This window comes from Clytia hemisphaerica, unplaced genomic scaffold (genome assembly GCF_902728285.1).
Source record: "Clytia hemisphaerica strain Z4C2 unplaced genomic scaffold, Clytia hemisphaerica genome assembly, whole genome shotgun sequence".
In the NCBI taxonomy this organism is placed as follows: Eukaryota; Metazoa; Cnidaria; class Hydrozoa; order Leptothecata; family Clytiidae; genus Clytia; species Clytia hemisphaerica.
In genome coordinates, this window is record NW_027104475.1 from 456,721 (window position 1) to 521,469 (window position 64,749).

Here is a 64,749-nt window from a genome sequence, read left to right on the forward strand (position 1 = left end):
ATCGATGGGTCAAATAGTTAAGAACAAGTTAAGAACATTTTATGACTTTGCGGACTCTAAAACATCTGATTTCTTAAGAAAATGAACAAAAATACTCAAAGATGGCGAAAATATAAGAACATGACTGTTAAGAACATCAAGGGGTTAAAAATCAAAAAGTTAAGAACATCCGAAGACTACAAAAATGTTGAATGTTTTTATAAAAAAACATAACAATTATTACAAAAAACGATGAGGTTCAGATCAGAGGTTCAGAGCAATTTTTGTTGATTTTGGATAATGTCTTGTAACTTCTTGGCATAGGATTCCTAGAGTCCTAAGCCACAATCCTGTATTTTCCCCTCTATGTTCCCACTCCAATAGATCGATTCAATAATATACCAATATCCTTGAGTCTAGTATCAGCTTCAAAGCAATAGCAATATGTACGCAGGGAAAACTTTTTTCATAGCCCTTTTTTGCTTGTTTTTTTGCACGTACTTGTTTTTTTACAAGGGGGTATAGCCATTTGCGTACACTTGCGTACAGGGGGGATGGAGTACTCGATTTTCGACATTTTAGTGCGCACGTACTATGTGGACGGCTCCTTCAACAGAACACCCTAATCGGTCAGGAATTTACCCTTATTCATGTGAATTATAATTTTAAGAAAGATGATAAATCTAAGTTTCAAATGAATGATTAGGCATCTTGAAACTGCCTGAAAACGTTTAAAAGCAGTAGAAAAGATGCATTTTATTGAAGTAGTTGGGAATGATAGATTAACAATAAAACCACCCAAAAGACCCATTTTAAAGATATTATGAGCTTGATATTCTGAAACACTTGAATAGAGTTGAAGTATTAGCAGATTTCGTGTTTTAGATTAAAACATAGCTGCCATGCCAGAAACGTATGATATGAGATAGAGAAAGGTGCGGTTTGACAGTATATTGACATATGGTATGTGGTTACTTCAAATGTCCAGTAGTGCATTTGGTTTGGAAGAATGGATGAACCAATGATGAATTGAAGAGATGAGACCCATCTTTTATCATGCCAAAAAGATCTTGCCTTCATTGCAATGTTTTTTAATATTTATGTGTGTATTCTGTCATTGTCTGTCATTGTTAACTGTCATCATCAAAATTTTTCGCTGGCCCTTTAAATCAATATTTCCATCATGGTTCAATTTCTGGACTTCTTTTTTTTAGTCAGACATTATAATGCCCTGGTACAAAAATGCTTGAAAAAATCTTTTTTATAATCAAAAGTTAATCAGAATACGCTAAATTGAATGCAGTAAATTTCATATATCTTTCCAGTGCAAGAAAATACACAGTGCGGAAAGGGGTCTGATCAATGATCCCCCTCCTTCTTGGCATCTCCCAACCTTTAAAAATGCCTATCCCCCAAGGTCTTTGGGCTAAATTTTTTATGGTAAAAAGGGAAGGGAAACAGTAAAGAAAAATTAAGTCTGGTAAATATAATACCACTTTTTAGTGAAAATAAAGAACTTCCTTTCATGCAGACCAAATTTCATAACAGTGCTGGAAAATAATCTACAATATTCGTAAGCCCCCCCCCCCTTCTTAAACGATCCCCCCTCCTTGCTATCCCCCTTTTTATTGAAAATTTCTGACCCCCCCCCCCCTTCTTCACTCTTTTGGAAGGTGTCATCTCCCCTCTTAAGAAAGGGGGCAGGTCCGAACTATGAAATATTCAACCTGTCTTGATATTGGTGGTCCATCAGTAAAACTAAAAAATGCCTTCATAAATCAGGGGGTCAAGGCCAATTTTTTGATTTGAAACATAACATCATTTTTCAGTGCAATTCTAAGAAGATTAATTGGCCATCAGCCAAATAAGATTTTCAACCTTACTTTACATATGGTATGGTTTTTTAGAGGGCTTGTTCTACAAGATGAAAGGATATAATTATTTTCGGTTTTCAATAGAAACAAGATTGACCTTTCTTCTACAAGATAAATAAATCAAATGCCATTTACGCATGCATAGGTTTGGCATATTTTCCTTTGAATTCTGACCACAGCTTATTTACCACCATGATTTTTGTAATCCAAGATGACATTTTCAATAAATTTCTCTTGTCTAAAACAGCAAGTATTGACGTAAAAGGGAATTTTCATTGATTTAATTTTCTGCTAACGCAGAATTTCACTGCTGAAACAATTGCTGTTTTTTCGACGTCAAGAATTTTTTCCATTTTTTTATATAATAAACACCCCACTGTAAACCAGCTTTCCATGAAACTTTTGTCATAATAACTGACATCCCTTATATAATTCTGACACCCTCCTTAGAATTAGAGATAGGATAAAAAGAAAGGTCGAAATTACTGGTTGAAAAAAAGATTTTCACTTCTCTGACCGTTTTTATAAGAATAGCAATCATCAATTCGGACCTTTATTATACCCAGATTAGAAGGGTGTGGGAATTAGAGGAGGGATGTCGACATTAGACCAACTTAGCGTAGACAGGCTAGCTCTAACACTCTAAAAGAGCATCTAAGTAACATGAAAACCAGAATATGATTCTTCAATGGGAATCAAAACTATAAACTTACTATTGTAACATCAATTTGTCAGATTTAACAAAATCAATAATGCCGGAGTCATCATTTGACAATCAAACAAAACATTTTCTGTCAAGAATCTGTAAACATTCCAACAACTTCCTTGAAATGATTTGCAGCAGCTGAATTCCACCATTTTAGTGCGGTTTGAGGATTGACCCTTTTTTTTTAAACCAACCCCACAGAACGCCTGACATCTCCCGCAAGGATAAAAAACTTACATCTGTCAATCACTTTCTCAAGCGAAGATTACGCAAAGCGATTCTAGCTTTAGGACAGTGGCGCACATCATCAGTGGATAGTATTAAATTATCATTATACTGTATTATATATCTTTTCATTTTCTTTTCTGGAACTTTTGCATAAAAAGGGAAAGATGGAAAAGTTGTAGTTTTTCCTGCTCTATTCACATACTAAAATTGAAAGATCTTCCATGTGGCGTTTGAGGAGATTCTTTTGTTACAAAACAATAGGCACTGTGAAAGTCCGTGTCAAAACCGGTCAGATTTTTGCCATATGAAACACCTTTCTGTCAACCTAGCATAAGAACAACAAAATTATGCATGCAAGTTACATAGGGGGTAAAAAGAAACTGGAAAGAAAGTCCAAATATGCGTTTTCTCTAAATTTTGTATGGAAAGTTAGGGCTTTACTGGTAGGGGCTACGAAACTAGATTAGATTTGATTGACCTATTGGGCAGCTTGGTGAAATCCATGTGTTTCAATTTTAAGAAAATTCGCGCAGACATCAATAACGCAAGAAATCAAAAATCAGAGAGAAAAGCTGTAAGTGGGAAAGCTGTAAGTGGGAAAATATGATTGTTCGCCAATCTTGGGGATTTCCCAAAATCAAGATTAAGTTGGCCGGTTTCACAAGCTTTCCTACAGTATGGTAATGGTATATATGAAGGCTCCCCGGATTGGCGAACATGAAGAAATAGAAGAAAAACTAAAAATTCACCCCCTGGAAAATTTTTTTGCTTTCATCCAATCAGAAATTTCCGCTTTCGTTTGAGAGCTAGAGATAAGAAAAAAATCATCACACCTTCCGAAAAAATGAAAAAGGGGGATCAGAAATTTTCATGAAAAAAGGGGGGATAGCAAGGAAGGGGAATAGTTTAAGAAGGGGGGCTTACATGTATTGCAAATTATTTTCAAGCACTGTTATGAAATTTGGTCTCCAAAGGAAGTTTTCTGTTACCGCCAACTGCTCTAACTTGGGACTACCGTAACTTGGTCTAATGTCGACACCCCTCTAATTCCGACACCCTTTTTATAAGCTGAAATTTATAGAAAGGTTGAAACTGTTTTTCTGTGCTTAGTGGTCAGAGAGGAATAATCCTATTTCAATCAGTGATTCAAGCTTTCATATTATTCCTTTCTCTAAAGAAGGGTGTCAGAATTAGACGAGGGATGTTGATAATAGTCCAACTTACGGTATCTAACAAAACATGGGACGGCAATTCAGCCACCATTTCACCGAGCCTCCAAACTAATTTGCTTTTTTTAATACACCGTTAACTCAATTAACTCATTACTGTAATCAAATGACTTAGGAGGTTTGGTAAAATGAAGGCTGAATTGCGCCCCATGATTTGTCAGATAGTCCCAAGAGCAGTTGATGGTACAACCCACAGTATGGCCCAATCTTTCTGGGGCCACTTGGGGATGTCGGAAAACGTAAGATAAAACCTCCAAAATGTGATCGGCTTTTTCGGCGGCAGGGTTGCTAGTAACGGCTTGTCACTGTGCCGGGTGCATACTCGGCGCCTTGCTAGTAACGGCTCGAATTTCAGTCAGGTTTAAAAAAGGGGTACTTTTACCCATATTATAATAACATTACCCCCGTCTTTTGCCAGTTTGGTATAAAATGTTATGAATTGCGTGATTTTGCTGTGCGGCGATGGCTCAAGGGATAGAGCGCTGGCTTCCAAATCTGGAGGTCTTTCTTAGGTGGTGGTTCGAATCCCACTCGGTGCGAAAATTAGACTGGTCGAAATTGATGGACAAATGATTGACAGGTATGAAAACTCAGTCAGAAATGAGAAACTAAGTCTCAGAAACTCAGAAACTCAGACAGTCAGAAAAAGAGAAAGACAGGATGAGAGATAAGGATCACATTTTGGAGGTTTGTATCTTACGTTTTCCATTTTGAACTTGAAAGTCCCGAACATGAACATTCCCTAGCTAGCTAACCTGACTCGCACATCATGTACATGTGCCACATGTAAGTTCTGGGCAGGTTTTCTGCTCTCTGACTGACTGATCTGAGGAAAAAAGCCATTTTGTAGCCTGAAAGTGAATGAACTGAAGTCAAACTAGCGAGCCGAAAGAGTTTGCACTTGTTGGTGAACAATGAACACTCGCTAGTCAACATACATACGTACATAACTTCATCCTTCTCCAGAGTTTGAAGCAATCAAGTCAACAATTAACAAAAGAGGGTCAAAAAAAAGAGGACAGGATCACAAACACAAAGCTTCAAATTCAAACTATGGAAACTACATAAAAAAACTCACCCTTTATCCATAATGTAACTTCCATACATTGAAAGTAGTAGTTGGATAATCTTGTTATGGGAGGCAGCTCATCTTTTTTTAATAATATCATGATATGATTGAATATTTTACTTCTTTTTCTGCTCTCTTTTCCCATTTGATGTTTTGATTGGCTTTCACTTGATAAATTTCAACACAAACTTCCTTAAAAACAATGATTATTTACACAAATTCTTTACTTAAACGATCAACGATTAACAATTGTATTGAAACAGTAGGCAATTAAAAGAACCAAAGGAGTCACATCAATCATGGGAAATAATAGTGGAGATGTTGCAGTGCAGTGTTCATTTTTCCAGTCATTGAAAGTTCCGATATTCCGAGACCGCCAAAATTTCCCGTGATCCGATTATAATTTTAGGACTGAAACTAGCCTATACTAGACGTCACCCGCATTTTTTTACGCAATTAACGTCTATTCCACTTTGCGACTTTTTCGAATGTTTTGAGCCCGGGTTTTAAAGTGGAACTCACTAAGAAACGCGATAAAAAATCCCGGTTTTTAGTGAGGTGCTCGCTAGACTGAAACCGGAAACAATGAAAATAGTGTACAGGGGCCCCGTGGTGCACCGCACGCTGCTGGTGCACTAAGTCGCTAGTCCACACGTCCACATCCCGTGACCCCGTTTTTCATAGATATGATAGGGTAGGGAAGGAACATTGAAATCCATAACCCACTACAATCTTGGTCGATTCCAAATTGGAACATCCTAAGGTTCTCCTAACCTCTTTTTAAGTCTGATGTTAAAACTCAGAGCTAAAACTCTACTTTCCAACTGTAGTTTAACGTGCTTAAAAATCAAAATCATCTGTGGTTGTGATGTTTAAAAATTCGCAGGGAAATTCACTTTGTCTCAAATATTTTGACCAACATTGTATATATTCTAGTTTTTAAGAATAACACGTCCTACGACACTGCCTCTTTACTTCTCATCAGCATCGTTTATCGGACCAAGGTACGGGAAAGGGTGACTATTGTACATGGGTGGCGAAGGATATATTGGAAAAATCTGCAAAATTTGCCTTGCTTTGGGGGGGAGCAAACTTGCTCTGATTAGGGGTGATTTTTAATGCCCGGGGGGTCAACTGATGCTTGTCACACAAATTCACAATGTCCGGGGGTAAATTTCCAACAACAAAAAAGTTATATCCTCCACCCCCCTGCCCCCATTTTAAATTTTTTGTGGAAGAGCCCAACTCCTCAAAATTCATTCCCACAAGACCTTTTACAAACATACTGCAAATGATGATAAATAAAACAAAACAGTACTAAACAGAGTCGATTACAGAAGGTATATCTCTGGTCATCTGACCGCAAACAAAGCAAACATTGAGGTTTCTAAAAATTTGGATTAATTGCAGCTAAAGACAGTCGAATTATTCTAAGTATTCAAATTTATGAACGCGATGTATATCATATAGGAGTAGAGGATAATTGAGTTTTTGATGATTAAGATTTAAAGATTCGAACAAAACTAAAATATGTCGGTCAGAATAAAATTCAGGGTGAGTGTAATTAATTGCTAAGGTATTATAAGTATTATACGTTTTTATCAGGAGTTTGACTGAAAATTTGCAAAATTTAAAAGAAGTTGGTGCAAAATCGATTTTCGTGATACAAAACACTACTGTAAAATTTCATGGCATCAAAGTTTAGTAAAGTTTTCATACCTTAATAACTGGGACATGCACTGAGTCGGGGAAGTGGAATATTTATGTACTCGAGTAATGAAAAGCTTAGGATTGTTACCAGAACGAACCAAAAAACTTTGTTTGTATTACAGAGAATGTTATAAATTTTATTGTACTCTTCTATCTTAGTATTTCCTGATTCTGATCAGTGCATTGGCGATTTATTATATGGCAAAGAATGGAGTGTGGGTTAGTCGAATTGTCAGTGATCAGCAAAATAATGCGGTGGAGATTCAATCGAAAACCAGTAAGTTCTATGCCAAGTAATTCATTCAGTTGCCTAGCTCTACTCCATCTTTAAGGGAAAATAATTTAAGGTAGAGTAAGTCTGCGACCGCAGTCGGAGGCGGCCTGAAGGCTCCACTTTCGATAGCTATCTACCCAAAGGTAGGAAAGGGCGCCACTCTTTCTCCCTTGATTGCTCCACTTACCCTTGATCCTTCTCTTAATTGCTGAGCATCAAGCAGAGAGGCTTCAAGTACCATTTTGGAAATCTTTGGTATGACCCGGCTGGAGGTTGAGCCCACAACCTTGCGAACCGTAGCCGGATGCTCTACCACTGCACTACACGGTCGCTTTATTTAATCAAAGAGAAGAGATTTAAATTACTGAGCGTGTACGTTTCTAAGTGAGGTGATTTCGCCATGTTATGCATTTACGTATAAAAGAGAATCTAAATTCCGACAATCGTAAGGTCTCGTTGAATAATTCAGGCTATTTTTCCAATACAAAACCTCTTTGCTAAATTCCGTTTTCCGAACTAAGACCACCCATACTTCCATCTACTGACAGTTGGTTTACTTGCTTAAATTCTGAATTTCACACAAAATTCGTAAGAATAAAGAGGCCTAATTCCGTTCTTCCTACAAACGGAGAAAAACTCCCCATCAATAACTTTATCTGGCTTTATCAACTTACTTCCCTGTTATGGTGGTGTAAGTAGAAAATATTCATGATTTCTTTAATTTCTTTAGATGAAGCATACACGTTGGATTCAAATCAAGGTGAACAAAAGTTAACAGATTCTTCAGACAACAACAATGCCAAGAGACATTTCCCATCAATTCAGCCAACAACTTCAACCTCAAGACCATTGCAACAGAACCTCACTATCACTGAAAATGAAGCCTTGACACCAGAAGATGCTGGTGAACCATTAATAGAGAGTGATAAAATCAATACAAACGAAAGAAATCATTTCAATACAAATGGACAAGAAAAGATAAAAGTTGCTGAGAAAGATTACGAAGAAGTTTGGAAATCCTTAAAGTTTGGCAATTTGCTCAACGAGGAGGATGGAGAAAGTTCTGTTCCGGAGGATACCAATAGCTCAGAAAATACTAACAATTCTTCAAATATAATGCAGCTGGCATCAAACCTACCAAGGGAATTTAGCGAGGATGCTGAAAGTTCAGAAATAGATCACAAAATTCAAAATACTCGCCCGTTGCAAAGACCCATACAAATACAAAAGATCGAAGAGCAACCTTTAACTGAGACTGAAAAGAATATTAATCAAACAAATCACGTGGCTACCAATGAACACCCAACCAATGGGGATAACGTTTCGCAAGAATCCAACGAACGAATCAACCAACAGAATCAAACTGAGGTTGTTAACAATGAAGATCTTGATGTACAAAAAACTTTCGAACCCTCGCCATACGAGAAAGGAAAGCTCACCGACGCTAGTAACCAGGGTGTAATTCAAACAACTGGATCCCCACTAGTGACTGCAATCAGCTCTTTGAATCAGAATGTACCAGGCAATGATCAAAAGGACAATGAAAGAGACTTAACAGCACCGGATGATATCGAAGATATGTTTGTCATCGAGGAAAGCAATAGTACAGATGGAAGTGTAATTGTTGATTCGACTGATCAGTCGACTGAAGATTCAGTTATTAAGTTGTCTAAAGGATCTGGTGATGTCCTATCCACAGATAACGACGAAGAATTTAATAAGACACAATCTGGAAGAGACACAATATCTGATATTGAGGTAACTAAAGGAGCAGGAAAACCTTATGATAAGCTTCCTTCAAGATTGAGTGAATCTGATATTAACTTATCCGGAAAAACGGGAGAATATGTTAATACGCTGTCCACAAGTAATAATGAATCTGCTTTCAAAATGAAAGGAAAGACGTTTTCCAATAGTGTTACGGCAGGAAAAATTCACCAAAAGCCATCTCCAGTACCTCTACAACAAACCGATTCAGATGGAAACCAAAATACTTTCACAAACTCTATCACGATACTAGAGTCCCTTAAGAAAAACATTGTTCAACCAGGAGCAGTCGTATCGGAAAACCAGCCTAAAGACCTAAGTGCTGCAAAGGCTATCCAGGATGGCACAACAAGCCAAGAAACAAATCACCAAAAACCAAGTCTACAAACACCAATAGAAAAGGAAGAACCGCCTGCTACAGAAATTAATCTAGAATTTTCAGACATGAGACCACAAACTCTGGTCAATACAGCTGCCTTTCTTTCACCAGTAGATGGCAAGTTTATAACACCAGGAATCAATGATGGTTTAAAATCCAAAACTGTGGCTGATCCAACTATAATAAAGTCTGAGAATACTGTAAAACTTGTGAAACAAGATCTCCCTTCTTCACCAATAACCCCACCAATAAAAGCAGTAGATGAAAAGATTATTTCACCAGAAATCAATGAAGATACAGAGGCTCAAAGTAACCTTGATGAGAATTGTGAAGACAGTATCCATTCAGTAAACCAACCAACAACACATGGTCATTGTCTGTTTTATTCTGAATATTTCAACACCTGCGATAAAGGGAAGAAATACTACCCCAAGAATGAAAATGAGAAAGAATTGAAATGTAAAAGTAAACAATATAAGGATCTATGTCACTTTAACCAAAAGACAGTTGGTCTGAAATGCAACACCAAAAATTGCGCTAAAGGAACGCTTAAAGTTGGTATTTTTAACAAGAAGACCGGACATTTTGATTATCTGAAAGTGGAAAATGCCAAAAACTTGATTCTTGTTATTCGCAAAGAGATGTCAAAATGGAATCGATTTGCACCTTTCATTTTTGTGTCTTGCAAAGCTCGATTTCCACAGAAAGAAAGAATCAGGCAGATTCTGACATTCCCAGAGCCTCATAAACCAAAAAAAAATCAACCACCAATAATGAAACAACCAAACATTAATATTTTAGTGATCGATTCTCTTTCACGTCAACATTTCTACCGAATGCTTCCAAAGACGGTCAAGTCATTACGAAATATCAACAAAGCCTCTAAGAACCCATACTCGGTGACTGAAGCTTTAGATTTTAAGGGAATGCAGAGCCTGGCACCATTCACCTATGTAAACATTCATGCTCTGATGAACGGGACTATCGATAGGAGTAATTACAAACGTTCGAAAAACTATAAACGAGATTACCCTATACAGAAACTGTTCGCAGCGTTCAGGATGAAAGGTTATCGGACGTTACTGCAAGAAGATTCTTGTTGGCATGATAAATGGGGCTCACTTTTGTCTGGTAAGTATATGTTATTAAGTTATTACAATTGACGGGCAATAAACTTCTCAAAAGGTGTCACTGCATAGTTCCAGCCCCCTCCCTCTCTGGGAGAGCGCCTGTTTTTCAAGGGGTCTGCCCTTTGCAAAGATAACTGAGCCAATGTTTGCCCAGCCTATTGTCTTACTGTTCCATATGAATATTTAAATTTTTCGAAAGTCATTATTTAACAACAAGCACTTTACCCATTTGTAAGTCTGATTTACAACCAAACTCTGATAATGGAGGCAGGAGAATAGAATTGATAAGAAAAAAATGCATGTTTTCTAAGGTATATTTTCTAACGAATTGATAAAATTCGTTTGGTATAAAGAGCATCTTGGTCGACAATTTGTCCTCGAGTTTTAAAAAACTATCTTTTATTATCAATTCCTTTTCGCACAGGTAACGAGAAGATCCAAGACTCGAAATCGAAGAAAGTGCGCAAAGAATTATGGGTAGACATTCAAGATACCATCACTAAATGGGGAGTCCATGATCTCGGTTTAACACATATGACATGTGAAGCGTTAAAGAAATACGGAATGACGAGTTTATTCGACACACACAGAATGCTATGCATGAACGGGCGCTCCATTAGTTCTTACTTCATTGATTACCTGATACAGAGAGCCGTAGATAGCCTGAATACAGATCCTCTCTTATCATACACGCATATCAATTTCGGACATGAGAAAACAGGGAGACGTATTAAAGCTCTTGATAACGATATATCGAGGCTTGTCCGAAAATTAGAACATAAGGAGAACACAATAACTCTAATAATCTCTGATCATGGAGGGAAGCAATCGAAATATTCGATTAATACGATCCCAGGTCGCTACGAAGTTTACGATTCGCTTATGTTCATGGTTGTGCCGAAAGCTTTAAAACAACAAATTGGAGATGAAACGTATACAACTTTAAAAACAAATCAAAACTCATTGATAACTGTTTTAGACATAAGAGATACATTCATAAAACTGTTAAATCTGAAAAACATAGTTCCAAACTCACTCCATGAGAAGTCATTGTTTTCAACAGCTCTGGCTGAACGTCGAGATTGCCAAGATATAGGAATACGTAAATACGCTTTATGTAAATGTTTATCAAATATCAATCTGTTATCACCGAAAGCAGATAAATATAAGGACTTCTTGGTATGGCTTGGTGAATATGCTGTAGGACAAATAAACAACAAAATCTCAGGATATCTTACTGGTAAAGATACTATAGCTGCCAAGAATCCCAGATGCACGAGAATCCAAGCTGAAAAAATAAGACTTGTTATTGAAGAGCAGAATCAGAACGGTGTTGTATATACATTTGATATCATGACAAAGAAACAAGGACCGGAATATGATATATTCAATTTTCGAATCTATTTCAATAGCAAGAGAATGGCCAATACCTCTTTGGTTGAGATCTTAACATGGACAAGAATCTCTATGTACCAGAAATACCAATATTGCCATGATCGAGATGTTCCTTTAGACTTGTGTATTTGTACTGGGAAAAGTAGATTCAAGACTTCAAATCAAACTAGTTTGACACATTATCACCAGTTCGGTAATGTTGCAACCACCAGATCTATTAATGGTATTCATTGCTTATTACTTCTTCAAAGAGACAATGTAAATGTGGTGACTTTTGAGGTTCTGAATCTATGTGAAAGAAAGGTTTTACTTGTCTTCAATGTCAAGACAATACTTTCTTGGCAAGTTAGTCAACGATTACCAATTGAGATGACTATTTATCCTCAGCATATCAAATTTGCAGCAACCTTTTTGAAAGGACTGGTGACGATAAATGAGAGGATTGAACCAGTTCTAATCGTGAAATGGGAGTGAAGCATTTACCTCTTAACAACTTTAAGGAAGTAAACATATCGAAATTACATGACGAACTGTATGTAAACAAATTCTCATATGTAAATTATACAATTTTTAGGGCTTAAAGACATTATCATTGTTTCTTTCGTAAATATCATGTAATATTGAAATAATCTTTGGCATTTTATGGTCTTTTCTACACCACTATCTCACAGACCCACAGGGACCCCTTCCCACTGGAAAATTGGCCAAAATATCGTCCCGGTGGAAATCATACTCCAATTTTCGTTCCCACTGAAGATGATCAAATAAACCATTCCTCACTGCCAGATATTCTATTATGCCATTTAACCCATCCCCACTTAATTTCCTACTTGAAAACAATGAAATTTAAATCCCCAACCATAAGAAATATGGGAATATCAATCCCCATCGAGTTTCAGTCCATTATTTTTATCCCCACTGGCCGAAAAGATCCTACCGGGTCTGTGAGAAGGGGGTGTTTCTCTCAACAAATTTTGGGTTTAGTTAAATATCTCGAGGCGTTCTACTCAGAACGTAGTATAACAAGGTGAATGGATAAAGCGGAAAAAACTGTTGCCTTGGGTAATCAGAAAAAAGAGATATAGACTCAGAGAGGTGTCGACTCTAAAAATTGTTTTCATTTGGTCCAATTTTTATGAGGTATATGAAAGTCTTCCCCACCTACTCACGAGACAAGGGTATACATTTCTTAAAGTAGCCTTGCTGTTCATTTAAGAGATACAGACTTTTGATACAGATTTTGCTGTTGATATATAGCCCTTACAGACCCGGAGGAAGCAGGTGACTGGGTAGACTTCAGATTCCCCACTTTTGAGCAAAATTTCTAGCGAATTTCATTTCATTTTAAGCCTTCAGTCTCCCCACTTTTACGGTTGTTCCATCGGGCCTGTATCAGCTCTTACCCTAGAGGATGTAAAAACCCCTGACTCACAGCTCCGATGGAACTTCTTCTCCATCTCAATGGGGGTGAAAATATTGAAAACCTAATGTTTTCAGTTCAAGAACGCCACTGTGGATGGTTTTAGCGTGCGATTTTTACTGCTTAATTTCGAAAGGAAATAAAATCAGGGTAATTTCCAACTGGGGTTGAAATTTTAGGATATTTTTTTCATCGGGATGATATTTTGGATGACTTTTCAGTTGTTCTGGAGTTCACCAGGTCTGTGATACGGGGGTGTATTTATGTTCATAATATATGTTCAGAAGAGTCGTTTTATTATGGACTTTTGGGATGCCTTTTCTTTATTTTTAGCCAAACTAGTAAGTAGTACTGGTAGGGAAATTCCAAAGTAAGGTGGGGCTCCCACTGGCTCCCACTGGCACGGGCTCCCACTGGCACGTTTGAAAAGCGTTAAGATCTTTGGAACAACGGGGCATTAATACACCCCTTCCCCACTGATTTCTATCCCCATTGAGATTTCAATAGATATTTTTATTCCCGCTGAGGAAAAAGTTCCACCGGGCTGTGAGACAGGGGATATAAATAAATACTTTCAAGGTTGAGAAAAGGGAAGAATTCGGACCAAACCCCTTTTCAATGAAACAATTCCAGAGCATGATTTTTTTTACCATGACACTACTAAAGCTCCTTTCGAAGCAGGGGTCCCAAAATCTCGAATGAACAGAATTATTAATAACATGAAAATGTCATAAATTATACTGGTTCATATTAATTTATGTTTTGAAGTACTGCTCATCTCAACTCAACCTATCGAGAGCAAAGACAATAAAATTTAATGACTAACTCTTATTACATGACAAAAGGGGATCAAGAAAAAATGGCCAAATCAAGTCTATTTTTTTGTATCAAGCAAGCATGCAAGGAAAAAAATGTCATTATAAAAAAATTAATGTTAACGCAATAAGCCACAGAGAGAAAGTAAGAGACAAGGAAATACGTTGATTCATAAATTGGTTTGAGAGAAGCCATCAAGGGATAATTTACGCCCCTCCATCGCTCTTATAAATTTCTTTTTTAATCAAAATTGATTAAGAATCCGTTAGTACGAAAAAAAGACATTTAGAATTAGATCGCAAGGGAGAAGAGAGGTTTAACATTAAGAAGTAAATATTTTACTTGAAGTCGATGGGTGATCCATTCTCTTATGATTGGATTCATAGAGAAAAAAAAGAGAAGTGAATTTCGATTACTTTTTTATAAGCAGTTACAAATAACTACCAAATATTGACTACTTTTTATGAGAAAATATAAAAAGAAACGTAGGTTCACTTCAGTATCTCAAAATATTTAGAAACTGTTAAAACTTATAAGACATAGAAAGTGCGGAGAAAGTGCACCTCAATCCCTCGATCACGCGGCAGGAATCCAGGTTACGTTGACGAGGTTACGTAGGTACTACGTGCTGAATCTTGATTCTCTCGGTAAAGCAGACTGTAACCATCAAAACGACAAATAATGCTATACTATGGGGGGGGGTTTGTACTTTTACGGTGTGACGGGATTGGCCCTCTTTTAGTACGGTATTACGGGATTTGACGAGAAAAAAAACGGGAAAACGGTATTTTAAAATCAGACGGTGACGGTATTTGGCCTTATTTTTTGTCATTATGCCGGTATTTGAACCTGTACAAACCGGTGTGACGGTATTATTACCTTTTTCAATTTTCGGGATTCCGGGATTCAGCTAAAATTTTGACGGGAAAACGGTATTTCGAACCACTACAAACCCCCCTACTGTATGCTATATACTATCAACTGAAACACACTCTGTAACACTTAGGGTATTCTTGCGGAGATATTCTGTCTTGTTCGGCGCACCTACCCCGGTGGTAAAAAGACTCGCATTTGTACATCACTTGTTGAAGAATCATCGGCTAGGCTTCGGAGTGAGAAGGCTCTACGATAAATCTTGGAAATTCTCAGAAAAAATCATCACTGTTCGGTTGAATTTTAGGATCGCTCTCCCGAAAAATACCGAAGCTGTTTTCTTTATTTTTGACAGCTTTTTTGGGCACTGAGGGAAGAAGATTCGTTCCGAGGAAAAATGTGATTTAGTCAGCCTGTTCAAGATTCTCAAAGAGGCAATTTCGTTGGGATTTCCTAGTTACTTTCTAAACTTGCAATAAGTTTGGTGTTTTAGTTTATTTTTTCACCGGGTTAACAAACCACACACAAATTAATTAAACAAAGACAGATAGAGTCAGGGATATAACGAATAAGATGATGAAATTAGAAAATTATAACTTTTCGAGAATGAGATAAAATCTCAGAAAGATTTCCAAACAAATTTTCTAAACTTTTTTTACATTTTAGATTTTTCAAACATGAGAAAAAAGAGAAGATTAAAACATTCATCAAAAATTGATTTTTAAAAATTCTTATAAATATTCTTATAAAAGGATGATAAGCTAGATGCTTTCTATTTTCCTAATTCAAGTTGATTTGGACATTATGAATGGTTTATTTGACACGTTTAGACTTTTCTCACTAGCTTCTTTTTAAAATTGCTAAAACTTTTTTACCGTCTTATAGAACGAAAGCGACATACAGGGTTAAAAGTGTTATTGAAGGACGAGAGGAGTGATAGCATGCAGTAATATTTTTTCAAGGTTTCATGAGAGAAGGGAAAAATATAATTTTTCTTAAACTTTTTTTTTGTTTTTGTGTGTGTGTGTGTGTGCATATTAGAATTCTTTAGAAAAAAAATATGTAGATTTTTTTTTTCTTAAAAGTTCTTAATTTTCTTATTTTGATGTTTTGAAGGGAAGAGGAAAGAAATTTCTGACAATCTTTGAGTTTTTTTGTGAAAAAAGGAAAAGAAAAATAAGAATAACTTTTTATCGAGCTAAATATAATAGAAATTCTTGTTTCTCTTATTTTCTTTAAAGTAAAGAGAAAATTTTCATAAAAAAACAACAAAAGAAGCATCACCTATAGAAAGACGTTCATTACAATATGGCATCTTTGGCATCAGCAAGTACCACCGGGACCGGGATACCTGTAGAAGTTAGGTAAGAACCAAAAAAGGCTTCGTACAACATACCCAAGTTGAGTTCCCCCCGGGGGGGGGGGGGTAGGGTACTACCCTTGTAGACCGACGGGGGTGTTCCGCTGAGGTTCGAAAAATGGGCCCTTCGTGGGACTCAGAATTTGCGGAAAAAGTGACCCTGAATGGGACTGAAATTCCAAAATGTTCTCAAATTTTCTACTTTTCCCCAAAATTTTCCAAAAATAGGCACTCTACGAGGGACTGATTTTTCTATTTTGGTGTTTTTGCGACCCTACCTGGGACTCGTGGAGGTTAAAAAAGGTACCCTGACCAGCGGAGCATCCCCGTAACCCATCTTGCCCTAGAACCCCCCCCCCCCCCCCGGGGTTCCTGCCATACTGGAATTATTAAGATTTTGGACGGTTCAGAACCTGAATTAAAGGGACACAAAACGACCTTCGTTGGAGCATAATATTCACTTGTGTTGGACTAACCACCCCCTCCCCGCTAGCCCAACAATTTTTCTTGGTGGGAGAATACACGTTTGAGGCTCGGTAATACCTCAGGCAAGGGAAGGGTACGGCAATGTGATGTGCCACTCTTAAGGGCGTCTTCAAGGAGCATGACATTGAAAAATTAGAAAGTTTTGCCTCCAGCATAAATGTGGTCAGATGAGCCTCAATAAGGGTCTGAAGGATCGTAAAAAGCGCAGAATTTTTCCCATTTTTCCTTCTCTTTAGTCCCGCTAAGGGTCCGAGGTTCGAAAGTACATACCCGTCAGCTTGCAACCCTAGTAACCCCTCCGGAGTTTGAGGCTTCTATAGTTGTGTGATTGTGGAAAGATCGTCGCTATTTCCTAGACTAGAAAAATTAAGATATAATTGTAATTATCAAAGGCCAAAAATTTTTTGACCAGAGAGCAATTTTTACCCCCATTGGGATTCGATAGAAATTTATTTTCAGTTTCACCGGAGCAGCGAGACAGGGGTGTCAATCTCGTACCGAGAGCCACTTGCTTTCCTTTTTTATTTTTTTGATGGGGGACGTCAGCACTTAGATGAGCGCTATCAGAATCATAAAATAGCTAACTAAGGGTCTGGGTTTGAGTTTCATTTTAAGTGCATCGAGAAAGTGTTATAAGCTTTTATGACTGAAAATTCGAAAAAATAAAACAGACAAAACTTCGTTTTTATAAAAAACGTGCAAAACATACCCTAGATATGACAACAAGGAGGTCTCTTTTTTGTAATATGATGCCACTGAAATGTGCCATAATCCCAAAAATGCAATCTACTGATATTATACTTAAGAAAATATTTCATGAATGGCACTGCTTAATACCGCAAAGTATCTAATTCCTCTCCTACACCATCCCCTTATCACAGACCCGGTGGGGGTAAAAAAAACGGACCGAAACTCAATGGGGATCGATGGGGGATTGATATTCCCATATTTTTTGTGGTTAGGGTTTTGAATTATTGTTTTCGAGCAAAAAATTCAGTAGGGATGGATAAAATAGCGCAATATTTTGCAGTGATTTGCTTTATCTGGTTATTTTCAGTGGGGACAAAAATTAGAGTATAATTTTCCGCTGGGAACGATTTTTAGCAAATTTATCATAATTAAAAAGGAGAATAATTTTCCCCGTAGAAATACTTACAAAGGTGCAAGAAAATGCACAATTTTAGCGAGAGAAAGAGCTGGCGTAAACCCCTCTTCCTCGAATAATCCTCACCGTGTTTTATGCCCTTTTTTCAGGAAAATATCCGTTCGACCCCCTTCCCTTCTTTTGTTTTATTGGAAAATTGTCAGGGAAGAGGATATGAAACTATTCAATAAGCAGTAACTTAATTGATAAATCGATTGTTATATTTCTTGAAAAAGAAAGGCACCTTTTCGACCGTATCCGCCAATTGCCACGCGGGCATATTTTTGTCAGTTTTACCACCCTAAAACCGTCCTAGTCTTTTTTTCGAACCTAGAGACAATAGAAAAAAGTGTAAAAAAGGATTGGATTGATGAGTTTAGGGTGGTAAATTAAATACGACCTGACCGCGCGACTACAGTCGAAAAGGTATATACGGTGAATTCTGTAACACGTCCACTGCTGGTTACTAAAATACACTCGTATTAGAGAGTATTAGACAGTGAACCTGTCAAGATAACACTCATCAAGAGACAATGAGAATTACGAAAAAGAATTGTGCTTTACCAAGAAATTTTAAGACAATGAAATCAAAAAATTGATAGCAATGCTCCTATGAAACTAATTACGTTAAAGGAAATTCAAAGCACAGAAATAACAAAAAACCATTAAAAGTTACTAATTCTGGCGTTAGATGCGTGTGTGCGGTTCGTTGTTAAAATTTCCTCTTTATTTTAATTAAGGCATGGCACCATTACTATAATAAAACAATTTTGATGTAAAACTATTTCACCACGATGTGTTTTGTTAAGAGGGTTCAAAAGTACTTAGAAATTCCTTTCAGTTCCAAACTAATTTTCATGAACACTTTCATGTTTCGGTTTTAGCTCCTGATCTACCAAATGTCGTTCTTTCATCAAATGTAGGTTATTTGGAAAATTTTGGTTATCAGTTGCACTTGCTCTACCGGGTGACCAATCAAAACCATTTTTAAACTTTGTTTAAGAAGTTTTTTGTGAATCACCTTTTTATACACCTTTTCGACCGTAGCCGCCAATTGCCGCGCGGGCATTTTTTGTCCGTTTTACCACCCTAAAACCGTCCCAGCCTTTTTTTCGCACCTAAAGACAATAGGAATTATATTATGCTGATATAAGCTTCTTTCTGAACAATCTTGCTCTACATACGTGTCAACCCATTGTGAAAAAGCTTGTAAATTACAAGTGATGTAAGCAAACGATATCACTTTCATTTAAAAAAACAACCTTTAGACAAATGAATGCAGTGAGATTACGTAATATTATTTTTCTTTACACTTTAGAGCACCTCAAAAGCCTCCTGTTATGATCCTTGTCCAACCTACTGATCTCGTTGGACGGGCTCCACAAGCCATCATCGCGCATTCCGCACCTACCTCTATCCAACCTCGCATCTCCCCACCGAAAGCCGTATCTCCCATAGGAGTAAACAACTGTTCAACCTCGAAAAAATATTCTTCGTCCACCTCCCCCTCGCCAGCATCAGCAACCACCAAGAGGGAGCTAGCATCCTCCCCTCCAGCAGGCATCACAAATCACAGTGCTCCTACCCCTTGTATGGTAGCAGGTGGTCTTGGAAGTGGTGTTTTCCTACATTTCGACAAAAAATTATCCGATTGTGTCAAACAGTATCCTTGTCTGTATGACAGTAAGACTGTTGGGTATAAAGATAAAAAGACAGCAATGAAAGCTTGGGAACTGGTTGCCAAAGAAGTCGAAGTCGAGAATGGTGAGCACACATTGTTTCTATAACAGCCTCAAAGTGAAATTTAGTCAAAACCTGAAAGTAAATTAAGCTGGTGGCACTGACCTTGACAGCCGACGGGGACGTGCTGCTGAAGTTTAAAAAATAAACCCTATACACATCTTAAAAATTTAGTACATTTGGGACGCTGTCAGATATCTTCAGAGCTTAAAAAAGGGACCCTGACCAGCGGCACGTCTCTTTAACCGATTTTGTCAAAGCGTCCCCTCGGTCTGAGCCTCAGACTTGAAAGTTTCAAAAAATCGATTGTAAGTTTCACTTTCACTTTCATTTTTAGGTGAGCACGCACAGAAATTGTATTTCAATCTGAAAAAGCGATTCCACAAACGCAGAAATTTTCTCAAACGTTTACAAAGGTCTGGTACCAATAATCACATATTGCTAAAAAAAGCACGAAGTGACGTCAGCGTATATGCGTTTCTTGATTGGTTGATTCCCTTCACACAAGTCAGACAGCCACGTGTACCTATCAAGCCTGAAGAGGCGAACTTACTAGAGGCTAAATATCTAGCTTCTGTCGAAAGTGAAGAATTTTTAGATGAAAGACCATCTTTTGTTGATCTACATTACAATAATTCAACTTCTGGTGAGAGTTTTGAGCATGAAGGTGGCTTATATGTTAAACAGGAAGCCCCGGATGATGAGGAAGCAATGTATCTTGGAGATGAAGAGATCATTACAGTTCGTCCATCAAGTCCAATGAATTCAGAACCAACTCCTCCGTCAAGTTTTGGTAACCATGGTAATCATAAACAGGAGGATGATCTACAATCTGATGAGAACCATAATGTCCCTGAGAAGAGAATTTTGATGAACACATCCATTGAAAACGCTATTACAGCCAACAACCTAAATCACGATGAGTTCACAAGAAAACGTACCAGAGATACCAGTTTCACAGATCCTGCTCCATCCTTGACTACAACTCACCCAGAGAATTTAACCAATAGTCACCACAGACACACACAAGAGCATATTAATAGCAAAAGATCAAAATTTACTCTAGAAAATCATGCAGCCGATTCGAAATATTCCGACTTAGAAAATGAAGATAATCTTTTTGGTCAAATGGTTGGAGCAGAACTTAAAGGGTTGCCTTACAAAGAAAGATGTATTGCTAAATTGAAAATTCAAAACATCTTATTTGATATGCAAATGACTGCATTGAATAAAAGGAACGGTAAATCAGACAGAAGAGAAAGTCACACTATTTGAATTGGAGAAGAAATGCGGAGAAATCTTGAATTATTGAAAGTTTAAAAAGAAGGCCTCCTATCCAGTGGTATGAGCGATTGCGTGATTGGAATCTTTTCAGGCCGTGATGGAGTGATCAATGAAGTAAGTCCGGAGAGCTATAAGCGAATCTTGACCTTTCTCAAGCAAGAAAAAGTGAAGCCTTCAAATATGCGTGGATTGAATCAGCGATTTCATCATTTTCGGGTGGTATTTTTTTCGAAATTTAGCGGTAAATTTTAGTTTTAATCTGGCATTTGTGTAAAAACTAGGCGGTCTACCATTACCAAGGAGATTTGCTTCTAGCCCTTCGGGCTTATACTTCATTAGGCGTGATCAAATCATAGACTAAAAGTGAAAATGTATTGCGTTGTAGGTTTTTGAGTATACTTGCTGGACAAGGTTTGCTGGGTATTAGACCATCAGGTAACAGATTTACGGTAACGGATGATGTATGTATTTTGTAAACAAAAGGAAGCCGTATATATTTAGTGACAAAAATTGTTTTTTTGTCTGGTAACATTAATTTAACAGGGTATAATGGCTTTGTTGAGCTGAGAACAAGGAAACCTTTCAAATAACTTTGGTTAAGGGGGAATTAGGTGATCACATTGAATAACTACAGCATTATTTTTCTTTTAATGATAATGCCATCTAAACAATATTTTACAACACAGCTGTTATACTTAGAGGCAAACTTATTAATCCCGTTTGTACTGGCCGAGGGAAAATAATGTATGTGGAGTAATTTGTTATTCAATGGACCGTCGTGTTTGACTAAAGATAAATAGAGTCTGAAGCTTTACTATTAAGGAAAAAATATAATTTACGAGAGTCAGACTTCAATTTAATACACTCAGATTTATCTTTCCAATGGAGAAAACTTTTTGATTAGGAAAATTGTTTTTTTGCAAAGGCGCATTTTTTATTTAGGTTTTGTACATATCAAGAGGAAAAGTAAGAGGTATTTTTTAAACACTAACCAAGGGCTTATAAATTTTTTTTTTTTTTTTGTTTTTTATTCATTTAACTAATATTAAGTTGATAGCTTTATCGATATTTTTCCAAAGGTAAATATCAAAAACGTTTTGTGTAAATCACCATTTTCTTTATTTCATTTCACAAATTCATAGATCTAGAAAGGCGACTTATAAAAGCTTTGGAAGATGTCCGCTAAATCTACGGCAGCCGAGTAGAAGTAAATTTCTACCATGGAAAAAGTGATGCGGCTGAAATTTGGCACATAGGTTTCTTATGGACGAGAGAAGAGCAAACTAGTCTGTTAATTAATCATGGGCGTTTGCTAGAATAATAGCTGCGTAGGAGAACGAGCAAAACTTGGCGAGAGGCTGCTGATTAACAGGCTGCTTTCAGCCCTTACCGCCGACAAAATTTCTTCATACGCTAACTTTTCCCGCGTGATACCATTCCAGTCTAGAGAAGCTGTTTCATTTCATAGGCTCATTTCATCTGCTTTAAGATTAACACGAGGATACGTGCTCTCCAGCTTAGTTTTTTTGAATAATAATGGTATTGAGAAATTCTTTAAGTCCGTTCTCGCAGGTTTTTAGAGAAGCTAAACTGTTAAGTTCACGGTACACAAGAGCTGTTGACATTTATAATCTGTTGTACTTAAAACTATTTTGAATCAAATGTATAATTATGAAGCTGGAAAGTAATAAAAATACATTTGGACAAACCAACAGGAAAACTTCCAAATTATGGAAAAGGCCGGGTCTGAATAGCGAGCACCTCACTAAAAACCGGGATTTTTCATCTCGTTTCTTCGAAAACCCAGGCTCAAAACATTCGAAAAAGCGGCAAAGTGGAATAGACGTTAATTAATTGCGTAAAAAAAACGCGGGTGACGTCTAGTATAGGCTAGGGTCTGAAGAGACAAAAAAGAAAAAGAAAAATTTTACGATTTTACAATGAAATATGTTATATTCAAAAATTTAATTTGAAATCGTAGTCACGTAAATAAAATATTTGTACAAACACATTTGAAACCTAACCAAAGAAAAGGATGACGTAATTTACAAGAAAGCGAACAACGAAAATAAGCTCACACCTTCACATACCCCCTTCGGAACCCTTATATTACTACTGGAAAAATTGTCCAAAATATCGTCCCGAGTGGGAAATTATCTCTCAATTTTTGTCCTCATTGAAAATAATCACATAAACCAATCCTCACTGCAAAATCTTATGCTATTTTTCTCCTCCCCACTGAATTTTCTGACTTGAAAACAAAAAAATCGAAACCCCAGCCATAAAAAATATTGGAATACCAATCCCCATCGAGCTTCAGTCCGTTATTTTCATCCCCACCGGCTGAAAACATCCTACCGGGTCTATGAGAAGTGGGTTTTCACATGTAAGTTTTTCTTGCGACGACTTAAAAATCTCCAACAAAAATAAACACAAGTTACGATACGATGTTGGGAGCTTACATTCTTAGTAACATACTTGTTCTTTCACGGTAAACTCAACATTGTAGCATTCTTCATCGTAACAGATTGTAAATTCCAATGGTTTATCAACCATGTAACAATTTGTTCCCTATTAATGAAAAAAAGGAAAATCTTAAGATCAAATTTCTTTAGGCAAACTAACAATGCCCAGTAAATACATTGTATAAAATAGATGTCGCTAGATTAAAAAGGGGGAGTCGTACGGGTTTAACGGTGTGACGATATATATAAGAGTTTTTTACCATCGGTCTATCGGTATTCTAAGAAAAAAGTGAAGGTTTTGTTTTGTTGTCAAACATGCTATGCAGCGACAAAATAAGGATTTTTAGATATTTTCGCTGTCGGTGTTGTCGCTGATCCAATAAAAAAGTGACGGTATTTCGGCGTTCGCGAACCCCGTACGCCCCGCCTTTCTTCTTTACTTTTTTTAAAACTGAATCCACATACAGTTGGCTCTCTCTAATTCGATCTTCAATGGACCAAGAATTTTTTTCGAATCAGAGGAAGATTCGAATTACAATTATATTAATTTCCAACTGAGAGAATAAATATTTTAGTTCGAATTATAAAATAAGATTCGAATAGAAGAGGTTCAAAATAGACAGAGTTGATTAATTGTACATGAATTTTTTTTATCCATTAGAAATTTGATTAAAGTCATATTAATGTAACCATGCTTTGGTCAAGCTAATTTTATTTCGGGGCAAATTGTTTCGCTTACACTTTTGCCACTTTTGCCCTTGTTCCCACTTCTGCCACCATCATGTTGAAACATTTTTAAAAAGTGTGAAAAGTGGCTCATTCAGCTAACTTGTGTCAGGCAATGTGTAAAAACGAGACCACGTTCCTTCTAATACGGGCCCGAAACAGTAGTCCTTCTAGGTAAAATTCCGACGGCAACAGAGCCTTATTCTAGGTCTTTATATTACATTTTCAATCGTTACAACATAAATTATGCCTTCTGCCATCTTTGAATAAATTTATTCTCTAGTTACATAGCGACGGAAAATTAATGCAAAATTAAAATCAAATTTATGCATTCGAAAGCCATTTTGTTTACCACTTTTCACACAAACTGCGCGAAACAAAACAAATTTGTTTTTTGCTTGGTGGAGATTGAGAATTTACCACTTTTAACACAAAGGACACAAACGATCATTTGGAATTAGGTGGCAAAAAATGTAAGCACTTTTGCCACTTTTAGACACATTTTGTAGAAACAATTTGGAACCTGGTGGCACTTGGGGCAAAGATGTGAAAAATAGCAGTGAAACAATTTGCCCCTTCGTACAACCTCTTACCGTTCGGTGCAGACTTCCGCTTTCACAACACTTTTTGTACCTTTCTACCCAGCATTCAGTGAAGAGAGCTTTTGTACCTGGAATGTAACCAAGTTTATAAAACATGTACATGGCAATAAAAACGATGAATCAGCGTGTAACTACTTTAGGCGTACAAACTTTCGCGAGCAGAAACTTTCGCGATTTTCGCGAATTTTGGCCCTTTTCGCGAAAGTAAATGTCTTTAAAAATTCTAGGAAGGGCCATTCGCGAAAGTTTATGCTCACAAAAAATTCTTGACAAGATAGAAAATCTGTAAAACCTCGAACTTTGAATAAAATGTAACTTTTATGGCACTTTTTAGCCTGCTAAAAGACTAATAAGTCAAAGGACAAATGTTTCAAGCCAATTCAAGAAGTATTTGTCTCTCTAAGTCATTTTTTCATGTGAAAATTCTCAATTTTACGTCTTGAATCGCGAAAGTTTATGCTCAATTCAATTCAGCATTGCGGACGAAGTAAAACTCAGAATAAAAACATACTGGTTTAAAATATTTCGCTCTCTCTTAGAGCATCTTCAGTTTTTTTGAATAACAAAGACGTTTAACAATTATATTTAACGACGCTAGAACGGCATTACAATGACTTCTTCAGTTTTTGACGTCACGGAACATCTGGTACACTTCTTTCGCGTATCCGTGGCAGTCTTTGTTGAGACCTGATGGAGCCAGAGTTTGGAGTCTGCACATCCATTTATCTTCGGCTCGTTGTCTTTCTGCGGAGGATGAAAAGTCACTTTCTAGGATCATCACCTCAAGATCAGCAAAGGAGTGGTCGCAATGGAAATGTTCTGCCAACTCTGAATTTTTCGGTCTCTTTCCAATGTCGTAGCGGTGCTTTGAAAAACGCGTTGACAAGGCTTCTCCTGTGTGACCAACGTACAACTTGTCATGGATCTTGCATCTGGCTGCATACACAACGTTCTTCATTGGTTACACGTTTAGTGATACCATTGTGAGTGATTTCCGACTGGGTGACAATGTTCGGGCATAGCTTGCATTTACCACACGGTTTCGTGGTGTTTTGACGTGGTGGTCTTTCCAAGATATCATTTCGCACGATTTTGTTGGCGATTGTTTTTCGGCGGCGGAAGGCGACTGTTGGAGTTGAAGGGAACTCAACAAAGACTGCCACGGATACGCGAAAAAAGTGTACCAGATGTTCCGTGACGTCAAAAACTGAAGAAGTCATTGTAATGCCGTTCTAGCGTCGCTAAATATAATTGTTAAACGTCTTTGTTATTCAAAAAAGCTGCTCTAAGAGAGAGCGAAATATTTTAAACCAGTAGGTTTTTATTCTGAAAGTTTATGCTCGCGAAAAATATTTTTCTGTTAAATTCGCGAAAGTAAATGTCGTGAATTTCGCGATTTTTCGTCCTCACGAAAGTTTGTACGCCTAAAGTATTCGAATACACCTAACCACCAGTTTCAAACCGAAGACTAGAAGAGGGGAATGTTCAACCGTTATTGAAAAAGTTAGTAATTACCATTCACTCTTCAGTAGGGACAGAATGGAGTTTTTACAAGCTCTTATGTGATTTGGTTGGTCGTTAAGATGAAATAAAAACAATCTCGTTCTTTTTCTAAAGAACGCCTCATCTCTATCACTTCAAATGACCAATTAGTGAAGTATCTTATAAAAACTTCAGCTTATCCCCTTCAGTAGGCTGAATGATAAGTTGAAAACTCTCTAATTCGACAGTCTCGATAATTTTCTACGAATTACGAAGAGTTATTTTGAATGACTTTCCAGCTGAAGTTTAAATTACAGAAAGGTTCGAGCAATCCCAGCTGATACACAACGTTGTTTCAACGTTTATCTAACGTTCACAACATCATGTAACGTTAAATGAACGTTGAAATAACGTTGGGTGCTTGCTGGGATAGAGGTTCGAATTAAGGGGAGTTGGCTGTAATCACACGCGAAAAGTATTTTTTCATCCAGAAAACCCTTGGGAATTTTATATTGTTTCCCCTGTGATTAACGATAACAAAATATCTTCAAACTTACTCTTGAAAGCACAAATCTCGTCCGCACTTTCTTGACACCCATCACACCCAACACCAATTGTAGCAGAAGCCGAATTGGCGCTGATTGTTACCAAATTAACGACCAACAGCGTGAAAATGAGAGCCCCATTCATTGTAGAAAGTTAATAATTTAGAGAGTACTATCAGTACTTCGACTACAGCCTTTGCTTGAAAGTTACTGAATTACTCAGATTCAATTCCTCCTATTTATATGGATTTCTAAATGTCCGCATATTAGCAAGTGGAACGAAAGGTGTCGTATTTGAAGCTACAATATTGTCCAGGGAAAGTAAACACGAGGTAGAATTAACTCTAAATACTGTGACCAATTAACAAAAATTATCACTTTCAACTTTTGAAGACTCTGAGGCATGAATATAGATAATAGGAGACATGTAGAAAGAACAGTTCAATTCACACTCACATATCAAAAGTTTTGTGAAAACCATCAAGGTCGAGGTTAGGAGTAAGTTAAAAAGCTGCACCAAATTCAATTCAAATCTATAAAATATATATTTCATGAAATTATAAATCTCCTAAAGAGCATATTATTTTATACATTGCTTATTCTATCAATAAATAAAAGTAGTAGAGTTAAAAGTAAATACATTTATAAAAGTGTATACGCTTTTTATCCCAACGTGAAACAGGGTTAAGAGAAGTTTACTAGGGTCTTATGAGGCCAGATGAGAGAGTCCGACAATGTAAGGACTTGAGGGGCATTTTCCAAGCACTTTTTCGTGGTACAATTTCAACCAAACTCAATTTCTGGAGGAGAACGATGGTAGGGAAAAGTGCTTGCATGTAAAAATCCCTAAAATCCCTAAGATTTCACCCTGTGATTCGACCCTAGTAGCCCACCCCACTCTCAAGCTGTTTTTATGTAAAGGCTCATAAGGGTATGAAACCAATCTGATTCACAATTTCATGTAATATGAAATTTTCTTAGCTGCAACTTTTTAAGGATTCGTTTTCCAGAGGTCTTGAATAGTACACGACTATCCTGGTTCTTCATGATTAATTCTGATAAAAAAAGGTCAATGAATTCCACAAGATTATTTGCCAAAGCTTTTTTAAATAGAACATAATATGCTAAAAATATTTCTGACTTCATAACACAAATAAAATCGATCTACTTACAAATGTTATGTACAAATACAATCCAGGCTAGTTTGATCCGATGAATGTTTACAAACTAGCCTCAATCCGGATTACCAGTTGGGTGGATCCAGTCCAGCCTGTTGGATTTCTCGATCGAGCGTTTCCAGAGAGAAGCTGTCGTCATTTTCTAATTGTGCAAACAGTTCTTCGTCAGGGATGACGCTCAACTTGGCGAAGCTGCCTTGTATGAAATCGTCCAAATTCTCGTCTGTGTCTGAAATGAATGAATGAATGAATGAAATAAAACTAATTACAATTTCAATTCAAAGCTTGTTGAAAAGATATTTCTAAGTTGAATATATAATAATAAATTTCGTAAAAAATGCAAAATGAAGGAGAAGGAAAAGGAAAACGCTTAAACTGTCCTAGATTTTGAAAATCCTCCATCACCAAAAAGAAATATAAATTCACTGTCAAGTGATACAGTGCTTTTGTGTGGCCAAAAACCTTCACTCTCCTAGGGATTTTTAGAAAAATCAGGTCAATAGCACTTGTTTATGACCCCATATTTTGTTGATTTTTATCTGGAGTACCCACCCCCTGCTTACTCCACCCCCTTACAATTAAGCATACAAGAGTATGTATTCAACTGACGGTAACAAATCAAATTTTCTTGGATGAAAAATGTCCAAATTATAAATAGTTTTTCAAAAAAATCCCTTACCCAAGCAAGTCGGTAGACGTTCAAATTCTTTTTGTTTGCTTTCATTGACTTCCTTCAGAGATTTTTCAGCCAGATCTTTAAGAATCTGATCATCTAATATACCAAACGAAGGTGTAGAGATGTTGTAGATTGGTTTGTGAAGGCATGCTTTTTGGAGGTAAGATGGCATCTTCACTTCAACTTCTAAAAGCGAAACAATAAAGGATAAATTATATCTAAGAAAGAATAATTCGCGGATACATATGTTTCAAAAGAACGTAAAATGTAAATATACTGAAATTTAGCAATCAATCAAAACTAGTCAGACAAAACGTATAATAAAGCCCCCTAGGAAAGACTACCTTTAACGAGAACTAGTTTGTCTAACATCAATGATCTGAAAAAATTCTAAGTGAACATATTTTGGTAAATGAAAGGGGTAAATCTTTTTGCTAAAAAATGAGTGCGAAGAATAATTTGACAAGAAATAAAAATCAACGGAATACCTTTATCAGTACAAGGTGGCATATACTCAATTTCATCATTAAAAATATCGATCTTCTTTCGAGTTTTTGTCGAAGTTGAAGCTCTTTGTTTTGTGCTTCGTTCAGTTTTCCCATCTTCGAAGATCTTGAAGGGTGTGGTCGATGAAAGACCTTTCTTAACCGTGGATGGTTTTTCACTCAATTTCCTCAAAGGTTTCGCTAAGGGTGTTGCATTTAATGTTCGAATGTTTTTCAGCTGTGTTGGTTTACATGCCGGCTTCTGTATAGCTCCGTTCTCGAAAGTGACAGATTTGGTGTGATGTGTGTTTTGGATGTTTGCCAAAGCTCTCCTTGGTGCAGCTCCTTTTCCTCGCACTGAAAATTAACATGGATAAGTCTTTTATGTCATATTTTCACAATGATGGCCAGATTTATAAAAGAGCCCAACAGTGAAGAAAAAAATTCCATCAGCAAAACTGATATTGCTTGTATATTTCATTGGCATGTGAAAAAAGGGCAATTAATGAAATAGCGACAAATGAAGTGCTGAAAAATAGAACCAAAATTTTACCTTTTTGGCATTTTCAGAATTTTTTTTTGCGAAGCGAATATACATGAGCGAAGCAGTTTTGCTATCGTGTGCATGTACCTTTAAATTCTATATACCAGGGGAGCGCCAAGGAAAAATTGATGTGCGTTTTCTACGGTACCGAAAACATCATTTCGATCCATCAGGCGGCACTTTCTCATACATTTCTATCCGTCGCTTCCGTAAATTTGGAATAATTGGTTTTTAGTGTAGAGGATGTATACCAGATCTAAATAGTTACGGAGATAATCTTCGGGCGAGTTTCCGTTCTGATTATCTCCCTAATGTTTAAATTAGGAAATTTAAAGAAGAGATCAGCGCGGGCTGGAAGCGTTCAAGAAGCGTTCAAACACTCGTTTTTCAAGAAGTCGTTGCATTGACTCGGGCAAAGACTTTCGAATGTTGACTCTGAATTCGAATGTTGACTCTGAATTCGAATGTTGACTCTGTCTTTGAAAAATAAAATCATTGTTGTTTTGAAATTGAAAAGAGACGGAGCCTGATGAAAAGAAATGAAGAAAGCAGCTGAACTGTGGAATGAGAAAGAAAGAAGATGGAATTTTTATTGTTTCATCAACAGGACAGCAGCCTCAACGGAGTTGTTGCTTCGTTGCAAAAAGAGGTTCAAAGCTGAAAAATGAACTGTATTATGATGGTGGGAGAACCATTCCTTGGATGATTGGATCTTGGTTCTTGGTACTAGAGAGCGCAACATGAATTTGGACTTTCAGTATGTTTTAAAATGGGAAAAAGATAATATATTTTGGATATGGCTAACCTGGAAGAATTTATTCTTCCCCTTATTGAGTTGAAGAAGAACTGTTTGTTTGTTGTTGCTTTTAAAAATTCTGGCTTGGCGGACCCTCACTCGATGATGTGGACTCCGTGGTTGTTGTTTGTTGTTTGTTGTTTATGAATACGCATTGGTGGTCAGAGAAATAGAACATTGACATGTGATTACCCATTCAGCCCTAATATAGTCCATATAGACCTTTTCATAAATTACGTCACGAACATCACTTGCCTCGTTTTCAAACAATTACCATGGTGATTATGAGACGTTTAATGATTTTTTTATGAATAAAGTAGTTTTAATTAATTCTTCTGGGGAGTTAAATCACCATGGCAATAATTTCAAATTCGTAAGGTAATTTATGAAAAGGTCTATTGGCCTAAGCATGAAGGTTATAATGATAGATGGAAAGAAAATGTCTCGGTGATGACTTAAATGGTCGTTTAAAGATTTTATTAATCTATTTAAAGCGGCTTTCCTTCGATGAAGTGGATCCATGCAAATTTTTTCAATTCACGCATTCATGCAATTTTTTTTCTAATTTCAAACATTCACGCAACCGGAAAAGCCCATTCACGTATTCACGCATATGGCTTGAGGATCTCTGTAAAAATGTAAGATCTTGTATTGAAACGATAAGGGGCCGTCCACATAATACGTATACACTAAAATGTAAAAAATCAAGTACCCCTGTGTACGCTTGTGCGTACCTATACCCCCTTGTTGGTAGGTATTTTTTCCTTTCACTCCCCCCCCCTCCAACAAACAAAAATTGAAAAGCAATCGTCTGGTTTGGGCCAATATTTCAAATAAGAAACTTAATAAAAAACTTTTCATTTTTTGCATTGAGGATGAGCAGTCAAAAAAAACAGTTAAAGTCGCTTATTATTTCGTGAGAACTGGACAACAATTCACAGAATTTTACATGCAAAAAAAGGAGCTGTAAAAAAATACTATTGCGTAATTACTATTTCTTTCCTTTAAGATGAAGATGATTGGGTGGATATTGGGCCGACAGGTGTTTTGCAAGTTCCAAGATTGGAAATTAAATGAGACTAACAGATGGGGCGGGGGCGTGTCGTATGTAATATTTTAAATTATTAATTCATCATTTTTTTTTCACAAATGCAAAATGAGAATATAATGTATTATATTGTGAGAACCGGCAGATCTTTAATTGTTAGTCTTTAGTTATTAGTTGTTAGTTGTGAGTTGAGAGTCAAATATTGCAAATTTTCTAAGCTATACCAAAATTCACGGGACCGAAGTATTCTTTCTATATATGATAGAAACCAGGTCGTTTTTATGGCATAAATTTTCAGGCGGGAGGGGGATCATTTAATCTAGTTTTTTATAAGAATGTAAGACAATGTCTGTTGTAATAGGCAGTTATAAGAGTTTCTTTTAAAGAACTTATTTTTTGTGGAAGATAAATCTTTTATTTTATTGTTATGAACTGTAATCATTATAGTAATTACTCAATATTTGATGATTTTTTTTTATTTCCTTGAAAAATACATGTTACACAAAAATAAAATGCTCTGTCCCCCGTTATAAGTTTGCTACCTTAAAGTCTTTGTTTGGATTGAAAGGTCTGATGATGCTGATGCAGTAAAAACAAGTGCGACAAGATTAGAAAAAGGTTTTGAAAAAATGAAAATACATTCAATAAAAAAACATTCCTCAAACAAAGGACTTTTACTGATTCTCTTTTGAATGTTTATAATAAATAGAACGTTTTCTATCTTATAATCAAAACATTTGTTTGTAAATTTGCTTGAAATCAACTTTGCTATTTCTTTGTTTACAAAAGCAATAGAATGTGAGGTCACATCTCGAAAAAACTTTCAATCTTTCACACACCCCTGTCTCAGTGACCCGGTGGCTTTTAAAATTTCACCGGGGATAAAAAATTTTCTTTGGAAAGCCAGTGGGGATTTTTCAAAGACAGAAAATACCAGTGGGGACACAGAATTAGAATAAAAATTTCAGTGGGGATTTCGAAATTTTCTTTTTTTCCAAGTTTGTTGAAACAGTACAGTAAGTGTGATAAGCAAGCAATTTTATTTCAATCTTTATGTAATTATATGGATATGCATAATGCATAATAACATTTTTCTTTGCTCCCACCCAGTCTTGATCGGGTCAATGAGGCTCATTAAGGTAAAATTACTTATATATCATTTCCTCCCTAAGTTCATTTGGCCAAAATTTCCAAACATTCATCTTGAACGGGTAGAATAGCAACTATTTGCTAACCTGAGATCAGATTGTGGTTGTTTTCTGCCCACCACGCTGAAGCTCTAAAGGGATGGGTGAAAACATAGTCATTATAAAAAACCCCGGTCTGGAGGGCTTTTGTTTCTTTCTATTGTTAACAGTTAGAGCTTGTGTTCGCAAATCGACTTTCTTTTGCATACTTTTTGATCATGTGATTGAAATTTAGACCAATCCCAAAAGGAGAATTTGGTAACGTGATCAAAAAGTATGCAAATCGCAACTTGCCTTTTATTTATAACAAAAGAAAATTCGACAATAAAGCTAAAACAATACATTGCCAGACCAGTGTTTTTTTATAATGACTATGGTGAAAACATAACAATCTGACGAATATGCAATCTCGAAATCGTAAGGACCGCGTTCGTCTAAAAGGACTAGGGATGACAACAAAGTTGCGTGATTGTGTTTATGAATAGGGCGCCGTATCAGTTTTTGACTTTCTGACGCACAACAAGATTCTTGTTGTAAAATTTTCCGTGGGAGGACTATTTTCCTCAGATGTATAATTTTCAAGTGCCTTCAGAGGTTTACCGTGCACGTAAGAAAATTATGAACAGCTGTTATCAGGTTACTATTTGCTAACATGACAGCTATAACAAGAAATAGACAAGCTGTATTGGAGTGGCTACTTTCCTAGGACAGTTGCCATATATATTTGATGAGATCAACGTCCTCGTGATCTCGGACATAATTTTTGTATACCATGATCCTAATGAGCAGCCTAGCTCAATGGTACAAGATCGAGCAATCGACTCTCAATTTAATATTACCCTTTATTTTTTTCGGATTCGATTGTATTTGATAACGTTTACAGGGGGGTTTACGATTTAAAAAGAGTGGTGTATCTCTGGTATTATGACGTAACGGCTACATAAGTGTCTAAGGAGGCGCCACCATGGTTGGGGCCGACGGGCTAGAAAATTTTTGAAAATAGGACCCTCTAGATTGGCTAAATATGGCCTCAAATTTCAAATTTTTGACAGTAAAAAAGCAGTTTTTTGGTCGTAATATAGCAAGATTTCAGGGTCTTTTCAGAGTGGAAAAGGAAAATAACAGGTTTCCTAGTAGTTTAAAAATGTTTCATACTCAGGTCTACAGTTCCTAGGCCAAGTTGCTTTTAGGCCATTGTGAGGCCCTTTAGCACTGCGTTGCTTATAAAATTAAAAACCGTATAATAGCTAAAAAAGTTATGATAGAAAAAGAAAAGATCTCACAATTTCTTTTAAAATCCATTCACTTTTTGAATAAATAGGTATCTCAACAATAATAATGTACATATTTTCTATTAACCCTTTGAGTGCCAGGGTCCTTTTTTCTAAGTTTTTTTTAAAAAATCGCTAGTTCAAACTTTAAGGGCTTATATCTCTTGATCTAGAAGGAATTAGAAGCTCGTATATAGCTCGTTGGATAGCTTAGAGTCTCTTCTTTCTTTTGGGCGCCTTCGGCGCCGCCCGATTTAGGAAGGGCGTGGTGGGCGGCGGCCAAGGGGGGGGGGTAGGTTAGGGAATTAAAGCAGTCAGGCCCGCTGCGCGGACCTGACTGAACTGATGAAAAGGTGCCCAGTGGTAAAATTTCAAATCAATTCACTAGAAGACAGAATAAAGTAAAACAGGGCCAAATTTGGAGGTTCTTGGATCACTAGTTGACCAAAAATAGTCAAAAAACGGTCAGAATCTCAAAAAAGTGAATTTTTGTCAATTTTTTGCATTTTTTTGACTTTTTTGCTTAAAATTTCGCTGGAAAGACTCACTTTTGAATTTTTTTTTGCTTGACCATAAAGGACAATCTAATTCCTACGAGTTCGACCAAAAATAACGATTTATAACTCAAACTGGGCATTACAGGAGGGCTTCGCCCTCCTATATAGCCCATGTCGTATATATACGACATCGGCACTTAAAGGGTTAAAAAACATGAAATATCACAAGCCTCACAAAGGGAGAGCCATAAAAATATACAAAAGAGATGAACAAGAAAATTGTTGGAAATTTTGTGTATCATCTATTATATCAAAACCTCTGTGAGAGAAAAAAAAAGTTATGTTGATGCTTTTTTGAGTCAAAGTTGTTCATTTGTTTTGAAAATAAAAAATCTATTATCAAGCTTTAATGAAGCTTATGGACATTTTTCAACAAAATTAAATATGAAATAAAATGTAAAAGCTAGAAAAACAGTAATATAATGCCTCTACATTCATTTCTCCTTATGTCACTTTCATTTAAAATTCCAAGAGACACCAGCCAAAACTTAAAATAATTCACAATAATTCCAAAAAAAATGAAAAACATTTCTCAATCAAGCAAATGAATTCTTGGTACTTATTTTAAATCATAGCTTGGGTTTCTTTACTTTGTGTATTCATGACATTCATGATGTAATCTTTTATACGGAAGCACACAAAATAATCCTCTTTTGTTATTTTGCCACTAGTTCCGGGTTATCTCGGGTGCTTCCGTATAAAAGATTACGTCATGAATATCATGAATATGCATGTCAGGATGATAGCGGAACAGGAATATAATCATTCCATTCCCAATATTGTTCAAGAAATGTCGTTTGATGTTTGAGCTCTGATTTTGGGAAGAAGCACGTCAAATTATCAATATTATTGACCGATTCATAACAAAAATCACATTCATGGTCTTGAGAAGTCTGTTTACAATCTCTTTGATATCGGAACTATTTGACAGGTTCAGTATCATATGCAATCAATTCAACAATTTTGTCTTTGTTGGTCACTTGATAGCCCTATCATATGCTTCTGCTGCTGTTGTATTTTGCAGGCCATGGGTCATGCTGTATCATGATGGACAAAATAAAATCCTCCAAAAATTCCTCACAACAAGATTCAAAGCAAATCATTCCCATAACTTTTGAGTTTCTACAATGACAATATTCATTCTCTCCCTTGTATAAATTTCGTCTTATGACTGTTCGTTTTTCTTGAGGTAGAAATAAATCCAGACAAACATGCCCCTCTCAGGACTCAGCTGCTTGCAAAGTTTTCCAAGTTTGTTTTCTCTCTGTCTTCCTTTTCATCATAATCACAACAGTTTACAAAACATCAAACTGACACCGATAAAAATCCATTAAAGTATTCTCAGGGTCAACAGAAGTCTATTTTCAACCCATTTTAATCATCAAAACTCCATAAAACTGCATGAAGAGCACAGATGTTTAAAAACCACTGTAAACAGTTTTTCGTGTCTCACATTCTAGACAGGTCTGTTCATAACAAAAAATCGGGATTTTCTAGCCTAGCTGAGCGCGTACTACTTAGGTAAAGAAATCTGTCAGTTTGTTTCGCTTAGCTTGCGAGCGTGCAAAATATATATTTAAGGTATTCAAAATCAAAACAAATATGGTAGACAATCTCTAAATTGGATGTTAAAAAAAATTGGCTGGCTGGATGAAGTTGCTTGACAATGAACAGTCAGTCTTAAAGAGAAAGGTTATCAGTTAAGAGTTAATCAAAGATAGAATAGCAGTTAGCAGTCTTTTAACATAAGTTTTCAAACTAAAGTTTTGTATAAATTCTGTTGATGTTTTTGAGCATAGGCGGGTAGCGGGGTTTTCTCAAAATCTTCAAGTTTCAGTGGGGACCGGTGAGGAAATAAAAATTTTGAAGAGCTACTTAGTGGGGATCTAGAAAAATTAAAAGTTTTCAGTGGGGATTCCCCGGAGGCAAATTTAGCCTGTTTTTCTCCCCGGGGACAAAATTTTGGACTTTTTTTTCAGCGGGTGGGGGTGCCCAGCGGGTCTGTGACACGGGGGTGTTTTCACTTGTTTGAAGGATATCGTTGCTTAAAATAAGCTCCTTTTATTCCCGTGGAAAACCTTAAAAACATCCTTTCTTAAACCTTCTTATAAAAAATAAATTTTGGACGCACTTTTTCTGATTTGGAGTTAAAACATCAAATAACTAAAACACACCTTCAGATTTCGAACTCCTCATTAATTATTCATTTTCACTAATTAGCAAACAATATTACTTTTATTAGTTAGTCTCCAGGCTCATAGCACAAGTTTTGAGGATTAGTGACGAAATTTAACCTTCTAGAACCTTCAGACACAGATAGAAAAACCAGGTCTATTTATTTTTATATTTCAATATGTTGGTGCCGTAAATTTATTACGTAACTAACAACTAATAACTAACAACTAATAACTAACAACTAACAACAAATGACTAAAGCCCTTCCTAGACTCATATGTTGTATTGGATTGTCAATGCTAAAAGATATTTCTGTACTTAAAGAATATATATGTTGCTTCGACACTTATCCATGGGAAATTCTTCCAAAAGAAGAACCTTCCTGGAAGGGAAATTAACTTAACACTCAAACGGGTAACTCAAAAAAGTTAAAAAACGGACTTCCAGATCGGAAAGAAGCGGGAAACCAGTATGGATTCCACGAAATCTCGCACCAAAGATATTTTTCAGCACAGCAAGCCTCATGCCAAGCAAAATTTCTTTTCTACCAACATTCAATTTTTCAATAAGGGTGCAAGATGGGAAAAGAGGCGCATGCGCCAACATGATTAATAAATTGACGCAAGCGTAAGAGTGAGAAAGCAAATTTAGCCAAATGAAAGCTAAAAATCGATGGATTATGCACGGAGATCTTTAATCGGATTCAAAATTTTTCAATCTTGGTCATAAAGAAAAATTGGTGATGTCTAAAGACATAATTTTTCCTTTATCTGATGAAGAACTAAAAAGCGAATATAATTCAAAGTTATACTCCTTTCCAATCGGGAATAATTCCAATTCCGATTTTGAGGGAGCTCACGCGGGATGTACTCTCGAGTTCCTAATAAACGTACAGTAACGAATAAACATACAGGGTTGAAAATAGAGGCGTAAAAACCTAATTGAAGGGTCTTTTCCGGTTCGGTTAGGGGGTAAATAATGGTTATTCTGCTTTCATTTGACGAATAGATAAAACCTCCATATTCAAAGAAGGGTATTTAGCCTTAGAAACACAAGTAGGCTCTTGAAATTGAAGAAAATATTTATTGAAATTAATAAACGTACATGTACGTTTATTAGGCACCCGAGAGTAGCGGGATATTGAGGGAGCTGAATTTAAACATTTCCGAAATTATTCGATTTTGAACAACTGTCTTAAAAAAAACTTTTGTGTTCAAATGGTACATACTAGGGCTTTATTCACACGAAGAATGGGGTCCTTTTGAATGACTTTACAGCACTTTTTCCAGAAATTGAGTTTCAATTTCCCCGATTTTTAAACATTACTCTAAAGACAGTTAGGGAAACCATCCAGGATCCTGCCATTCTATAAGCCAGCAAAAACTAAGTGATACTTGTAAACTTAAGTTTCTTACCATTTTCCATAAAAAACAATCGAAAACATTACTACTTCCCAAAGCCGGTGACCAGAGCAAATGATCTTCCTTGATGAGGGCGCCCTTTCAGATCTATTGTTAACTCATTTAAAATGGTGGACAGAGTTGCGGAATGATAAAGGCGCCCGCCGCTTCGAGGGTGGTAACGCCAAAACACCCAATATGATCAGCCAACAGAAGGCGAGTTTGTTGCCGCGCGAGTTACGTCATGCACTCGACCGTAGCGAAAGCACAAACAACATTTTGCAATTATAAGAATATCTTATGTGCTTAATTCTATTTGACTTTGAGAGCTTCATTGAAGATGAAAAAGTAGAAAGATAAGAAACGCGGTGGTTTATTTTGTTTAAATAAGTGTGTTCTATCATTGTTGAAAATTGGAGAAATTCTACCGGCGCAAAGATTTTTTACAGCCAATTAAAGGCACAGTCTGCTTATAATTACTATGTTTGCTATATCTTCTAGGCAAAAAACGGTAAAAAAAGACACAAACGTAATTTTTTTATGAGTGCGGTTATAATTTTTTTGATTGCGGCTGCGTACAGGAGCTCGCCAAATGTTCCTAACTGAAAGATCGCAGTGGCGCATTGGTGTAAGGGTACTTACAAAGATTGTTTGATTTTCAGTTGGCGTAAAGTAATAATTCCAGCTCGGCGTGAATGACTCCATAATCCATCGATTTTTAGCTTCCGTTTGGCTAAATTTGCTTTCGCTCGCTTGCGTCAATTTATTAATTATGTTGGCGCATGCGCCTCTTTTCCCATCTTGCACCCTTATTGAAAAATTGAATGTTGGTACAAAAGAAATTTTGCTTGGCGTGACGCTTGCTGCACAGAAAAATATCTTCGGCGCGAGATTTCGTGGAATCCATACTGGTGTACGCCGAAGGTTAGTTTTACAGGAAATCTATATGGGCGGGAAAATAAGGAAAACTCAATCGGGTATGAACTTCCTGTTTGGGAAGCTTACACAGTTTTTTCACAATTTAACAAGATTTCTACAGTGAAGTCAAGTTTGAAGATATTCTTTATCAGAAAAACAGTTAAAAGTAGTCAAAACGCAATTTACCTTACCTCCTGAGTTTGTCTTTGTTATGCTAAAATATACCAAACCTTTGTCATGCTGTCTAATTACAAAAACCTCCAATCACTACTTCTCCGCCATCTTGTTTCACTTTAAATGCCGTGTTTTAAAATTCCTTAGCTACATTATATGTACGGAAAAGGTTTTCTCCAGGTTTTTTCAATCCTGGGATTAAACTACGAGGGCGGTTCCGCCCGCTTATTTTTCTTTCGGCGTTGAGCCCTGGGGATACTTAACAATAAAAGAGATTTTAAGATTAATGTTGAAAAGCATATTTTTTCGATAAATTTAGGCAATATTCAACAAAAAATAAGGTGGTTTTAAACAAATCTTTGACAAATTGGCGTTTCTTTCTGTTCTAATATATGCAAATCACGTCGAAAAAAGAATATATTTCCGCCTTTATTTTCACTTTCGCTTTCGTGTTACGCGATTCCAATTGGATGAATACCGCTCGCTAACAAATTCTGATTGGCTGTAAGTCTTTAGCTTCGGGATTCTGATTGGATCATTTCCCGCGTCACGTTTGAATTTTGATTGGTTGAAAGTTTTTGAGCGTGAATTCTGATTGGACGAATACCTGAAAAGTAAACAATAGTATTTTGCTTATCAAAACCTAAAGAATTCCAGGGGGTTTTATTTACTTTGCATGACGATAATTAAGCCTACAAAACACCGAGAAAAAAACCCAACATAGAACAGGTGTATTTTGTATTGTAGAATATGATATCGTGAATTTTTTTGAAATTCTATGTCAGGATTTTTTCTCAATGCCCCGTAACTATGCCCGGGGTACCCGTTGCTAAGACCTTATGTTAAAAACGAAAGCGATTACGGCAAAAAGTAGCGATTTTCGTAATACCTCAAATATTGATACTTGACTGTACTGTTCTACGGCAAAGTTTATTTTCCTTTCAGTTTAAAACCTTAAAATTTGATGCTTTTTCACCTACCTTTCGCCGGTCATCGTACGTGTACAGCTTCGCCGAAGATTCAGTCAATTTTCAACTTCCCAAAGAGGAAGAATCTTCCCAAACGGGCAGAAAAAAATTAAGTTCTTCCCAAATCCCATTTCGGAAGAATCTTCCCAATCGAGTTAGTGGCACAGACTGTTTGACTGCTTTTTCCAAGTTGTGCATTCGAGATCTCCAGCAAACGTGCCACACTCTGCTAACTGGATGAAAAAAATTTACCTGAAAGACTTGGACGAGTATCTTGTGTATTTTGGACCATCAATCCATCCATCTTGAAGTAAAAAAAATGAGAAACAAATTTGAATGAAATCTCTGGAAATAACTGCTGGTGCGAGTTCGTCTTGGCTTTTTGATCCGGTGCGAAGAAGTCTGGTGAATTTGTTTTGAAGTTCTAAATTTACCGGCTATCCGGTTCGACCAATCAAGTTCTTCTAAAAGTTGCATAAATTAACCAGTCTCTTCGATTTCGCGGACAGAGGCCTGGTGATTAAACGCCCGTTTCGCCATTTTTCGAAATGGCGGATAAAGACAAATAACGCGGGAAAATTTCGTAAAGCACATGTTTGTATATTTTTTGGAAAAAGAAGAAAAGAAAATACGTGTGGCGTGGAATCTTGAGACAAAACAATAATATTCAACAGTTCACTTTATACAACCCCAGTGTCTAATCGAAAATAATGATGGTATGTGGTTTTGCTGCTTTTTTTATTGGTTGCAAAATTACAATCTTGTCTCTTAGTTAGACAAACAAGAAGACACGAGCTCGTTTAAGTTTGTTTTACTTGGCTTGGTCTTGGTCTGTTGGTACCATAATAATTCTATTTGTATTAATCGTTGATTGAATTTTTTCTTATCCTTGGTTCTCAAACGAAAGCGGGAATTTGATGCGAGCATTATTTTTTCAAAGAATCCTTTCTGATTGGATGGAAGTGCTTTACCTTCATTTGATTGAATACCGTCAACTGCTCCAACTTGGGACGAGTGGTTGCAACATGGGACTTGTTGATATCTGGCCTGTATTTTCACTTACTGTTAAATCTCTTTGACAACAAATTTGTTTTGATAACTCCACAAAGTTTATCAATCGTGGCCAAACGCTCCATCGTTTTGCGGCAATCGTTTTGCCACTTCTTCGTTCCATAGACACTCGCGCGTGTTCCACTGTGGATTTTTTTCATATTTTGATTTAAAAGCCTACTCGGTGCGAAAGAGAAATCGTGTATTTTTTAATACGCGGTTCATTAAACTCAAATCAAATGACTTTGGAGGTTCGGTGAAATGGTGGTGGAATGCCCATCCCATGTTGCGTCAGATAGTCCCAAGTTGGAGCAGTTGACAGTACTTCTTTTTAAACAATCGCATGGCAATTTTTTGATTGGACAAAATAAAACAATTTATATCACAGCAATTGGATAAGGATAACATAACATTTGGCGCTTCCAGGAGTGCCGTAAATCACCGATTAAGCGCCCCGCTTGAATTAGCGCCCCGCTCGAATAAGCGCCCCCCATTTAGTTAAAATAATTTTATAAGCGCCCCGCTCGAATAAGCGCCCCCCTTTGAATAAGCTAGGCTAATTTCCGGGATAAGAATTTCTCTTCAGATGATTAACAGTCGAAAAAATTGAAACGATTGGAACGATTAAGAATAAAATGATAGAAATTGTCAATTGGATTTTTCTTTTATTCATCCTTTTTTGAAGTTAAGTTTAAGCAGATTCCGAATTTGCTGATATACGAATTTCTGAAATAGAAAAATAAGCGCCCCGCTTGAAAAATTAAATAAGCGCTCGGGCGCTTAATCGGTGATTTACGGTGTTTGTAATTGAACAAAATAAAACAATCTAGATATTTTCCAAGGGACAAATTTTTATTTTTTTCTCTATTTCTTCATGTTCGCCAAACTGGGAAGTCTTCATTTCATATATATACCACAGGAAAGCTCATGAAACCTGCTAACTTAATTTTGAGTTTGGCTGATCCCCAAGATTTAAAAATTTCTGTTTTTATTTAACAGAAACTATCAATTCCTGTATTTTATAAAGGAAAATATCTTTGTATTTGGAGAAAATTTATTTCTTGTATTTTCGAAGAAGAATGGGTTTTTATCATGATATAATAACATAAGTGTTTTTGATTTCTTTTAATATCCAGAATATCCATTGTTCCTTTACTTTTTAAGGACACTGAGTTTAGAACTTCTAAATTCAAAGACTGTTACCGCAGGCAGAGACAGGACGTGAAGATTTACTGAATGTTCGTGATATTCGCTAAAATATAAGGGAAAATTCTACTAAGTCACAAAGGTAATTTTACTAAGTTCCACAAAGTTAAAAAGGGCAAAATATATGTACAAGTCAATGAGTAAATATACTTACTAAACACGTATAATCCCATGAGCTCTGGTGCGGTATAAAAATGTCTTCTATATTTCGGTTATCTGGTTCTCAATCTCAAATCAGTTTTCATTCACTCTGATTTGTCTATGTAAAATTTGTACCTCGCTCTTCTCTCATCAAAGTTCAACTAACAGAAAAAGGCAACAAAAACAACCACAGAAAATGCAAAAGCGAGAGAAGAGAAAGTCCCAAGGGACGGACGCAACAAAACAAGGACAAGCAAATGGGAATGCGTGTATATATAATTACCCTATAATTATAATAAATAATGGCATTTACATAGCCCCTCACAAAATTTTTAATTTTTGTAACCTTCAAAACATAAATAAATTCCTAAATAAATTTTTAATAATTTTTGATTTTCATTAAGTACTATATTTTTGTAGTAAAACTATTTTGTTCAAAGGTCTAAGTAATTTTGACTTGTTTGCCAGTTCAATTTCGACAGTTCTCGTGAGCCCAGTCCCAGGGATGAGCTTTGTTACTTTCGCTAAACACCATTCATTTCTAGGTTTCTCATCCTTTAGCAAAACAACATCATTAATACTAATGGCATCTTTCAGTTCCTTATGCCATTTACTTCGTTCTTGTAAAGAATTTAAGTATTCCTTACGCCAGCGCTCCCAAAACTCATTAACAAGATGCTGGACACGACGCCAATATTTACGACAATATAAATCGACATCACTAAATGAACCAGGAAGGGGGTATACAACTTTCGATTTGTGAGTTAGTAGAGTCATTGGCGATATTGGAGTGAGGCTGGTTGAATCGTTTAAGCATTCGACGCTTAATGGTCTTGAGTTGATTACGTTTTCGACCTCGGTGATGAGTGTGTGGAACGATTCTTCATGAAGAATTTCGCCATGTTTGATCAACATTCCGGACAAGATATTTCGGGCTGTCCGGATTTGTCGTTCCCAAACTCCTCCATAGTTGCTGGAACTAGGTGGATTTCTCTTCCAGACGACCCAGTCACCGTTGTGTTTTGATAGAAAATCGGCAATTTTTGAGTGATCCATATTCATAAATTCTCTGTAAAGCTGTTTATCAGCGCCGACAAAATTAGTCCCATTGTCGGATCTTATCATTCTAATATTTCCCCGTCGAGCGACTAATCGTCGGAGAGATAAGATAAATGAATCGGTTTCCATGCTGTGGATTCCTTCGATATGAACAGCTCGAGATGCAAGACAGGTGAATAGAACGCAGTAACGTTTGACTAGTGATCTTCTCACCTTTATGTAGAATGGACCAAAGACGTCGAGGCCAGTGTAGGTAAACGGTGGAGCGGCTTCGATTCTGTCGATTGGAAGATCGCTCATTCTTTGCTGAATTGTAGCCCCTCGTAGGTGCCTGCACACGACGCATTGATGGATGACGTGTCGAACCATTGAATTGATATTGATGATCCACAGGCCATTGGTGCGAATCTCATTGATCGTCATACCTCGTCCTGAGTGAAATGTGTTGTTGTGATGGAAACGTACCAAAGGCTTTGTGATGACACTGTCCTTTGGAAGGATTATGGGATGTTTGATTTCGAAGTCCATGTTGGAACGTTGAAGTCGGCCACCAACTCGAAGAAGACCGTCTTTGTGGATGAATGGGTTGAGCTTGACGAGATTATCGTTCAGTTTGATCTTTTCGTCGTTCTTGAGGCGTTGTACTGTGTTGGCGAAGTATGATCGTTGAACTTCCTGGAAGATCGTCACTTGGGCAAACTTTAACTCTTCGACTGTTAGGGGTTGCATCGTTGGCTGTTGACCTCTCAGAACCATGGAGTGCGTCTTTGATTTCTTGCAGAAGTTGTTGATGTAGCGTAAGACGAATGCTGTAACACGAATGATTTTAATCCAAGACGACATTCTACCTATGACTGATAAGAGAACGTTAGTTTCTACAGCTGCTGTAGCTGCACAAGTCAGAGTATCACTACTCTTGACGATCTCAGGATCGTCGTCATTGACAACGAACTTTGTTGTCGTGACATCATCACTAAGTGGCTGCCAAAGGAATTGAGGTCCTTTAAGCCACATATTGATGCGTTCTGTGTCGTCTTGTCGTAGTACTCTTGATCCAACGTCAGCTGGATTGTCTTCTGAGTTTACATATCTCCAACTGGTTGACGTCGTTCGGTCTTTGATGAACGTCACTCTGTTTGAAACGAACATCTTGAACTTCTTGGTGTCATTGTTCAGGTAGCCCAGCACTACCTTGCTATCTGTCCAATATACTTCACGTTGAATGGGAATCTCGAGCTCTGTGGACAGTTTGCTACCCAGTTTTGCGGAAAGAGCAGCGGCCATAAGCTCGAGACGTGGCATTGTGATCGTTTTCTTGATCGGATTCACTCTTGACCGTCCATGAACGAAGGAGCAGTGGATATTGCCATCTGGATCTAACAGGCGAATGAAGGTGCAATATCCATGTCCAGTTTCAGAAGCATCTGAAAAGTGGTGCAAGCTAGCTTCTTCTACAAGGAAGCCTACTGGGTGAAAGCATCTTGGAATGTTGATGGTTTGGAGCGACAGAATCGTTTCTGTTGCTTTACTTACTCTTTGTTGCAGTTCGTTTGCGAAGTCTTCATCCCAACCGAAGTTTTCGGAACAAAGACTTTGGAGTAGCCTTTTGCTTTCGAGGAGGAATGGAGCAGCCATTCCTAAGGGATCATAGACTTGGTGGATAATGGAGAGCAAACCACGCTTGGTTGATGGTATGTCGAAGGTCTTCGTTCGGAGGCTAAGAGTATCTTCAGAGATGTTCCATTGAACACCAAGTGCATGGTCGTTTGGTAGGACATCTAAGCATTCTTGAAGTTCTTTGACGCGGTGGTTTTCAGGGATGGCTTCGATGACGTCTCGTGAGTTGCTGATGACTTTTGTTAAGTTGAAACCACCATCTTGACACATTGAACGCACGTTCTGAACGAGCTCTATCGTTTCCGAGGGTTCTTCTGTTGATTTTAGCATGTCGTCGACGTAGAAGCTTTTTCTGAGGGTGTCGGACGCTTCTTGACCATACTTTGATTCGCCTTCGGAAGCTGCCTTTCTTAAAGCGAAGTTAGCACAACTGGGTGATGAAGTGCTACCAAATGTATGGACGCACATCTCGTATTCTTGGACAACGTTTCGAGAATCTCCATCCTCCCACCAAAGGAACTGAAGGTAACGGCGTTGATTCTCTGGGACTTGAACTTGGTAAAACATACTTTCGATGTCGGCCATAGTTGCAATAGTGTGTTGGCGAAATCTGGTGAGAACGCCAAGAAGTTGGTTGGTTAAGTCTGGTCCTTGAATGAGCTCGTCGTTTAGGGATTTGTCGTGGAACTTCGAGCTGCAATCGAAGACAACGCGAATCTTTTTCTTTCTTGGGTGATAGACGCCATGATGAGGGATGAACCATTGTTCGTCATCTGGATACGACGACTGTACCTTCTGAGCATAACCTTTACTAAGCATGTTATTGATAAAGTTCACATAGTCGTTACAAAATGTATGATCTCGAGAAAATTTCTTCTTTAATAGATTAAGCCTCTTCAAAGCAAGTGATTTGTTGTTAGGCAAATTGACTTTATCATTGCGAAAAGGTAAGGGAAGAACGTAATGTCCACTTACCTTTTGACAGTTGGTGTTCATGATGCTCAGGAACTTGACGTCGTCTTGGGAGAACTCGTCACCTAATGATTTGTCGTTGACTGTTTGCTCTTCACCATAGACTGATCCAATCATTTTTTCGATCGAATGGTCAGCCACCTGCTCTTGTTTCACGAATCTATGGGTTGGTTTTCGTTCTGATTTCAAGTCGAAGTTGATACGATAACATGACGTGATGTTTGGTTTGGTGTTGTCAAGTGGACCTGCTATGCACCACCCTAGGTTTGTCTCGAAGGCATAGGGTCCTCTCTCAACTGGACTTGGGATTACGTTCGTGGGCTGAATTGCTTTGGGGCAGTTTGCACCAATTAGGATGCCAACCTTCATTGGATGATTGTCGCCAGTCTCGGACAGTTTGGTCTTTAAAGGATGGAGGTGTGGCCATCGTTGGAGCAGCTCTTTGGTGATTGGTTGTCGTTTGTCGCTCACCGAAAAATCCTTTCGACTGTAGGTCTTTGGGAGGTTTATCCATTTTTCTGGTTGATCCACACCACATACTTGAAGACCTTCAACTACTTTAGCACTGGTGACTTCTTCTCCGTTTAGAGTTTTTATATTCAATGTGGTCTTTGGGAAATTGGATCCAAGTTGTGACAACAAGTCGTTATCGATGAATGTTCCCTGACTACAATTATCAAGCAGAGCATAGGTTAACACACGATTCTGATTTAATTTGATAAAAACTGGTACGATGCACATACTAACAAAGTCATTGTTTCTAATTACGTGAATTTCTAAAGATTCTGATGGCTTTTCAGGACTAGTAGCTTCCGTTTTGAAAAGACCCTTTCTATAGCCATGAAATGATGTTGGATGCTTGCCACCACACTCTTCACATTTTCTTGGCGCTTTACACTCTTTAGCCAAGTGCCCTCGTTTAAGGCATGAAAAACAACGACCACTCTTCAATGCCCATTTCCCTTTCTCTTTACAGTCTACTTTCTTAAACTCTGGACAATTGTCTAGATCGTGACCCTCTTCACAAAATGGACATTTTGAGAAATCAGTATTAAAGGTTCTTACAGTTTTACGGTTTGATGCATTGTTGTCAGTATCGCCGTGCATCGCTTCCCTTGAATACAATGGATCGTTGGCCAACACAGTCTCTTTATCTACGAAGTCGATTAAGTCGTCGAATTTTGGTTCACGATGGAAGGAAGTTCGAATTTGATATACGTAGCGATTCCAGCGGTCCCTCATACTGATAGGAAGTTTTGTCAGTACAAGACAAATGTTGTCGGGGGTGTCGAACTTGTTGCCGATGATAAACTTGCTTTTAACCAGGAAAGAGTAGAGAGTTCGGAGTGATGCAGCGTCAGCGTTCTTGATTGGTGTTAGTTCTTGTACTTCTTTACGATACGACGCCAGTATTCTGTATGGGTCACCATATCTTTTTCGTAACAAGGTCTTTGCAGACTGGTATCCTTCTGTTGGACGAAGAAGGCTGCATCCTTTGATGAGGTCCTTTGCTTCGCCCCCAGTGAATTGGATAAGACTGGCCAGACGCCTTCTGTCTTCGTCGATCTTTGTTTCAATGACTTCCTCGAAGGTAGACATAAAGTACTCGAACTCCATTGGATCACCGTAGAAGGTATCGATGGTCAGCTCAGGGGCACTTTGCATTCTCAAAAGGCTGGATATTGTGCTGGCAAGTGTAGATTGTGTTGGTGACACTGAACTTATTGTCGATTGTGGCGAGGATTGTACGGTTTGTTGAGATGCGGGTGTTTCGGCCGGAGTCATCACGGGCTGGAATGGTGTATACGAATCGGAGGGTTGTAGCTGTGTTCGTGGTAGCTGATGATCTGTTGACAGATACGGTGAAGTTATTGTCGATCTCGGGAAAAATGTTGGCGTTGTCGAGGTAGGTGATATAGTTGTAATTGGTTGCAGTGATATGTTCGACTGTAGCTGGTTCGGCACTGAAGATGGAGCAGTAGGTGAAGGATTCAGTGAAGTTGTGACAAGTAGGGAATGGAGCTCGTTTGGTTGCTTCATCCTTTGCGAAGAGTTTGATATGGGAATCGATGAAGTTGTGTCTGGTGTAGGATTCGATGACGTCAGAAAGTTTGTTGAATGGAAAGGTGGATTAGATGACGCCATGACTGGAGATGGGTGAAGGGATGGTTTTGTTGACGTCATGACTTGCGACGTATCGAGTGACGTGTTTGGTGACGTTGATGCTGATAAGTGATTTACTACACGAAATTCGCTTTCTTCTGATTTTAAGAACTGCCCGTATACGTTGAGCCTTGCTTGTTGGGATGCGATTTTTCGTTGAGATTCTAACTCTGTCAGTTTCGATTTGAACGATATTTCGGCTTGTAGAGCTGCCATTTTCGCTGCTTCTTGCATGTATGCATCTTTGACGGATTTACGACTGCCGCCACTACCACTGGATCTTCGACTAGAGCTACTCGAACGGTTTGAACGGCTAGAACGATGGCTCCCTTCTTGACTTGTCCTTTTCTTTGGCTGAACGCTTTCCTCGTATCGTCTGATCCACTTCAACACGTTTGTCTTTGTGTCGAACACCTTTCCGTCAAATGTATCAACAAATAGTTCATCATCATGGACGTTTTCGCTTTCGTTTAAGGTTTTGATTCTCGCACAAAAATTGTGGAACTCTTGTAAATCGTGATCTAGACTCGATAGCTCTGACTTGACAGTGTGGTAGTTCGTGATGTTTTCCATTAATTCGTCAAGGATTCCAATTCTTTCTTCCATGGTTTTGACCAGGGACTCGCGATTCTTTCTAACATTGTGTAACTGGTATTCTCTTCCTACAGGAGTGGGTACTGGGTTATTCCTCAAACCTTCTCTGGTGGACATTTTCGGGACGTGTTTACTGTTACCGCAGGCAGAGACAGGACGTGAAGATTTACTGAATGTTCGTGATATTCGCTAAAATATAAGGGAAAATTCTACTAAGTCACAAAGGTAATTTTACTAAGTTCCACAAAGTTAAAAAGGGCAAAATATATGTACAAGTCAATGAGTAAATATACTTACTAAACACGTATAATCCCATGAGCTCTGGTGCGGTATAAAAATGTCTTCTATATTTCGGTTATCTGGTTCTCAATCTCAAATCAGTTTTCATTCACTCTGATTTGTCTATGTAAAATTTGTACCTCGCTCTTCTCTCATCAAAGTTCAACTAACAGAAAAAGGCAACAAAAACAACCACAGAAAATGCAAAAGCGAGAGAAGAGAAAGTCCCAAGGGACGGACGCAACAAAACAAGGACAAGCAAATGGGAATGCGTGTATATATAATTACCCTATAATTATAATAAATAATGGCATTTACAAAGACTAATAAAGTAGAACATTCTAACTTTGTTTTTCTTCATTAAAAAGACTTGATTCCTGGCCTTTAAAACTTTTTTAGAAATAATAAAAGGATCCAAAGTCTGACTCTAACTTTTAGCCTCTTTTTAGCGATAAAAGGAGGGGAAGGTGCCAACCAACACTGATAAAATAAAAAATCGAAATTCAACTGAAATTCTGTTACAAGATAGAGAACAACAATATTTTCTTATTAGAAATTAACCTAATCCATGCAATTTTTCAGACCATATTTGTTTAAGGCATGATTTTTCCTTTATCAAATAATACAAGCAATAAAACAAACATTCAGTGAAAATTTCAGAACTCACTTATTATAATTATATGGAGAAAAATCGTATTTTTTTCAGTTTTCAAACTAATTTTGCTCCATTTTTACAACTCTAAGATGAAATAAAACAAAAATGCAAAGAAAGACCTTGGCTACAGATTATTTATTAAATGCCCCCTTCCTAACCGCCCCCTCAAATAAATGTCCTTCCTAAAATCCAAAATAATTAATGAGCAGTATCTCAAGATCTACCTAACCAACCTGTAAGCAATAGCGTCATCTACTGAAAGTATTTCTCAGTTATAATTTTTCCAAAAGATGCTGATGTTAGCATTAAACTGCATTAAAATGTATTTGCCATTCTTGGGGTTGGTTTGACCAAATTAGACAAATGGACCCATTTTGTAGACCTACTCTTCAAGCTCTATCAGATTAACTCTTCTCAATAAGGAATTGTGAAAATCAACTTCCTAAGCCTTTTAAGCCAAAATGCTTTATAGAAAATTCAACCTGGATTGACAACTTGGCAAAAATCCCGAAGGGACCAAATGCTTAGTAAATAAAATAAAACCTTTACTACTTGTAAAAGTTGAAGGTAAAAGGGCTACTCCCTTGACTTGTTTTAAAGTTGTGGCACCAAAATAATTGAATAATTGAAAAAACTTGTTTTTATGTATTTCATATCTTTAATGTTTTTCGGCCTATATCTTGAGGAAAACTTATTCTAAATTTTTTACCTAGCATTTTTGAAAACCCTCTAGCTAATACGCTCCTTTTTAGTTTTATATGGCTGTGTAAAACCAATGGGAAGCGGTACGTGTTACACAAAATATTTCTGGTTCTTGTCTTAACTCATAACTTATCTAAGCTGAAAATAAAAAAAAAACTACCGTTACTTAATGCGTTTAATGAAATAGGCAACTGATATCCTAAAAGATTGGATAACGAATGCAGGCACTCCAAAAAGACTTCAAACTAACGTCAAATAATGATCAAAGTTGAGATCGATTTGATTCTTTAGAGATTCAGATAAAAGAATTGTGATTTGGCCGGTGACTTCTTGGGTGTAGTGAGAAAAAAGATCTGGGTCTGGGAGGGACAAAATAGCTCCAGATAGGCCTAAAACACCATCAAAGTCGTTATAATAAACATTGCACTTGTCTTCCACGATATTTCGATTATGTGATTAGAGTTAATGATTATAAGAAGATAAAACAGATAATAAATAAAACAGAGCAGGGATAAAAATTGTTTTGTTATATTTTTTCAACAAGCGATCTCAAGTTTTCAATGGACAAAGGTAAACTTTAACTGAAAAATGACCGATTGAAAAAGTGTCCAGTGATTACCGATCACCAGCTATTAAATTGCAGTACTGGAGATTTCTTCCTTTACGTGATTTTTTCCTTGAAAATTGCTGATTTCTTCTTTTGCAAGTAAGTAAGTAAGATTGTAACAGCAGTCAAGGCTGACCCAAAAACTCTCTGTTTCTTAGGGTAGGGTATGGTAGAGTGTCATTCCTCTCCTTGGATTTCTCTACTTCTGCCAAGTTAAAGGTATATAAAAAAAATCATCCAAAGCAAAGATTCCATGTTCAATTTTTCTTAGTTTTTGGCTAAAATTGAACTCAATATTGACATGACTATTTCATATTCCAGGTAACCAATATGATGTCAATGAAAACACTTCAACACCAGAGTTGGGAAATGGAAGATGGCTGGAAAGGGGACAATTTAAAGAAAAGAATAGACAATCATCAGAATTTATGTGAGCGATGAAGGATTTTGGTAAGTAACTTTTAATCTGAATATCGGGTGTTTGTTTGAAGTCAAAATTTGCATTTGAAAAAGTCCCAAAACACGTCAAAAATGGGTATCAAGTTAACGCAATTACATGCAGAAACCTCATATTTCACTATTTTCACTCTTTTCACTATTTTTATTTATACCCCATTCTTAAGGGGGGGGGGGGATGACACCTTCCGAAAAGTTGAAGAAGGGGGATCAGAAATTTTCATGAAAAAGGGGGGGGGATTGTTTAAGAAGTTTTCTGTCAGAGTAGTCTGAGTCAAAAAGAAGAACGAAGATATTTCATCATATATTTGTTAAATATTTTTTGCCCAAAATCCTTGGGGATAGGCATTTTTAAAGGTTAGGGGGGATGCCAGCAAGAAGGGAAGGGACCATTTAAGAAGGGAGGATCAGACCCCTTTCCGCACTATGAACTGCATTTTTTTGGGATAATTTATGTGATTGTATATTTTGATCAGGACCTTCTATAGATGGTCTCGAGCAGTTGAATGTAATACACGCTTTTTTATAAGAATACACTTTATAAGAATGTCCATGATGAAAATGGCCTAAAAGTTAAGAATTTTCGTAAGAATATTGTCATCATGAAGATTTTCAACTTTTATTCATGAATATATTTTCAAATGCGCCTAAACCTTCTCGAACTGATTTAGCTGACCTATTTTATTTTATCTTCCTTTTCACACCTTTTACTTTGTACTTTACATAGCTGTTTAATACATTGTGTTTATTCTTTTGTTTTTATGCATACACATAAGAAGGTTTTCTGTTTTTACATTACTTTTCGATGATCTTGAGACTATGACTGGTAAAATCTAAATATCAACCTTAAGAATATTTTAAAAATATTATATGATGATTTCGACCAAAAAGTTAAGAATATCCATGGTGAAATGGATAGTATGTATCTATGCATCAATCGGTTTAATATACCATTGGGTTGATTTCATTGCATGGCTAACATTTGGTAAATACAATTTTAAAGGCTTGGGGACACGAGAAATTCTTTTCGCGTTGGTGCAATGCAACATGCTCCATCCCACTAACACAAGACAAAAAGTGCGTATCCCATGGTTTCTTTTTTTTGTTTCATGGGACAAAAAGTGAGGGAAATACCCAAAAGACACGCTGATTTTGACAGTGAGATTTCACTTTTATTGGTAGAAAGAAAGATGTGGTAGAGACACGAGAAAGTGTCCCAGGTTGGTGGGATGGATACCAAGGGATACCAAGCCTTAAATTTAGAGGAGCTCCCATTTAACAGATGAGAGTAATCTCATTTTTTATAGTTAGAGGTCTTGTTTTTAAATAAGAGTGACATCGTTTGCTTACTCATCAATTTTATTTTAGAAGCTTTTTGATATTGAATTGACACGGGTGTGGAGCAAGATTGGTCAGAAAGAGGAAAATAAATTTTTTGCTTATATCAGTATTATATTACAAAGGCAGACACGCACTGTCCTGATATGAAATATGTGTCTGATATGAAACGAAAACACTTATGTAAAAATAGAACCTTTAAATCCCATAAGGGTTCTGTATTTCCTTAATATTTAGCTAATGAGTCGTCGTTTTAAATTAAACATCTCCAACGAGATGAAAATATATCTGCCTTGTTCACATATTTATAGAGACTGTTTTATCAAAATTTTCTTGTGAATGAAAAAAGCAGTTATGAGTATATTATATCTCTCACTTAAATCTCACTTCCTCAAATGGATTTCAATACAATTAAAACTATATAGAAATAAATTTATCAACATTAAATTTGCACACAAAAGCTTGATTATTTATTGCCCAATATATCGCTATTCTATTAAAAATTTCTCTCGATTTTTACTTATATGTGCTCTACCTTTTTTTATGAGCACATGCTCAGAAAGTATTGTAGTGATAAGCTTTGTGGGGATATCTTTGATTGTTTTCAATGAATTTTTGTGTTTGAATTTAGCTTTTCGATGTTAAGAAAATGTTCTTTTGTGCTTATGAAAAATATAATGTTACTTTTGTTGTTTGAGTTTTCTTGCTTCAATGAAAAAAAAACTCACTTCATCACAATCAATCTATCCATTTTTCTTTCATCAACTTTTTCAAATAAACTTTCAATTTTTATCTATTCTTCTATTCTTTTATTGTGTTTATGATTTTTTTTTCGTAATTTAAATTTTTTTTTGAGAACCTTTTTCTATTTATCACACCTTATGAGATTTTCGTAGCTAGGACGTTTTGAAATATTTAGTTGAGCATAGTCTTTGCTTGAAGAAGAATATCGAAATATGAGTTGAAAGATAATGATTTCAACGTTTATCTAATGTTCATAACGTCCATATAAGGTTAAATGAACGTCAAAATAATGTTGTGTGCCATCTCGTGAGTTGAATAATATTGGTTGTTTCAACGTTTTTCTAATGTTCACAACGTCCGTATAACGTTAAATGAACGTCAAAATAACGTTGTGTGCCATCTCGTGAGTTGAATAATATTGGTTGTTTCAACGTTTTTCTAATGTTCACAACGTCGATATAACGTTAAATGAACGCCAAAATAACGTTGTGTGCCATCTCGTAAGTTGAATAATATTGGTTGTTTCAACGTTTTTCTAATGTTCATAACGTCCGTATAACGTTAAATGAACGTCCAAATAACGTTGTGCGCCAGCTGTTAAGAGACTACACGTTTTTTATAAGAACAAGCTATATAAGAACATAAGGCTTCGATGGCCAAAACGATATGAACAGGTTAGGAACATTTAAGGGCTTTACGGGTTCTAGAACACCGAATTTCATTGGAAAATGGACTAAAATGCTCAAAAAGCGGTAAAAATAAGAACATGTTAAGAACATTTTTAGGCTTAAAATTCAACAAGTTAAGAACATCCCAAGGCTTCACAAATTTTGGATGCTCTTATAAAAAAGCATTATAATTACTTATGGCATATTGCCTTGAAGTTGGCTCTCTCCATCTGTATTATTTTCCTTGGGCCAACATCTTTGACCACCTAAAAAGTGTTATTTTCACCATTTTTTATGTATCTATATATTATTAGTATAACGCGTATGTCATTTTGTTTTCTGTCTGTGTGTCACTTTCGATTTCGCAAGCAATGTTTTGTTCTCGATAAGTTTGTTTTGATTGACAGATCGGATAGAGCCTGGTTTAGACTTTATTCAGCCTTTGTTTTGAAATTTAAGGCCCGTCTACATTTAGTAATTTTAATTTCTGCCTAGGCATGCCCGTTTTTTTGTTTTTCTCTTTTCTTTTGTTTAAATTATTTTCGAATGTAATTAACGATCGTATTTATTAATGACATTCGAATTCTTTTCAAAACAAATTCCTTTAATAGAAAAGAATAATTCAAATGTAAATCAAAACATAACCAGACATAACAATCAAAAAGTTTGTCAAACAGTGGCGGCCTGTTAGTGCACCACCCAGAAAGATCTGAGAGGGGCCCCAAAAGAGATTTTTAAGGGACGCCAAAATTTTGTTGATGTTTAATTGGGCAATCTGGCGTATCTATAAGTACAATGTTAATTTTTTTTCGCCTGCGGCGCTTTATTTTACCTTCTTGCAACCTTTCTCTTGAATTTTTTTCAAAACTTCTATCAATATTGAATCAGAAGTAAGAGAAGTGTTGTGTAAACACCAGGGGTTTTAAAGAGAATGCTCAACCCCAAAATGAGAGATTGCCAAAATGATCAAAACTTGTTGACTAACTTTCTCCGTTTTAGAAGATCTTTTAAGCTGTTTAACCTTTCTTACACCAAAATCTTTTGCCTGCGGCTCCAAAATTACAAATAACCGTTCCTTCCAACTTTAGAATTTTTGGCCTATTTCAGCCATTGATCTTTAATAGAGAATAAAGTAACACCAGTGGCGCTAAAGTTTAAAGATTATCAGGTAATTTTTCTGATAAGAGTTTTAGAAAGCAAAAATATAGACTAAATCGACTTACCAGGTATAAAATTTCCATTTCAAAGATTAGGGGCGTTACTTTCAACCAGTCACTGCTCTTATAGTCTGAATCGCAGACCTCTACAAAACCACAGGTAGTATAGGTCTGCTTAATGATCTACCAACCACTTTCCGGTTCGCAAAGGAAATCTTGGCGAGTAATTTGATTGACATTGATGTGCGCGCAAAAACGATCGTTTCGAACGTTTTCAATGGAATGTTTACATTTGAAATTCGAATCCCAGACCAGAAAAACAAAACAGAAAAAAGATAAAAAAACAATCTGATCCGCGCATTATGTACAGTCTGTAGATTTATTTTTGACTTTTGCTTTTATAAGATATCTGGTCTGTAAATTTATCAAAACTTTTCCATCAGCTCTTCGGTCGAAGCTCAAAAAATACAAATATGAACACAAAAGTGAAAGAAAACAACCAGAAACACTCCAATCTCTTCAAAGAATTGAAGCTAAGTACCTGAAAAGATACAAAGGCCACACAGTATTAAAAAGTGAAATGCCAAAGCTGAAGAAAAGTTGTTTGTTTTAACATTTAAAGGCCCTTGTTGAAGGAACAACAACACTCCCTTTTGTAGAATCATAAAGAAGTAATGTCAGAAATATTCAATATGAATATAACCCCCAAAATGTACTGTATAAACATAACTAGAATACCTTGAAATAATCTGCAACATATCTGTAGAACTGACAAAACAATTATCTGCGGAGCCAAAGTGATCAACGAATCCAGTGTGGTAAAAAATTATACACTCATGCAAGTCCAAATTAAAGCATCAAAATGTAGTTTTATGAAGCAAAATTTTGTTGGTGCACACAGAAGATACATCAGGGCACTTAAATTCAATAAATCTAATTTCTCATCTTTTACAAAATCTCCAAATTAAAGAAGAAAGGAGGAAGAAAAACAAGCAAACTTCCTTCCGCCTACTTTTTTTTCAAAATCCAAAGATATTTTCCAATCTATGATTTGGTGCCTCAAAGAAAATTTAAACATTACGTAATGTTATATTTGTAGACACTCGCCAGCTAAAAATGTCTTTAGCCGTATATCGGCTAAAGGCGGCAAATCTCTGGACATAGGAAATATAGCTTATTAAGCATCCTCTATAAGGAGCACGAATCCGTTAGTGGATGCCAGCAGCCTACTGCTCTTACAGTTTAGTATTTTCACTTAATGATGGAGGGCGCAAATAAGGACTAAAATACCAGGGGCGCCAATTTCATAGTTTGCACCACCAAGAAAATTAAGCCAGGCCGCTACTGTTGTCAAACCAAACAAAGACAGCATTCAAAAGGCGATAAAAAGCAAAAAGGGAAAATTATTTAATCTCTTTTTTCATATAAAAACATTCAAGTCGTCGCTACTGTCAAAAAGTGTGTACGTCATTTTACATGTTTAAATTCGAAAAGTTATGACAAGGGTTTTAAAAAAAGTAACTTAGAATTGTCTTATTTTTTCAATCTGATAAAAACAAAGAGTTGCACTATTCTTTGAGACTTTCCCACTTTTTCCTGAAGAATTGTCATTTCAACTGGACGGCATACACGTTTTTTTTTTATAAGGAACACGTTTATAAGGAACTAGAGGCTGAAAATAGTTCAAAAAATAAGGAATTGTTAAGGAACTGCTCAGGCTGAGAATAAGTGGATTTGAAAATAATGTACCTTATTGGGATTAATTTGACCAAATTTTGATCTTTCAAGGGGCAAAAAGTTCAAAATTTCCTATGTAGTAAGGCACTCGATAAGGAACTTTGAGACTGAAATTCTCTGTAAAAATAAGGAACTCCAGGCTCAGAGCAAAGTTAAGGTTCCTTATAAAAAAAAAAACGTGTATTCAGAGTTGTTTCAGACGACACTGGTACAGTAAACGATGCTCTTCCTGATAACCTTTGACTTAAACAAAAAAATTCGTCTCCATCCAAAGGACTTTTATTGCGTTCAGCTACAGCTTAACCGGCGTGCGACGCCGGGTACCGGCTAGTTTTTGTCTATTCTCCTAAGAAATTAGCTGTTTTCGAGTCCGCGAAGCCTTAAAATGTTCTTAACTTATTCTTAACATTTTGGCCATCGAAGCCTTATGTTCTTATAAAATTTGTTCTTATAAAAAAAAACTTTTACGTCTTTGACCACCTAAAAAGTTCCAAAATACATTGTTACCGATTGCGGAACTTTCTCGCTCGTTTGCGGAAAAATGGAATCTTTTATCTCACAGTCAGTCAATATTTTCATTGCTTGTAGTTCATTTTAAGTTAATTTTACTTTTCTCCATTTGGATAGCTGATAGCTGATAAGCTGATAACGGGCTATAGAAGAACGTTGATGAAATTCAAATTCACCTTTTTGTCATCTGGAAGGTTTGGATTATGTAATAAGCCCGGGCGTCATGGACTTGGAGGCAGGGGGTTTAAACTTGAGCTCTTATTTCGAAGATTACATCTCAAAGACTGATTCTTTCCTCTCAATAGAAAATCGGTCCGTTTCTTTGGAACTTGAGCGTAGGCGACCGCCCATCCGCCATTGGAATATCAGATAATCTCTATTTAGGCTGTCTTCTTCGTAATTGGAAATTATGTGATGTCCCTTTCAATCGATTTGATAATTTCGAGGATAAAACGAAGGCTGTGGTTTAACTCTTGAAAGACTTTGTTTACTCAAAATCCTTCATTTATCTTTAATGAGTTAGGCCACCTTGTTTTGTTTCTGACGTCATTCTGTGGCCTAAAAAATAAGATAATTGTAGATGTAACAAACATATGATTTAGCTTTTACCTGAGCTTAATGTTCAGCGTGACAAAAAGTTTCTATTTTCTATTTGGATGGCACTCTAGAACCATTGCAGTGCACTGTAATACGTAAAGGCCGGTCTCCACTTTGTGATCGCACCTTTTGGCTTCAATTCTTTGCTCCGGCTTAGGAGCCTTTAATTCTCTCTTCCGACAACAACAACGGCGGTCAAGACATTTTTTGTTTGTTTATCTAATCCGATGATCTATTCCGATTTAATAAAAGCCGGAGCTTCCAGCGCAGCTGGTTTATTTTACTTGGAAAAAAGATTACGTCATAAAAATGTCGTGCGAATTCGAAAAGAAAGTTAAACACATTTCAACTTTTTTCAACCGTTACGTCAGATCGCGCCAATGGAGTTACCCTATCCCCCCCTCATGACATGGGCCAACTTTAACAAAGGTTTGTTCACTGGCCATGTGAACGGCTGAGTGGGGCGACGATTTGCACACTTACTTCGGCGCTGCGCGTGGTATACGCAGTTAGCGCACGTATTTGACGTGCGCAAGCCTTTCGCGTGTGATGGGAGCTTTTATAAGTCTGAAATGGCCTTCGCGACTTCGGCGTAGCGGCGAAGAACGTTGCGCTGCGCAAGCCTTTCGCGTGTGATAGGAGCTATTATAAGTCTGAAATGGCCTTCGCGACTTCGGCGTAGCGGCGAAGAACGTTGCGCTGCGCAAGCCTTTCGCGTGTGATAGGAGCTATTATAAGTCTGAAATGGCCTTCGCGACTTCGGCGTAGCGGCGAAGAACGTTGCGCTGCGCAAGCCTTTCGCGTGTAATAGGAGCTATTATAAGTCTGAAATGGCCTTCGCGACTTCGGCGTAGCGGCGAAGAACGTTGCGCTGCGCAAGCCTTTCGCGTGTGATGGGAGCTTTTATAAGTCTGAAATGGCCTTCGCGACTTCGGCGTAGCGGCGAAGAACGTTGCGCTGCGCAAGCCTTTCGCGTGTGATAGGAGCTATTATAAGTCTGAAATGGCCTTCGCGACTTCGGCGTAGCGGCGAAGAACGTTGCGCTGCGCAAGCCTTTCGCGTGTGATGGGAGCTTTTATAAGTCTGAAATGGCCTTCGCGACTTCGGCGTAGCGGCGAAGAACGTTGCGCTGCGCAAGCCTTTCGCGTGTGATGGGAGCTTTTATAAGTCTGAAATGGCCTTCCCGGCTTCGGCGTAGCGGCGAAGAACGTTGCGCTGCGCAAGCCTTTCGCGTGTGATAAGAGCTATTATAAGTCTGAAATGGCCTTCGCGACTTCGGCGTAGCGGCGAAGAACGTTGCGCTGCGCAAGCCTTTCGCGTGTGATGGGAGCTTTTATAAGTCTGAAATGGCCTTCCCGGCTTCGGCGTAGCGGCGAAGAACGTTGCGCTGCGCAAGCCTTTCGCGTGTGATAAGAGCTATTATAAGTCTGAAATGGCCTTCGCGACTTCGGCGTAGCGGTAAAGAATGTTGCACTCACTGACCTTTATATAACCCTGGACCAAGCAATATCTGCCATCTTTGATTTTTTGACCGAAAAAAAAAAATATCTGCCATCTTTGATTGGAGTTTTTTTGGAATTGGTACCCGAGGAAAAGCCATTGCAATGTTAAAAATTAACATCTAACGCCGCTACATCATAAAATAAATTCGAGGAAAAGTAGACCTAGCGCTCTCGATGCATTTACACCGCTATCGAGTAGTGCCGCCATTAGGGTATCAATTTTCAAAAAACTCCGATCAAAGACTTTGCTTGGCTGGGATTGAGAAGCTTGGTCCAGGGTATATAAAGGTCAGTGTTTGCACTACTTAAGCCTTTCGCGTGTGATAGGAGCTATTATACTATAAAGTCTGAAATGGCCTGGTGGTGTCAATAATACATGTGTTAGGTAAAGGTTAAGTCAATAAAACCTACTTGTTCTTGTAATTTTAAAGTCAAATCAAAACTTAAAATCAAATGATGTATAGATGTGACCCAAAACGGTTTTTATGAGTTTTTTTAAATGGTGGATAGAGTAATTCATTGAAAAAAGTAAGGATGTGATTAATAAGTTATTGGAAAATATACAAATAATAATTAGAATTCAACATCTGAAGAATAAATACAATTATATGATTTGATTTTGACTAAATACAAATATGGATGTGTGGAGAAAAAACTGAAATTTTCCATAAATATCTGGTCAACCTAACCTTAAAACCCAAAATTTGAAATTAAGGCAGAATACAAGATAATGTTTAAAACATCATTAACTGCCAAATTTAAAAATCATCCAAACACGTAAAAATTTAATTATTCAAACCATAAATATTAAGTGTGATAATGTATAAGACTCAAAGATCGAGTTTAGTCATCAAATCTGAGACTATCTGATTTTCAATGTTTTCTTTATCGGTTACAATAAATACTGATTTATCATTCTCCACTGACAGCTTACCAAGACCATTCAACTCTAACCCCTTTAGAAAACGTTTAGCTTCTTCTGAACCATTTTTCCCACCTATTTGAGGACACATGTGATTTCTTGTGATGGATGAAACCGGTACGATCTTTGAATTTTGCGTGAAGATCTTTTTGATTTTCGCCTTGTGGACCAATAGAAACTCCTCATCCATTACTTCAGGTAAAGGCATTTCGCTATGTCGTTTCCTTCCATTTCGTGAAGTATTTTTCGTGCTGTCTATCAATGCAATTAAACAGTTAACCGAATACGTTACCAACGTGATGGCTCGTTCCATGTCGACCATCCCAATTGTGAAATCCAGATTTGATAAGTCATCGGCATCGAGGTTTGAGGTAACAACGCGTAGTGCGCACTGGAGAGCAGCTACTCTCAGCACATTACCGATACTTTTGGACATAATCATTGATTTTCATGTCTTCGAACACATCTGCCTTTCTGAAGTCCAAAACTTTTTGATCATATGATGCAAACAAAGTAAATGCTTCAGTGTCTAGCTCAAAAACATGACCTTTATAGTAAAAGTGTTTGAAAATTTTGTCAAACAAATTCTGGATACAGAGTGGAACTTTTGTTTTCGAAGCTGCAATTTTTTCCGTTATTGGAACATACTCCTCTTCAGAAGTAGCGACCAAAAATCTTGGCAGGAATCCATCAAAATGATTGCTGTTAACGATCATGTTAATAAGAAAGTAGTTTTGGTTAAACCCATAAAAACTGAATCGTGGGTCTTCAATTTCCACCTTTCCGCCGTGCTTTGTCTTTTTTGACCATGATGAACCGGACCAAAGAGATAGATATCTAAAGATAAAAGTATCTTATGTTCATATACCATTACATGAAGAGCTATTTTCAAAGATAAACGTTAAAATTGAACATACGGATGTCAGGTCTAATACTAACTGAGATTATGCGAAAACCCGTGCGAACACAATTAAGATTTTAGGTTCTCCATTGGAGTGCGTATTACCTATATTTGACGGTGAGGTATATGGGATCTTAAAATTACAAAACTAAGTAAAAAGTTACCTTGAGCGTTCGACATTTCCATTTGAGTTTTTATCCATTGCATCTAAGAATGTGGAAAACTCGTCTACAGCGCATAAAACGGAGCCGTTGTTCTCATGAAGTGTGGTCATGAGACCCTCGATAGTGCCACTGTCAAAGATGTGCTGTTTATCATCTCGCTCATTTGTTTCAATCTTGTTGATGATATTTCGGAAAGTGATACACAGCTTGATTTATTTGTACCACTTCTGCCTGATACCAACGAGTAAAGGATGACGGGTTCTTGGTACGATTCAGCCAGTTTTACTCTGCTCACACCGAGACAGTATGATATACTCGTTAGAAGTGGGTATGCAAGGTAAGAATACGGAACTCCAAGTTTTTCATCTCCACTGTTATCCATTCATCGATTAGTGTAGGGAAGGTTTTTGTGTGTCCAACTTTACCGCCCAACATTTTTCCAGTGCGCGCCGGTAAACATCGTCTGAGATTTCTTTCAAGGTTTCGACATGATTGTTCCTCGAGTGTTGATTGAGGTGAAATGAATTTATGACCGTTAAGTTTCTAATTTTTAGATGGCAATGCAATGTTCTCCCAAAATCAAAATCCGACGTCACAACTAAAAAAAGCCATTGCATTGTCTTAAAAAAAATTATTGTAACGTCAGTTTTTTATGAAACAAATTATGTACAAAAGAAAAATTTGTTTGAGTACAAACCTTCTGGAAGCAGATACGGAGAAAAGTTAAGAGGCGCGAAGATGATTATTCGGATTGATGTATTGAAAGTGTTACAGAATTTACTTAGTAATGTTTCATTACGCACTCCACACCGAATCGAATACATAACGAAGACTTTGCAATCGTATGTAACCACATTAAGTGACAGTAATCTACAGGTATTAGTAGACCTTGACCTACCAAATGGTGAAGTTTATTTTCGTCCAATCGAAAGTCATATCCTACACTGCAGCACCTGTATGGTTAGGTATAAAACAGGGAACAGCGAATACATGGAGCAGCCAGCATTTATCCCAATTACCACTACTTGTTGCTCGAAGAAGATCAGGATTAACCCTAGAGCATCCCAAGTAAGGATTTACACTGAAAATGGCATTATTGATGGATTGATTACCATGGTTTGTGTAAGACGTGTAAGACGAAGTTTTACAGACACTGGACAGAAAATAAAGATGGATATCGAACGTATCTAACAGATGGAGATGACTACTTTATGATCACGTCATCCATAGCTTTTACGACACGATATCTAGAGAGGATTTCTCTACAGATTTGTATTTGTGCTACAAGTTTTGATAAGATTTCCGAAATGTACAATGTTGAATTTGGAATTGATGACTCTACAAAGAAGCTGATTGCCGAAGTCATCGAAAATCATTGGCTCATAAAAACGACTAATAAGCATTTGCCCCCAATGTTATGGCACAGAAAGGACCACAAAAACATTTCGATATTGAAAAGATATGTGAAGATGTGTATCCAACCTTGAAAAAGTAATCGATCAAAAATGGTTTTCACACGAATGTAACGAGACAGGTAATTCGGATACATTTTGAACTTGATTCATTTTATCATTATATGTGTAGGCTTAATTGAAAAAATGACTATTACACCCCTGTCTCAGCATCCCGGTTAAATTCTTTCCCAGTGGGGTTTTTCAAAATTAATCAAATAATGACTTTTCTAAATTATAGGTTGCAAGAATAAGATGGTTGTAATCGACGGAAACGAAAATTGTATCGATATTGTTGCGCTAAACCGATAACTAAGTTGCCTCATGAGATAGGAGAAGTTAACAAAGTTGTTCGTTGTATATAAATAATCCGGTTAGAGGAAATCAATCTTTAAAAGGATCCAAATTATGCCACATCCACTCTAACGAGTCAGGAGAGATGAAAAATGAAATCAAAATGAAAGATTAGACCTTTATCCTATGACTAGACAAAGAGTAAAGCTATTGGAGAATGTTATTACAAGTGGAGAAGGTTGCAAGAAAGAAGAGAATTGCAACAAGTACGAGACAGGACTGCTGGTATGTTGTATGTTTTTAGATCATGCGGCATTCGATTGTCCCATTTGAAATGTATACTGCTGAAAGTCTATCAATGGTGTTTACAGGGTTAATTGATATATTTCAAGGAAATCTTAATGGAAACTTGAAGGTATAGTTTATGATAGATCCTGTGATCTACACCCGTACGTCTGTAGATTAGCAAGGGAAGGGAATGTTTTTGCCAAGGAAATTGAAGAATTAATGTTTATTGTGGACGTTTTTCATGCTGAGAAACACACGCAGTCGAAATGCGTGCTCAGTAGTGACGACTGTAAATACCATCCCGATCTTCCTAAATTTAAGGATGTGCGTAAGATGAATACGGAGTCTGTGAGCAAACATTTCATGTACTGAATTGTTACAAAAACATCACAAGGAATATGACATATGCAAAGAGGTTATGTTTATTGAAATTACTGGATGACATTATAACACCAGGCTTTCTAAAAAGTTAAGTTATTGAGATGGTTAAAAAAGATGTTAAATTAAAGCTGTATAATTCAAAATTTTCACGAGTGTTTCGTTCACTTTTAGTGCAGGTGTTTTTACTTATTAAATTGTTTATTTTTTTTTGGTATAAAGAATTATAGATGTTGTAAGAGTTACAAAATTACAACTTGGGATATTTCTAACTATATTTTCAATTATGAATAGGGATGTTTATCAAAATTTAAGATAAATGTTTTTACTCATTAATCGTGGGTGGTAATATTAAAGGTCTCAATAAATTTGAAAAAATTGTTTCTAATCTGTGAATAAAAAAATTAGATATGTCAATATTTCACAAAAGGTTGCACTGCGCGACGATTTTCGCTGCTGCGTCGAAGCCGCGAGGTAAAAACTTAAATAAGATTAATATTTTCTTGCGAAAGGTTGCGCTGCGCGACGATTTTTCGC

The 64,749-nt window shown here is 36.9% G+C and overlaps 5 protein-coding genes across 6 annotated transcripts; 2 read left to right on the top strand and 3 right to left on the bottom strand.

The window, feature by feature from the left end:
- The first annotated feature begins 6,503 nt into the window (after positions 1-6,503).
- LOC136821400 (uncharacterized) lies at positions 6,504-12,363 on the top strand. The gene is made up of 4 exons (XM_067077637.1): positions 6,504-6,639; positions 6,955-7,072; positions 7,800-10,346; positions 10,770-12,363. The coding sequence occupies exons 1-4, from the start codon at positions 6,616-6,618 to the stop codon at positions 12,212-12,214; spliced, it is 4,134 nt and encodes a 1,377-aa protein (XP_066933738.1). The 5' UTR covers positions 6,504-6,615; the 3' UTR covers positions 12,215-12,363.
- Positions 12,364-16,093: 3,730 nt separating this feature from the next.
- LOC136821416 (uncharacterized) lies at positions 16,094-21,969 on the top strand. 2 transcript variants are annotated; one of them, XM_067077652.1, is made up of 4 exons: positions 16,139-16,213; positions 18,724-18,758; positions 19,158-19,603; positions 19,917-21,969. In XM_067077652.1, the coding sequence occupies exons 2-4, from the start codon at positions 18,739-18,741 to the stop codon at positions 20,852-20,854; spliced, it is 1,404 nt and encodes a 467-aa protein (XP_066933753.1). In that variant the 5' UTR covers positions 16,139-16,213; positions 18,724-18,738; the 3' UTR covers positions 20,855-21,969. The 2 variants fall into 2 exon arrangements, with proteins under 2 accessions (XP_066933752.1, XP_066933753.1); XM_067077651.1 differs by lacking the exon at positions 18,724-18,758 and having other exon boundaries at positions 16,094-16,213.
- An 827-nt stretch (positions 21,970-22,796) lies between these two features.
- LOC136821421 (uncharacterized) lies at positions 22,797-26,903 on the bottom strand. The gene is made up of 3 exons (XM_067077657.1): positions 26,696-26,903; positions 24,648-24,724; positions 22,797-23,434 (listed from the first exon to the last, which is right to left on the bottom strand). Exons 1-3 carry the CDS (start codon positions 26,826-26,828, stop codon positions 23,330-23,332), a joined length of 315 nt encoding a protein of 104 aa, XP_066933758.1. The 5' UTR covers positions 26,829-26,903; the 3' UTR covers positions 22,797-23,329.
- A 306-nt stretch (positions 26,904-27,209) lies between these two features.
- Positions 27,210-40,482, bottom strand: LOC136821419 (uncharacterized). Its single transcript, XM_067077655.1, has 4 exons — positions 40,313-40,482; positions 29,026-29,379; positions 28,541-28,723; positions 27,210-28,090 (listed from the first exon to the last, which is right to left on the bottom strand). The coding sequence occupies exons 1-4, from the start codon at positions 40,362-40,364 to the stop codon at positions 27,927-27,929; spliced, it is 753 nt and encodes a 250-aa protein (XP_066933756.1). The 5' UTR covers positions 40,365-40,482; the 3' UTR covers positions 27,210-27,926.
- A 2,374-nt stretch (positions 40,483-42,856) lies between these two features.
- Positions 42,857-49,454, bottom strand: LOC136821392 (uncharacterized). The gene is made up of 2 exons (XM_067077629.1): positions 49,160-49,454; positions 42,857-49,051 (listed from the first exon to the last, which is right to left on the bottom strand). The coding sequence occupies exon 2, from the start codon at positions 48,977-48,979 to the stop codon at positions 42,857-42,859; it is 6,123 nt and encodes a 2,040-aa protein (XP_066933730.1). The 5' UTR covers positions 48,980-49,051; positions 49,160-49,454.
- Positions 49,455-64,749: the final 15,295 nt, after the last annotated feature.

Coding starts and splice junctions, on each gene's coding strand:
- LOC136821421 (XM_067077657.1), bottom strand. CDS start 26,828: ATGAATGGGGCTCTCATTTTCACGCTGTTGGTCGTTAATTTGGTAACA. Junction 24,725..26,695: donor CGAGATTTGTGCTTTCAAGA/GTAAGTTTGAAG, acceptor GTTACATTCCAG/GTACAAAAGCTCTCTTCACT. Junction 23,435..24,647: donor GCGGAAGTCTGCACCGAACG/GTAAGAGGTTGT, acceptor TTTCATTAATAG/GGAACAAATTGTTACATGGT.
- LOC136821419 (XM_067077655.1), bottom strand. CDS start 40,364: ATGGATGGATTGATGGTCCAAAATACACAAGATACTCGTCCAAGTCTT. Junction 28,724..29,025: donor GCCACCTTGTACTGATAAAG/GTATTCCGTTGA, acceptor TTTCGCTTTTAG/AAGTTGAAGTGAAGATGCCA. Junction 28,091..28,540: donor ACGTCTACCGACTTGCTTGG/GTAAGGGATTTT, acceptor CATTCATTTCAG/ACACAGACGAGAATTTGGAC.
- LOC136821416 (XM_067077651.1), top strand. CDS start 16,158: ATGGCATCTTTGGCATCAGCAAGTACCACCGGGACCGGGATACCTGTA. Junction 16,214..19,157: donor GGGATACCTGTAGAAGTTAG/GTAAGAACCAAA, acceptor TTTACACTTTAG/AGCACCTCAAAAGCCTCCTG. Junction 19,604..19,916: donor AGAAGTCGAAGTCGAGAATG/GTGAGCACACAT, acceptor TTTCATTTTTAG/GTGAGCACGCACAGAAATTG.
- LOC136821400 (XM_067077637.1), top strand. CDS start 6,616: ATGTCGGTCAGAATAAAATTCAGG. Junction 6,640..6,954: donor CGGTCAGAATAAAATTCAGG/GTGAGTGTAATT, acceptor CTTCTATCTTAG/TATTTCCTGATTCTGATCAG. Junction 7,073..7,799: donor GGAGATTCAATCGAAAACCA/GTAAGTTCTATG, acceptor TAATTTCTTTAG/ATGAAGCATACACGTTGGAT.
- LOC136821392 (XM_067077629.1), bottom strand. CDS start 48,979: ATGTCCACCAGAGAAGGTTTGAGGAATAACCCAGTACCCACTCCTGTA.